Source organism: Pogona vitticeps, chromosome 3 (assembly GCF_051106095.1).
Source record: "Pogona vitticeps strain Pit_001003342236 chromosome 3, PviZW2.1, whole genome shotgun sequence".
In the NCBI taxonomy this organism is placed as follows: domain Eukaryota; kingdom Metazoa; phylum Chordata; class Lepidosauria; order Squamata; family Agamidae; genus Pogona; species Pogona vitticeps.
The window spans coordinates 236,292,651-236,364,550 of NC_135785.1; the positions used below are offsets into that span (position 1 = coordinate 236,292,651).

At 41.1% G+C, this 71,900-nt stretch overlaps 2 protein-coding genes across 5 annotated transcripts; one reads left to right on the forward strand and one right to left on the reverse strand.

Moving 5' to 3' along the window:
- The first annotated feature begins 1,508 nt into the window (after nt 1-1,508).
- SMAD9 (SMAD family member 9) lies at nt 1,509-49,754 on the forward strand. Of its 3 annotated transcripts, none has more exons than XM_020783842.3 (7): nt 1,509-1,941; nt 23,100-23,650; nt 32,604-32,855; nt 36,161-36,298; nt 40,059-40,280; nt 42,147-42,403; nt 48,271-49,754. In XM_020783842.3, exons 2-7 carry the CDS (start codon nt 23,239-23,241, stop codon nt 48,412-48,414), a joined length of 1,425 nt encoding a protein of 474 aa, XP_020639501.3. In that variant the 5' UTR covers nt 1,509-1,941; nt 23,100-23,238; the 3' UTR covers nt 48,415-49,754. The 3 variants fall into 3 exon arrangements, with proteins under 3 accessions (XP_020639501.3, XP_072849895.2, XP_078246098.1); XM_072993794.2 differs by having other exon boundaries at nt 36,161-36,271; XM_078389972.1 differs by having other exon boundaries at nt 1,509-1,937.
- A 5,683-nt stretch (nt 49,755-55,437) lies between these two features.
- Nucleotides 55,438-63,642, reverse strand: RFXAP (regulatory factor X associated protein). Of its 2 annotated transcripts, XR_013543344.1 has the most exons (4): nt 62,815-63,642; nt 60,357-60,464; nt 56,741-59,006; nt 55,438-55,608 (listed from the first exon to the last, which is right to left on the reverse strand). XR_013543344.1 is itself a non-coding variant. In XM_020783839.3 (3 exons), exons 1-3 carry the CDS (start codon nt 63,406-63,408, stop codon nt 58,896-58,898), a joined length of 813 nt encoding a protein of 270 aa, XP_020639498.3. In that variant the 5' UTR covers nt 63,409-63,642; the 3' UTR covers nt 55,438-58,895. The 2 variants fall into 2 exon arrangements, 1 of the variants encoding a protein (XP_020639498.3); XM_020783839.3 differs by having other exon boundaries at nt 55,438-59,006.
- Nucleotides 63,643-71,900: the final 8,258 nt, after the last annotated feature.

Sequence of the window (71,900 nt, forward strand, 5' to 3'; positions counted from 1 at the left end):
TCAGTAACAGAAATGGGGGGTGCAACAAATGTTCCAACTTGGTCATCCCTAAAGATGTTTTCTTTCATGGTTACAGTACCAAAAAAAGGAATACTTGATAGGAAATTCAGAAAGGAAAGGATTTGTGAGCTGAGTTGTTTTCTAATCACAAACCCTTGAGCAAAGTACACGCACAAAGGCAATACCAAATTTATAGCTGCTTCTCTGAGGATCTGTTTTGTGCCTTCAGTGCCCAAACTGACAAAGATTCCAGGAGAACTTAAAAAAACCTTGACTTTTAATGATATTTGATTTAGGTATCTGACTATGGAGCCCAGAGGTTGGGAGTTCAATTCCCCACCGTGTTTCCTGTTGGAAGAGCCAGCCTGTGAAGTCACAGGCAAGCTGCACAGTCCCAGAACGCTCCCAGAAAAAGGGAATTGTAAACCACTTCGGTGGATTCTCTATACAGGAAACCTTGGGCAAATAATAATTGGAATTCGACTTGACAGCACAGAGTTATTATTTTTCTAGCGGTATCACTCAATCCCGATTCCAGATTTTGCACGTCTCGCACACAGTGTTTCAGCACTAACTCCATTTGGTGGACCTCAGTGCAGAGCTGGGCCTACCATCAGGCACCTTGAGGCAGCTGCTTCAGATACCAGGTTTTGATTGCAACAAAAAGGCTACAAGTTGTTTGAAACAGAGGAAGGTAACTTTGGACTACCCTAAGTGGACCTGCAGTAAGGTGGACCTGCTTCATTCCTCCTACCGCTAGGCAATAATCACAATTTGGGCTCAATGGAATTGGAAGACCAGCCTGTAAATAAAGCAGAATGCAGTTATCTCAGGCAGCGGATCTGCATGTCATGAAAAGGCCGCAAACTGTTAGTGGTACAGGACAGTGTTTCCACTGCCAATGACGGGGAGAGGTGCCTCATAAAACAACTTGTCTAATTGTTGGGTACTATGTTAAGTTGCAGGGCAGGGGGATCACTAGACTGGCCCTGTCTCTTTGATTCCTCTTCTCGTTCGGCTGCTTTTGCACAACCTCCTTTATTTTTAGCCCCTTAACTTTTCATTCATTTGTACCGTCGAAGTCCGATTCAAAGATAAAGGTTCACTACCTCGAAACTGCCCGCCTGCAGTCAGCATTTGAACATCCCATTCAGTAGGTCCGTTTTCTCCACATACACATAAGGTGTAGTGTAATTCCGCTAACATTTACTTTTGAATCATAATTTTGCATCTTTACGACTACACGAGTATTTGCAATCGTACGACAACGGTCCTCTTTTTCCTTCTGATCCATGTCCTCGGTGTTTCTGTCTCCGTGTTTATTTCGGTGGTGTGTCGGCGGCCACCCTAGGAACTTCTTACCCCAGGCTCCGGCCAGCAAAAAACAAAACAAAACAGCTCCAAATCCTGTCCTTTTCCCGCCTTCGGTTCCGGACGGATGCCGTGCGAGGGTGGGGTGGGGTGGGGTGGGGCTGGGGCGCGCAGGGGGGGGGTGTCCGGAGGAGCGCGCGCGCGCTCTCGGGCCAGGAGGACGCCGTCCGTCCGTCCGTCGTCCACTCCCTCCCTCTCCTCTGTCAGCTCGCCCGCCCGGCCGTCAGAGAAGAGATTCCTGGCCGCGTTCCAGGTCGGCGCACTAAGACAAGCCGAGAGGCTCCCGCCTGACTGACGCCGGCGGGAGCTGCCTGCCTGCCTGCTTGCTTGCTTGCCCGCCTGCCTGCCTGCTGCGGCGGCTGCTGCTGCTCTTGCAGCCGCGTCTTTTTGCATGTGAGGGGAAAAAAAGCGAAAAGAAAAGCGGAATTGGAGGGGGGGGAGAGAGGGAAGAGAATTTTTTTAAAAAATGAGCAACTCTCTCTAGAGAACTTGGCGCAGCAACGGGCAGACTGCCGGCACCCTGCGGGCAGGGGAGAGGAGGCAGAGGCGAGCCCTTCACCCCACAGGCAGGTAAGAGGGTGTTGTGTGTGTGTGTTTCCTTTTTTTCGTTTTCTCGCGCCAGCCGTTTGGCTTGGGGACGACGCACAGCCCCGCCACTTTGGCGGTGCGGGCTGTTGCTTCTCAGCTCCGCTTGTGGTAGTGGTGTTGTTGTGGGCACCGGCAGCCGCCCTCAAGTGAGCTGTTTGCAAACTTTCTCCCTCTTCCCTCCCTCCCTCTCTCCCCCCCCCGCCCCGCTGCCGCCTTGCTTTGCCCAGGCGTCGCCGTGCTCGGCCGTCCGTGGCTGCGGCGCGCCCAGGGTTGCTTCCCCCCCCCCCCCATGAAGGTGCTAAGCCTCGAAGCGGCCCCCGGAGGGGACGTCTGGCCGCTGCCGGGTTTTCCTTCCTTTCGGCACTTCGCACGTGTTCCGCGTGTTTTCACTCCCCAGGCTCTCTCGAATAAGATATTTATGAGATGCCGTTTGCATTTGGGTGGCGCTTAGCTTCACGGTTACGTTGTACGGGTGGGGGCAGCGCCGTTGGGCGCGCAGTTACTCGAGCGTAAGCCCCCTTGAATTGAATGGGACTTCTTTTCGAGCAAACCGCCAACGGCTCGGGCTCCCGGACCTGCCCTGAAGTCATCAAGAACGGAAACGACGAAAGGAGGTCTAGAGGCCGATGGCTTTTTTTCCCTATGAGTTTCTATCACCGAAGGGGGAGAAAGGAAGGAAAAAAGCGCAATCTCTGTCCATCTGAGGACACCGTGCGTCCGGGCTTAACTTTCCGCCAGCGTCCTTGGCGGGCATTTCTGTCAACGTGTGAAAATGTTTGTGCTCCCGTGAACCGGGGATCGACTAAGGACAGTTCTCGATGCGGTGAAGTCACCCTATTCTCCCTCCACGCCCCCCCCCGCCGCCTTCGCCCTCCGGTTTTCTTAGCTTACAAATGACATATATCTTCGCAGAAAGAGAGGGCAGCGAGCACGGGTGGGGTGGGGGGGGAGGAAGAGAGACAAACTGACGCCAGTTTTGTGATCGGAAGGAGGGGCCCAGGGCGGGACGTTTTTATGGCTAATTAGGCGCTGTCAAAAGTCTGCTCAACCTCTTATTTTCACTTCTTTCCCTCCAACTTTAGGTCTGTTTCCTTTGGGCGCATCTTTCATTTCTGATGAGTTCGTTCTATTTAGCCATCTCTAGGAAATAAAAACCATTTTGCTTAAGGACCCCTAGGTAAGGCGAAGCTCCCTCCCAGTTAGCATCACATCACCTAATCAAGCAAATATTGTGGGCACTTTATAAAGATGGAGAAAGGTTTTTTTGGCAGGAGTGGATAGCCTAGGGATTTTTAAAATGTTTGTGTCTCTTGATTTGCCGTGACAGACTGACATTGCCATCCTGTATGTGTCTACGTGGAAATAAGCTCCCCTGAGTTCAATAGGACTCAATCTGAAGTAATCCTGTGCATAGGGCTGTTCCTCTCTGATTTGTCACCAAGTAAACAAAACCATTTTGAACAAAAGGGTAAAACAACAGCCATAGGTCTTTAAAAGGTTATTTCCAAACCAAAATCTTAAGTAGAAGCCACAATTGGCAACTACAGATGGATGAAAACCCATAATCTGTTTAATTCTAAGAATATGGTAGTTGAACAGGAGAATTGTAAATAGATGTGGAGCCTTATTTGTGCTATTGATATGGGCTGTTGGCGTTGGTAGAGAAAATGTATTTCATTAATAATACCTGCCCCAGTATACTGTAGATGGCTTGATTTCAAGTAAATGACTTCCTCCTTAGGTATCAAAGAACTTTTTTGAATAGAGAAGTGACACACACACAGAGCAAAAGTCAAATGTTCCTACTTTAGAACAAATTATATTCTAAAGTTGGGAAACAGATAACTAGCTGGTAACACTTTTTCTCAATGAATGAATTTTCCCATAGCCCAGAAATGCAGGAAATGGTATACAAGTTCTTGGGATGAGGCCAAGTTTGTGGAGCTCCAGGAAGGGCACTGCAGATAGATGTAATATTTTGTAACTGAGAAGAGGGTAAATAGCATGCTTTGAAATGCAGTCACTAGGGATAAGAGCTTATTGTGCAGTATGATGTAAAGGTGGTGCAATTAAAATTGTTTTAAGAGCTATGAAATTTCACTGACTGTTCAGAAAAAGTTCAGTTAGAATGGGACTCTTAATGTATTTTGTTGTTGTTTAGTCATTAAGTCATGTCTGACTCTTTGTGACCCCATGGAACAGAGCATGCCAGGCCCTCATGTCTTCCACTGCCTCCCGGAGTTGGGTCAAATTCATGTTGGTAGCTTCAATGATACTGTCCAACCATCTCATCCCCCTTCTCCTCCTGCCTTCACACTTTCCCAACATCAGGGTCTTTTCCAGGGAGTCTTCTCTTCTCATCAGATGGCCAAAGTACTGGAGCCTCAGCTTCAGGATCTGTCCTTCCAGTGAGCACTCAGGGTTGGTTTCCTTAGAATGGATAGGTTTGTTCTCCGTGCAGTCCAGGGGACTCTCAAGAGCCTCCTCCAGCACCACAATTCAAAAGCATTAATTCTTTGGTGGTCAGCCTTCTTTATGGTCCAGCTCTCACTTCCATACATCGCTCCTGGAAAAACCATAGCTTTGACTATGCGGACCTTTGTCAGCAAGGTGATGTCTCTGCTTTTTAACATGCTGTCTAAATTTGTCATCACTTTCCTCCCAAGAAGCAAGTGTCTTTTAATTTCTTGGCTGCTGTCCCCATCTTCAGTGATCATGGACCCCAAGAAAACAAAATCCGTTACTGCCTCCATATCTTCCCCTTCTATTTTCCAGGAGGTGATGGGACCAGTGGCCACAGACTATAATTGTTCAAATAAACGTAAATGGTTCTAATTCACTCATGCAATGCAGATAATTTCCTTGGCCACCACCACTTTAAAGAGTAGTCAATTGACTAGATGGGTGGGGTATAAAGAAGGAAGGAAGGAAGGAAGGAAGGAAAGAAAGAAAGAAAGAAAGAAAGAAAGAAAGAAAGAAAGAAAGAAAGAAAGAATTGGTCAGTCACTTTGGAAGTTGTCTGCTTTAAATGAAAATATGTTCAGTTTTCTGAGTCTTTTCTTTATTGTAGTAATCATAAAAAATACCCAGGGAAAAACATAGGTTATCCAGTAAATTTCGATGTTAAAAATAAATTGTATAGTTGCATTTTAGCCTCACCATTGCTAGGCACTTGTCATTGGTGTTTTACATTTTCTGTGAATGTCAATGGAGCTTGAACAGGAATAAGCCTCCCAGTAATGTTCCCAGTGTTTTATGCCTAGTTTTCCTTACATCATCACTAGCTCTGTTTCAAAGCAGCCAGGAAATGGTTTTTTTTCCAGAATTACTGAATTACAGTGGAATCTGATTATAATTCATTATGTTCTATTGAGGGCTGTGTTGTCGGACTCATTTGCTAAAGCTAGAAAAAGACTTCTAAAAACTGCCAAAATGAAAGTGGGAGCTTACGTGATGCAGTGTTAAGCTGTGTTTGCCATTCCTTGGGACAGCTTCTCCAGTAATGGGAACTTACTGTGAACTTGAATTTTGCTGTGTATTGTGCATCTCATTGTGGTTAGTCGACTAGGAAGTCACCTCACATGGAGTCAGAGCAATTGTTTAACCTAGCCCAGTATAGTCAACATTCGGTGTACCTGTTGCAGGCTGGCTAGGAAAAGAATGAGGCTGGTGAACATTTAACTTGGCAGTGACTCAATATTAGGTGGAATTTCCCAGGTTATGTGTTACTGACATGATGATGTTTTCCATGTACAGCTCTGGTTTTGCTCCTTCCCATAACTGGGATGAGAGGTTTGCACATACCTGTTGTCGTCGTTGTTGTCGTTGTCTCAGCTGAGCTGAGCTGAGCTGAAGTCAAGGTTCGCTCAGGATGACCTGGCAATGGGACAATAAGGAAAAAGAACAGGTGGTACAATCAGTTTACACTTTCTGTTCTCTGGGCTTGCCCAACTCACTTGAAAATTGGCATTGTGCATCTCCTTGAAGCAACAGCTCACATATACCAATATTAGGAATAATGAACACACAAGATGGCTTTGGGCAAAATGAAGGGGAAACAAATGCAGGAACATGAACCCGTTTCTCCTTTCCTGTAGTTATGACCATATTTGATATTCACCAAACTTGCATATGTGTTACATGCCATCAAGTCGGAACTGACTTATAACAACCCTAATAGGGCTTTCTAGTTAAGTGAGATATTTTACCAATTCCAGTCCCCCAGTGAGTTTCCATGGCTGACCAGGAATTCAAACCTTGTTCCCCAGGGTTCTAGTCCATTTTCCCTTTTAAAAAAAAATCTTATTCCTTCTGGCAAGGAAGCAGGCAGTCTAAAGCCGCAGGAGAAGTACATTTTTGGAAGTGATTTGGCTGGAAGGGTGCTGGACTCTACTTGGAAGTTGTACCAAATATTTAAAGTGGAGAAAGTTTGCTTTATTGAATACATTTTTTATTATTGAGATCTTGGGTCTGACAAAACATGGAAAGATCTAAATGCCAGACAATAAGAGGCTAGAATCCTGCTGATTAGTTGCAGTAGTGTAAGTGCAGTGGCATATTGCTGCCAGTTAACAGGTCATCGCTAGTATCACTTACTGCGTGTGAATGATGTATGATGAGCATGTTCCCCTTCACCATTTTGTCCTCTCAGTGACACTGTCAGGTTGGTTAGAGTGGGTGGAACAGCAGCTGGTCCCAGTGAATGTCATAACGTAGTCGGGAAGTAAAATACAGGCTTTCTAGTCCTGATCCAACACACTAACCAGTACATTATACCATTTTATGCCCTGGTCTCTGCTCCCTGCAGAAGTTGCACATTTTCCATCTCAAGGCTGCAGCCTTTGGAAATACTAATGTGTAATTGTTTCCTGAAATGTAGTGGTTTCAGTTTGATGAGCAAACTTTAGTGCCTCGTCTTCAAACCACACAATATATTAGCTTGTTCAGCCATTTGAAAGCAGGCAGGCGCTATATGTAAGGAGGGGAGTGGGGATAAATTGGGTGGCTTCGTCTCCTGTTTCCCTCCATATGTGGACTATGACAAGTTGTTCTAAAGCTTTACCATTTGAACCGTGTTGATTTGCAGTCTGGTTTTAGGTTCTGTGCATTTTAGAACCGTGGAAAATGAGGGTGCTAAACTGTGCACAGAATGTCCATGAACAGACGGGACTTCCAGGAATCCAAAAGTTGCCCTCAGTGATGAGAGGAGGTAGAACAAGCAAGCATGTATCCATTTTCCCTCTTCAGGTGTAGACAGTATTTTCAAATGCTTGAACAGGATTCCAGGCATTTGAAAGCAAATTGCAATCCTGAAATAACTACCCTGCCCTTGATACCTGTGGGCCAAAAGTCTGGAAAAAGTAGTCTTAGGAATTCTTGTGCCATAAATTTTTATCCTTCTTTTAATGGTCCTTACCTTATTTATGCCTTTCTTTTAATTACTTGATTTCAGAGCAGAAGTGGTTTTTCTTTTCTTAGTGTTAATTTTTACCCATTTAGCAGTCAAAAGGCTGCTTTTAAGGTTTGCCTCTATTTTAATCATCTGCAGTCATTGCAAACTACATTAGCAACTGATCTCCCAAAATGGAACATTTGATCGGGCAAAACGGGCTGCATCATCATAGTTATGACATTGTGGTGCCAGAGTATTATGTATGTCCAATGCACACTTTCTAGTGGGTACTTAACTGGGTTGCAGACCTGGATTGTTTTTTGTTTGTTTGTTTGTTTTTTGCATCTGTGCAGACTGAGGCTTTGCCATGAATTAACCCATGCATTTTCAGTTAGATACATGAGGCATCTGACTGGTGTGTTACTTCTTTTTTCTTTATCGATGTGAAAACATTACAGGACGCTATTATGTGGTCAAAACCAGGAGCCTATTACAGGTCATAGCTTTTCAGACATGAAGGTAAAATGGTAGAATTAACATTGCCCATTCCTGTTCTGGCCTAATTTATGGTCAAATAGGTTTGATGGCTTTGTTTTGCACTTCTAAGGACAAAATCAAAACTAAACAACCTTAATAGTTGCAAGAGAGTTTACATATTTTGGGATACTTTTAACAGAAAATTGCTAGGTAACGTACCCTCTAACTTGGATCAATTTTTGAATTAGTTTTAGAATTTGATAACATGATGTGCATGTTAATCATAACTAGAGAACTACACAACTTTAATATTGACAATGAAGAGACTGAAATTATCTTGTATCCTTCAGTTCAGTTATCAAATTTAAGAGTGCAGCCTAGAAATCAAATATGAATTAGGAGGTTAGCTATGAAAGAACTAGAAAATATCTTGAAGTGTAAGGTAGTGTTATTGGATACCAAGACCAAGATCATTAATATAATTGCTGTATATTTCCAATTACAGTGGAGCCTCGCTTAGCGATTGCCTCATTTAACGATGTATTTGCTTAGCGATGAGGTTTTAGGAGTGATCTTGCGCTCCGTTTAGCGATGTTTCCAATGGGGGAATTTCGCATAGTGATGTTCGGGACCTTGCTTCGCTTAGCAATGACAGTTTAAGTCCCCCTGTTTCGCTTAGCGATGTTTTTGACAGCTCCGTTTTCGCTATTTTTAAAAGGTGTTAAATTGTTTTTAAAAGGGTGTAGAGGGCTTGAAATTGTTAGTGCACTTAATAAACCCTTTGTTAACCAAATTTGGCTTCATTCTGACTCTTTTTGAATTTTTGGTGATTTTTTTTCTCCCCCATTGAAATGCATTGAAAAGGTTTCAGTACATTCCAATGGGGGAACCATGTTTCGCTTAGCGATGTTTCCTATGGCGATTTTCGCTTAAGGACGGCAATCTGTTTATCCGGTTTTCAATGCATCTCTATGGGAAAACGTGTTTCGCTTAGCGATGTTTTCCCATAGCGATGAATTCTTTGGAACCAATTAAAATTGTTAAGCGAGGCACCACTGTACTACATATAGATGTCAAAAAAGCTGACAAGAACAAAACAATTTATTCAAAATATGAAGAGGAGAACTTTGTGGATATCCTGTGCTGCTAGAAAGACAAACAAGTGGGTCCTACATCAAACAGGCTGAAGTCTCTCTAGAAGCAAACATGGCCAAACTTAGTCTATTGTATTTTGGACATGGCACAAGAAGAGAAGGTTCACCAATACTGCTGGAAAAGTTGAAGGCATCAAGAAGAGAGGAGAGACCAAATATGAGGTGGATTACTCCATAAAGAGTGAGTTTACAAGAGCTGATCAGGACTGTGAACTACAGAATATTTTGGAGTTCACGCCCATTGTGGGGTTGCTGCAACTGGAGGTGATTTGGCGGCGCACAACAACAACAACAATAACATGCGTTTTACGGAAGGATAATAAGGATGCAAGAGTAGATTTGCTCAATCAAAGGCCTATCAAGGCTGTCATTCTGGTCTTACAAATCTGGCATGTGTTCTCCAAGGTGCAGTGTGGAAGCCCTATTTGCTGCTAGGGTTCAAAAAGGGCCAAAACAATTTTATTGCATTATGGAGTCACATTGCATATATATGCAAGCATTACTAATTGAACCAGTCATGTCATAGATGGGGGCCAAAATGCTGTTGAGGTTTTCTCTCTGCATAAGAGTATTTGCAGAAGTGGGTTTTGTGTGTTTGTGTTTAATTGGCGACCCAATGCACAATTGGCACAGAATCAATTGGGCAACCAGAGAGTCACCGTGTGTGTCAGCATGGAAGACATCTTACACCAGTGCCCTTATGGAGCAGTGCAAGCCAGGAGGATTCTGAATACAGGTCTTCAAAAGACAATTTCTGACAGTCTTATCCTTTGTTGTTCCTAACGGCAGCTTGGATTGTTACTTTTTAGAAGTAATTTTTTACCCTTGTTACAAAGTTTCAAAAGTAATTAGGTATTACTTGTTACAGTGTTTGAGAAAGCAATCTCTTAAGTTACTTATGGAGCTGCTGTTTGCTTTTCCGTTGCTTTGGTGCTTTTTGGGAAGGACGTAAGAGTGATGATAAAATGGCATATGAAATATTTTTGTCAATATGCTACAAAAATTCTTCTAAATACTCTGGAAATTATCAGAAAATTTTAGTCATTATACTGGTAATGTAGACTTGATTTTGAAATGTAACTTCACTGTATTCATTACTCCCAAGAGTAACTAGATAGAAGTAAATACTAGATAGAAATAAATATGTGTAACCTGTTTTTTTTTCAAGAACTGTTCCTGATACCCATTGAAAACAGTGATAAGTTGGTAACACACACAAAAAAACCCTTCAGGATTGAGCTGGAGATTGTAGTCAAGAGAAGTAGAGGACCAGCTCTATGTTCTCATCAGGTCTTTTGAGTTTATTTCCAAATGATTTGGCACTTTCCCCTGTAATCCCCAGGCTCATCTTTGCGTCACAGTCTGAAGAAACTCAGGGGAGTTTTGAAAGCAGTTTGTAACATAATATAGAAGAAGGCTGCTGCTCAGATTTTTAAAAGAGCTTTCCTGGATATCGCTATCCCTTGGTTTTTACTTTTTTTTTTTTTTTTTGAAGAGTTTGGGATTTGTTGCCTGTAGTACACTTAATGCTGCAAAAAACTGTAATAAGAGGAATAAAGATCATTATAGTTGTAGGTTCTGCACAGCTGTGAGTCTGAAGTGTTGAGTAGTATACTTTACGGCTTGACAAGAACTAGAAATTGACTGATGGCGGTTTTTAGCACTCTTCTATCCACTTTGTTCTGAAATGGTGCACTTATGGTACAAACACCGGTGCCACAGAGCTTTGTGGGTAGCGGTTTAGTCCAATACACATAGTGTTCTCAGATGCAGAGTAATGATGTGATGATATGGCTTAAAATTTGAATGTGGTTATACAGTAATATTTAATAGGGCATCCATAATTCACACGTTTTTATTGGGGGAAATGCATTTAAATAAGATGTTACTAATCCAGATGAAAGACACTCAAGATGGAAACTTACAAGCTGCTAACAAAAATGTAGGTGGTTGCCAATAGAGGAATAAACATTGTTGTAAATTACTTGGCAGAGCATCTATGCTTCTGTTAGCAGACAGAAAATCAAAAGGTGGAACTTTTCCTGTCATTAAAAAATTATTGTAAAAAGTTGCTAAAGGCAGAAGGGCTTCTTCTAGCAAAAAGTAGCAGTCATACAGCGCCCATGGATTTCTTCACTGCAAATTGTTATTGGCATCTTTTAGAATAAGGGGTGTGCTCGCCAAGTGGAAACATACGTGTGCTAATGTCCAAAACAGTGACACGCTTACAGTGGTTAGCTAAATTATAACCACTCTTATCACTTATTTTATACTAAGGGGTCCAAGAAATAAAAGTAGAGTAATAGAATTAAAGAAGCGAATTAATGTGAAAATGGAGTTTATTTCAGAATCAAACTTGTGCTGTAATTCATGTTTTCCTTTAATACATTTTCTTACAGGTATATGAATGCATAATTTAGTAGGGAATATCAAATGTTAGGTTTCATATTAAAATAATGAGCACTATTTTTGCCATTCCTTCCATAGCTTCATTTTGATGTTTTGATTTTTATTTTTATACAAGCCCCAGTAATTTGGGGGCAGACCAGTAGAGGTCAAAAAGGTAGACTCTGGGTAAGAAGCTTGTTTCAGAGCAAGATGGACTAGGTGAAGATGTGACTTGAGGAAGAATAAGAATTTGGAGAATATAACTTTCTCCTCCTATATTCAAGTTAGTGTCTCTTGTGAACTTGTTTAACTGTGAAGAAGCAATGCTATTTATGGATTCTTTCTTTCTGCTTCCTCATACCCAAAGTTCTTGTTGTGTGGTCCATAAAGCAGTTAAATATACAATCACGTGAAAAAGAAAGTACACCCTCTTTGAATTCTATAGTTTTACATATCATGACATAATAAAAATCATCTAGTTCTTAGCAGGTCTGAAAACTGGGTAAATAAATCTTAGATGAACAACAACACATGACATATTACACCGTGTTATGATTTGCATGGGTGTACTTTCTTTTTCACATGACTGTAACCTGTATTATCATCATAGTCTTCAAATGGTAGAGCTGGAAGGGATCCTGCGAATCATCAGATCCAACCGCTGTCAATGAGGCACAGTGGGGGAATTGAACTCCCAACTTCTGGCTCCAGCCTAACCACTGAATTATCAAGCAATTGAAAATACACTTATAGTTTAAACTGCTTAACAAATATGAAGTAGTAAAATGAAATACAAAGAGGTCTTCACAAAGTTTAAAAGACAACACTTCACAGTTTATTAAAGAGCACTAAAAGGACTGGACTTCTAAAAAGCTGGCAGAGTTTATCCAAAGCATGGAGAGTAGATACCAAATGAGCCTGTCTTGGGATGGCAACATTTGAAGCAGTAGCCTGGCTGCCGCAGCCCTGCCTCCCTGCTCGGCTGACAAGGATGATGAGTCTCCCACGCTCAGCTGCTGAGTGACGGGTTGAACAGGGAGGTAAAGTTGCGGCAGCCCAGGCTACTGCAGCAGTTGGTGCCCTGATAATGACATCGGCCATGTATGTTGTGCACCACATGGACCAGCAGGTTCTGGGGGTGCATATAAATAGGGTAAATATCTCTAATCATCATCTTAGAACTGCAGAGCTGGAAGGCCCCTATGGATTGTTGAGTCCAGGTCCTTTCAAGGAGGCCCATTGGGAAATCAAACTCCCAACCTCTGGCTCTGCAGCCAGATATCTAAGCCACTGAGCTGTTCAGCAGTTGTTGTTATGTGCTGTCAGTTTGTTTCCAGCTTACAGCAATGTTATGAATTAAAAACATCCCTGTTCAGATCATGCAAACTCATCTATATTTGTTCTTAATATCACTCTCTCTCTCTCTCTCTCTCTCTCTCTCTCTCTCTCTCTCTCTCACACACACACACACACACACACACACACACACACACACACACACACACACACACACACAAGTATTATTGGAGCCTACCCTTTGTGATTGGACATTTTTGTCTGCACTCTCTATGGTGACATTTTGAGTGTAAACATTGACCAGTAATAGTGTTGTCATTAAAATAATTTTATTTTGACAGTACTAGTACTAACTTGTCTTCTAGCTAAATTGTAGCCAGTGCTATCAAAGTTTACAGCACATTTTTAGACAGACAAAATCTTTATTGTGCAGTCAACAAGTCATTGTGCGTGTTTAGAGACAATATATTTCCAACAGAGTTTTGCTAAATTAGTCTGGCATACACTGTGTGATGGATCACAAGTTCAGGACGTCACACTCTAACTACTAAGGTACACTACCCTGTTGATCCTGGAGTGGGTGAGCATAGGAGAATTAAGTGTGGTGATGGCTAGGGGACTTCCCAACACTCTAGTCTGACCTGACTATGCAGTGCTTTGAGGGAATCCTAAAATCCCCAAAGTTAAGCACTTCAGAATATCACACCAACTGCCACCACAACCACACAAAAACACTTTCCCTGTAGCTGGTCAAGACAAGAGCTGTTTGAAATGGGCATCAAAATATTTCGAGTAAACACTCAGGTTCTAAGGCAGAAACAATACAGAGAAACACATCCAAAATAAGAAAGCTACCTAAGCTACCTAACATAGTCATGACCCGCTTAATGATTACCCCACATTACGACAAATCTGCTTCACAACAATGTTTTAAATCAGGTTTTTTCGCTTTGCGAAGATCGGTTCCCTGCTTCGGGAACCTATTCTTCACAGTCCAGCAATACGACGATCAAAACAGCTGATCGTCAGGTTTTCAAAATGGCCACCGGGTGCTCAAAATGGCTCCCCGCTGTGCTTAGGGATGGATTCCTCGTTATACAGGCACCGAAAATGGCCACCGTATGGAGGATCTTCGCTGGACTGTTAGTTTTTAGCCCATTGGAATGCATTAACCGGGTTTTAATGCGTTTCAATGGGCTTTTTATTTTCACTTTACGACGTTTTTGCTCTACAGTGATTTCGCTGGAACGAATTAACGGCGTTAAGCGAGACACCACTATACTTACACACTAGCATAGCATCATCTAGCAACATACACAGAGTTCATTTTGGCACAGTATAATAGCATGGCAACTGAACATAGTATCTCTTAAGAGATAAGCCAACTAAAGTTACTTCTGAACCCCTTTATATTCCTTAAACATCACATTCTGGGGCTTTTGAGATGGTCTGCCAATCAGGCTTTCAAGTTCCCTTGAATATTCACAAAGACCAAAGTATTTTGCCCCTTTCCCTTCACACAGCTTAAGCCATTTTCGAGTTAGCACAGTACCAGGGAGCAAACTGACTTGGCTTTGAAGTCTTTGCTCAAAAGATAAAAGTGCTTTGAATTCTTTGCTCAAAAGATAAAGTGCAGGTGAGACTCCCATTCCTTTACTGGCAGAGACTGTTCCTCTTCTCCTAGTCAGCCATTCCCAGACATTGACGGAAAGCTCAAATGTTCCAGAGAGGCCCACAAATCATTTCTCAGTTTCTTCACACTTCTCATGGAGATCTTCTGTTGTAGCTGCTTTGAGTCTGTCTACATGGGGAAAAACAGGGGTAGAAATAAAATCAGACAAATAGGGTAAAAGATTACCTTAGCTAGTACTGTGCTGTACAGTGGTGCCTCGCTTGACGAGGATAATTTGTTCTGTTCAAATCGTTTTTAAGCGAAATCCTCGTCAAGCGAAACTAAAAAGCCCATTGAAATGCATTGAAAACCGGTTCAATGCGTTTCAGTGGGCTAAATACCTCAGCGTCCAGCGAAGAACCTCCATAGGGCGGCCATTTTCTGTGCCTGTAAAGCGAGGAATCCATCCTAAAACACAGCAGGGAGCCATTTTAAACAGCAGGTGGCCATTTTGAGAGCCACCAATCAGCTGTTTTAAAATCGTTGTTTAGCGAAAAATCGGTTCCCGAAGCAGGGAACCGATCATCGTTAAGCGATTTTTGCCTATTAAAACATTGTTTTGTGATCGCAAAAGTGATCGCAAAAACTTCATTGTCAAGCGATTTCCTCGTCTAGGTAATCGTCAAGCAAGGCACCACTGTATTTGGAACTAGTACTGCATGATTTTTTCCATCAGTGTCTTGAAGAAATAGGTACTAGACAATTGTACATTTTTTCTAAATGAGAAGATTACTTATAAAAATGTGTGAGATGATATAGGTCTAAGCAAGTTATAACTTTAAAATAAGGGATTAGAGTGCAAACATATTTCATGAAGTCCTCGTAGGTATTTTCAATTATGCATGGATGAGGAATGAAAACTCCATCAACTATTTTTCCTGTGAGGAAAACAGGAAATGTGTGGGAGCAGGTAAGCTCCATGGGAGGTGCAAGGGATTAGAGAACTGGTAGTGTCTCTGCCCTGTAAAGGGTGTCTCTCCAAAAAATGGTCTTTATTCCCTAGCAGCTCCCACTTATTTCCTTCCATTCCCACCCATTTCCTCTGTTTTCTTCACAGGAACATATCACTATGCATAACTGAAAACTGCTGTGAGAACTTTGATTTCTTGGCCAGGTCTCCCAGAATTTTGGATGTGTGCATTCCTGGTGAATCCTAGAGGTAGAAGTCCAAAAAAACTGAAAATCTCATAGCTTGCACTACTAGCATAAAGCAGACCATACAGATGGAAAAAGCTCTGTTGATGTCCAGTGTGATATGTGCCTATTAGTAGAACTAAACAGAGTGGATTTGCTTTAAATCAAATTGATTTAAATCACGATTTAAATTTTTAAAAATCAGGTTTTTTTACAATTTAAATTTTAAAAATCATTGATTTTTATCCACCTTGCCACCAATAAAAGAACAAGGTCTGCACTGATAGTTGCAGACATAATTTTTATTAGTCACTGCAGTTATCTCAATTGTGATTTTTTTAAATTTTAGTAATAGAACCACCACTGTGTTTCTCACTCCCGTCATCTAGCAGTACATAAAGGTTTACTGTGACATCTGTCTAGACAGCTCTCTCTTGAGTCTATGGATTGATTTGGCACTTTTGGTGACACTGAGACCAATGACATCATCCAGCAGCCTTTCTCTGTTCTGATACTAAGGTCACTTGTTCTGCGGCCTCACAGAACAAATGGCTGGGGAATTGTACAAGCCCTGTAAAATGCCCATTAGCTTACTTCTAATGAGAAGAATGTCTTGTATCCTGACTTCCTTGAATTTTATAAAACCTTAACTTTACCCTTTAACTAACAAATATACAACTTAAATGTTAATTGAGAGCACAATTGCTTGCGTATATGCTATGATGCACAATGCACGTCAGTTCCCTGCAGATCATGGGTTCTTTTACACTTTGTTTGTTGTAAATCAGTTCTGTAAGGTAAGCTGCAGACAATCAGGATCTTGCAGAAAAATAGTTTTAGAAGCAAGCGGGAACATGGAATTTTGTGTAAACAAGCTGGTGGTGGAATTTCTATTTTTCCTCTGCTCACAAAATAGAAACCCTTATGTGCTGACAGAGGAAATAAACTCCCTGTTTCACAGCCAGCATAGGAGTGTTGCTCGAAATGATATACTGTACTTCACTTTTCTGAGTCTTGGAATTGCACTATGGTATCAAGCTGCCTGGGTTTATAAAACCAGTCCCACTGCAGAAACATATACCTGTCTATGGTGTATGCAATGTACAATATTAATGGCTACAGCAGTGACCTCTCTGGAAGGTGGAAAGGTTTGATATGTAATCCGTAGTATCCTAAAACAGGAAGTAGTAACCACTAACTAGAAATTAAAGCTTTGCTGGTGAGATTATTAGATGAGCCTCCATAACATAGAAAAATGTCAGGAAATAGAACTCCACTTACAGAAGAGTTGTAGGATATAAGGAGAGCAACAATCAGACATTAGGCATGATAAACATTTCCCAGACAAATTGCTGTCTGTGGCAGGAAATCCCAAATTGACATTTGGAAGTCACATTTGCTTTGTCATTTTTGTTGTTCTGCTCGTAAGGTCTTATAGAGGTCAGGAGGGCGATCATACCAAGTTGCTTTTTGTGAGCAAAGTATAACCATAAAATATCTCCAGAAAGTCATGGGGGCCCCTTAGGCATTTCCACCCATTGGCAAAAGAGGGATATTTAAAACGATTAACCATCGGTGCAGTGCCAGGAACAGGCTAAAAGATTAGGTGGATATAGGGTGCATATGTAGATTAGGATATCTACACACACACACACACACACACACACACACACACACACACACACACACACACACACACACACACACACACACACACACACACACACACAGAGAGAGAGAGAGAGAGAGAGAGAGAGAGAGAGAGAGAGAGAGAGAGAGAGAGAATTATAAAAAGAGGATCAAGATTGCCATGTAGTCAGTCATTCAGGGCATAGGTTTAACTATTGTCTCAGTTTCCCCATGGAAGTTCATGCCTCTTGCTCCTGGATACCTCCTATTAAAGCATTTCTGAAACCCTGTTCGGCTTTGCTTAGCATGCTTCTATTCTGAATTCGCTAAAGGTGTGAAATTTTCCTGCCAGCACACCTAACCAGACTCACTCTCTCTGTCTCAGACTAGGGGAAGAGAAGAGAACCTTCTGATGTGTCGGTGTTTCTCTTTGAAATTCTTTCATTCACCGTACAAGAGTTAACATGTATGCCACTATTAATTTGTCACCCATTTTTCAGCTACCTTACGATTTTCAACAACTACCATGAAGAAACTGGTGTACCATTCACCAGTTTAATCAGAGCTAGTAATGACTCTAGTCTTATCAAACACCATCTTGTGCAATGCCAGTAACAAAGCAGGAGTGACAACAAGCAAGTTTTCACTGATTTGCACAAAGGGAATTCTGGAGAAACTATTCCTCAATCTCATTCCTTCTAGAGTCGTGTTCGCTTAAAAGTATTTTTGTTGCAGCTGACCTTCCCAAGGGTGTTGAAACAGAGAAGCTTCAGCATTAGACTCCCTTCGTCAAAACATGAATCCTAATAATTACCATTATCTTCTGAAATCACCGGAAGTGCTGTGTATCAGTAATCAGATGAAAAATTGCCCTGTCCAGAAGAGCCTTAAGATGACTGTCTCTTTGAAATCATATTTTTAAAATCATATTCTGAAATCAAGAGAGAGTAACATAAAACTTTTATCAGAAGCACAGTCCACTTTCTATTGAGGTTAGATATTATCTACACCAACTGACAGCAGGTCTCTAGGGTTTTAGGGCAGGAGTGGTCCAGCCCCTGCCTTCTAAGCATGGACGTTATTGTGGGCCTTCCTCAGTTCCAGGCCACGTCTAGATAGCCTGTTCTCCTCAAAGCAAGTACAGTAAAGCACCAGCTGCTACATAAGGGCTGAAATCCTATAATGCAATCTCACTTGTGCAATAAATGACAACTAATTAAAAGCAAATAGCTGCTGATTAAAGATTTTGGGATGTACATGGCTCTTACACAATGCTTTGAATTTCCATACACACTGAAATTGCCAAAGGATACATTTAATCAGTGATGATTTGTTGCAGGTGATGACGTAATCAGGATTATGCATGTGGAGCTGCACAACAGAATTTTAGTAACTGTTTTGTGTTATTGGGGTGTATCTGTTCAATGCAGGTGTTGCATTGTCCACATGGGTCTGTGGCCCTACATATAAACCTTGTTGTAAAATATCTGATTGTTCCTTAGTAGATTTACATTCATTTCTCTGTAAGTTTGCAGTGATTCTTAATATCTCTAAATGGATGTGACTTGGAGCGATAAAGCTCAAGGTTTGTTAGCAATGTACGGCTCACATATGAACTCTGTTACTGTCAACTTGGGTCCCCTTTGAGGAGAAAGGTGGCATGTAAATAATATAAACAAGTAAATAAACATTACAATATCATGCTGGCTCCAGGGTGGATAAAAATCAATGTTATTTTTAAATCCAAAAAATGATTTTTTTTAAAAAAAATCATATCATCAATTTTGTTTAAATTTTTGGGGTTTAAATCATGGTATAAATCAAATTCACCCTGGTTGGCTCTTAACATTAAAGAAGTAATGAAACAAACTAAATTTGTCCTTACATCAACTTTATGAGAAAATAATCTCTGGAAGTGCATCAGTAACAAGTACTGCTGGAACTATTGAATATCTTTTGGGTTTGTTTTTTCACTGCTGTCCCACTGGTGATTTTATGCACATGGTGTGCTTTACACATACTTGCTGAGGCATTGTGTTCAACACGTCATATACTGGGTGATCAGGGCTGCCTCGCTCAAGGTGTCAGAAATATAGAGTTATGGCTTTCTAGATCTTGCAATCCTGCAATAAGTTCTACTTTAGGCTTGATAGATACTTCCATCTTTGCATTACCCAAACAAAAATGAGTGCCAGACATTTTGAAAACGAGCAATAAATCCACACGGATGCTGGGACTAGACTATAATGTGTTGCATTATGCACATTTTGAAATAATGATACCTGGGTCTTTTGTTGTTCTGGCTGAACTCTGAAGCGTTTCTGCTTTTATTTATAATTGATCACAACTGGATCCCACTCTTTCTCCAAAGCACTTAGGGTGAGAGTCAGCTCTTATCCTCACAGCATTTTATCCTTCCATAAAGCGCAGGGGGGATGTGTTATTCTCAGATGATGGACTCTTTGCCAGCACTGCCAGCATTAAGGGATCATGGGAGTTGTCCTTCAACAACATGGGGGAGGGTGGCACATATTTTCTCATCTCTATTATAAGGCAAAGGATGAAAGAGAGGATGAGAGAAACTTGCCATTTGGTAGCTAAGAAGGAATTTCTTGTATTCTTGCATCAAAACCAACAGCCTGATATTTGTATCTTGCCCAGCCACACACTCATTCTGTGGTGCCTTCAATGGGGGCTGAATTCATGGCTACAACACGTGACCAATTTTAGATTTTCCTGTTTCTCCCCTACCTCCTAAATTATGCACCAACTGTTCCAGTTTGGGTACCTTCAGACATCCCTGGGGCCATTGTTGTCCCCCTTGGATGTAGATGCACCCTCCCCCAAAAATCCATGGGAGAAAACTGGCCTCAAATATGGCAGATTGCAACCCAGACACCCAGGGTAGATTTACCAAGAATAGCTCTGAGAGAGAATTATGTTTAAATGACAAATAGTACTCTCCGAAGTTCCTCTGTGAAATGTGTTTATTTGTTTAATTTTTATACCACTCATTCAGTGAGGAGCCACTGCCCTGAGTGGTTTACCACAACATTTACCATTTTGTGACTTTTTTTTTAAAAGGGGGGGTCAGGTTGGAGAGGCCACAGGTAGCCCTTGAGCCAAACTTTGCCTACCCTGACCCACCCAAGGATGCATTCTGGAGGTGGCAAAAGGGTGCATTACCTCTGTTCCCTTTCAGCTGGTTGCAAAGAAGAGGTACTTCAAATGGAATTTTGTTTTCTGCTTTTGTTTTTCCTCTTGGATCAGTACAACCATCTTTGTTTTTGAATACAGTATATTCTGTATCAGGCATCCTCTGCTAGTGGCAAGGCTTTGAATAATTCCGTTTGATATGTGATCTGACATTTCTGAGTAGCTATTAATTTTGTACAGGCTGTGATGTTACTGAGATTTTAAAGTTAAGATGTTTGTTTTGGAAAGCTGAGAAATACAGTTACCCTTGCCTCCCTTCAAATCATATTTGCCTAATTCTGTGTCTTTGGCTATTTTTGCAAAAATACAAAAACTGGACCTTTAATCTCCTACTGGGCCTGTTATCTCCTACTAACCATAACAATGTTATGGAATCATGCTGATGTCACAGCTGACTTATTTAATCCGGCTGAAAGAGATAAATGTGTTTGCTTAAATCTTACTGAAAAATGGGAAGTAGGGAAAAGTCCCTAAGGACAATATTATTAAATGGAAATGTTAGTTTTTAGAATCTGGTCACTGCCTGGCTATGCAGTTACATAAGCTTATCAGGAAAACTAGTGTAAATATTTTAACCATTACAGTATGTAGTTTCTTAGAGATAAGAACTGCTCTTTCCATAAGGACATTCCTAAATACATGTGGCTTAGATGTGTGTGGTCTTGTATGTACCCTTTTAAAATACATTTAAGAGGTAGCATCATTTATTTTATTTGTTTTATTTATGAGCCAGCTTCCTCATAAGGGGACCCAGGGCGGCTCACAATATTAAAAAGAATAAAATTTAAAACATAATAAGTTAAACAATGAAAAACAATTAAACCATACACTAATTAAAATACAATGAAATAAAAGCAAATGAACATTACAAAACTATCTTAACTTTTAAAAGGCATCCAGGGACTCAATCATGATTGTTAAAAGCCTGCTTGAAAAGATGGGTTTTCAGCTGTGGGCAGAAGGATAAAAGGGAGGGTGAGCATTCCACAGTCATGTCATATTCTCCTTCTTTTGCCTTCACTAACAAGAAATGAAGCTAACATGGATCTCAGAAAACTCCTGAAATTATCCAGTCCCTCCAGCCATATGCACACTAAAGCCTGAAAGTAGGTTTTTAACCATGATGGAGACACATACATGTTCCACCCAGTGGTCAAAATCCAGTAGTAAGCTGCAACTAGAGTCGGTCCATTAAATCAGTGGAACTTATGGAGGAGTTGACTCATCAGATCCCCAATGATTCAACGAACCTTCTCTAGTTGTGACTTATTACTAGATTTCAGCCAGTGTCAATCAGACCTTTGTACATTGGGCATGAATATCTGAAGAGTGCTTGTAAGTGCTGTGAGTTGAAAGCCCTTACAGCGTGCCCTGTGATTGGGGGTGCTGATAAGGCAGAACTTAGAACTCAGAAGCACTGTGTGTTCGGCAGAATGTGTGCACAAGTATCTCATCAGAGGCTCATGTTCAACACATAACAATATAGTTGACATTTGGATGAGGCAGGACTTGGTGTACACCTCTATATCCCCATCACAATTAGAACCCTACCCACTTTCAGCCTGTAGTGCTGGAATAGAGTGTCTGTGTTAAAAGCGTGGAAATCTGTTGTTAACCAGCTGCCTTCCCATACAATCCAAGGTTTTTCTTTGCCTATGCATTAAGGAACTTTTGTAGAATGGGGAAGTGTATAAGACAGCCTTTTCTGTATCTCTGTTCAGCCTGTGGAATTTCCTTTCTCAGGCAGGCCACTCTATTGTATTTAGCCTCCTAGTTAAGACTTCAGCACCAAATATCAGACATTGTAAAATTTTTAATAGATTTATACTAGTCTAATAATTAATTGAGCTGGCTGGCTGGATAGTTCAGTGATTTGGATCACTTGGTTGTGGAGTGCAATTCTCTACTGGTGCCTCTCAAGTTGATAAGCCACCTTGTATAGCTACAGGCAAGCTGTATAGTTCTAGAGTAGCACCAGAAGAAGGGAATGACAAACCACGTTGTATATTTTAAAAAAAAAACCTGCCAAAGGTTTCATAAGTCTGAGCTAGTCTGGTGGCACATAAGAAATGTTACTATTGCTGCTGACATTATCCTGGAATTTATCCTTGTAATGCTTTGCTAATAGTATCAGTTTCAGTACAAATTAATACTCTTTTTCATGTAGTGCATTGTATGAGGTCATTGTCATTGTCTTGATCTCTATATTTCATCAGATTTTTTTTCAGGGGCAGATAATTTCTGACAAAATTTCCTGTGGGTAGGTTGTCATTAGCACTGGCAGTAGCACAGGTCCCACCCCACGCTTTTTTGAGAGTTTTTGTTTGTTAGTTTTGCTGCTGTTTCAAGCGGCAACAACAGCATCTGCCATGGTAGCATCATTTTGCCTCATGCACAATCCTGAGGACTTAGCAGTTTTTTGAATAAATGTTTTCTTGCTAATTTTGACTCCACTCTCTTTTGGAGACATTTCCTAGGCACTTCTCTGGATTTTGAGTGAAGAAGCATAAATACAATGTGTTTGTAGCAGTTTACTTAATGAGTTATGTTTGTTCTGCAGGATCTGCCATCCTGTTCCTGTTCAATGTTTCTACTGTTTGAAAGTCTGGCTGTTATCCTAGACTCTGATACTGAAAGCAAGTCATAAAAATAAACACCAAAAACAAATCTGTCCAGATGAAAAGAAAGGAGGGAGGGAACAAAAAGGAGCTGTTTCAAGGAGAGTTTAAGAAAAATGACCTAAATTAAAACTGAAGATGCTTTTTTGTTGTTGTTGTTACAGAAATGCTCTGTGTTTGAAGTCAGATGAGACAAAATAAAGACATGCATGGAAAACCCTAACTTTGAAGACAACGGGCCTCCCAGTACTCAGATCTTCTTTTAAAGTAAGGGAAACAGAATCTGGGGTCTCGCTCGCTCATATGCACTCCAGCACCCCTATCAGTTCTTTGTTCTCCTTCACCAGCCCAGCTGTGAAGAGACTGCTGGGCTGGAAACAAGGAGATGAGGAGGAGAAGTGGGCAGAAAAGGCTGTTGACTCCTTGGTAAAGAAGCTGAAGAAAAAGAAGGGTGCCATGGAAGAACTCGAGAGAGCGCTCAGCTGTCCTGGGCAGCCTAGCAAGTGTGTCACCATCCCGCGCTCTTTGGATGGAAGATTACAAGTGTCTCACCGCAAAGGCCTGCCGCATGTCATTTACTGTAGAGTATGGCGTTGGCCCGACCTGCAGTCCCACCATGAATTAAAACCACTGGAATGTTGTGAGTTTCCATTTGGCTCAAAGCAGAAAGAAGTGTGTATTAATCCTTATCATTATCGGCGTGTAGAAACCCCAGGTAAGTCAGTCGCCTTAAAAAATAATTTTGTTGAAGGATTGTTGCTGCATTTGGTTTTGTATTCTGTAATTATTTCCTTTGTAAAGCTATGAGGAGAGAGGAGACTCTGTCTTCCTTAGTGAGGCTATGAAACCTCACATTCTGATTTCTACAGGAGATTATAGTTTATGGTTGTTATTGCCCTTTCTCTCTGTCCTGCTACCTTCACGGATGCATTTGGTGGATACACAGGAGAGGGCCTTCTCTGTTGCTGCACCCAGACTTTGGAACTCCCTCCCACAGGAGGTTAGGCTATCCTTATCTTTACTGTCCTTTCCAAGACCTTATTCTTCAAACAAGCTTCCCCCTTAATGATTTGCTGCCTGACTGGGGTTTTTGAAATAGATGGTTATGCCTTACTGCTTTAAATATGTTTTGGTGTTTCTTATGCTTTTTAGTATGGTATTTGTTTAATCGTTTTTAGTATTTGTATACTAGTATAGTATTGTTGTTAATGTTAGTATTTTCTTTTAATAATGTAAACTGCCTTGAGTGCTTTTAAAGAGAAAGGTGGAGTAAAATATTTTTAAATAAATGAATAAATAAATATCCTATGTCAGCCCTAGAGCACTAAATAAGTGAGAAACCTTTGTGATGATCTTCCTCTCCTGGGACACTAATAGATACAGTGTTTTTTTTTCTAAAGGTTATGTGTGGGCTTTGATGCTGTTACCTGTGCTGATGTTCTTTATGATCTCTTGAATCAGAAAGTCGACCCTGTTTTTTGCCAGAGGCCACCTCTTCTAGGCAGAGTTGCCTTAGTCTACAGAGGAGCTGAGAACAGTAAAGTGGGGGGAGGTGAGAGCTAAAGGGAGGGTGGGAGAACTGAAAACATTCAAAGGGATAGAATTTACTTAGTTTGTATTACTGGAACTGGCATTATTTGCTTTTTAGTGTGTGTTTTATATTGACTTCTACCTTTGGGTAATGTGAGCCACCAAGGTCATTGATGGAAAGGCAGAATATAGTATCAGTAATAGAGGATGGATACATATTTAACTTACAGGTAACATGAACATGATCTTAGAGATCTATGAGCCATCTTATCTGTTGCTCTAAGGAACTTTAGAGCTTGGGAAATTACCTTTTAAAGGTGATTGTAGTTATTATTTCAGGTCACCTTCACCTGCAGTAAATTAGTTGCTATTATAGTGCCTGTTTTAAAAATGTAACTCTCTGCTTCCAGGTTTCTGAAAAGTAAGTAAAAATAGTTACTTTTAAAAGCACCACTGCATTCCATAAACTGCTGGCTTATGGGATAGAACGCTGTCTCCTTGAGTGCACCTCATCCCATCTTTAACATCTCCAAGGCAGGCAGCATGAATGCCCACCATGAGGCAGCCTTTGAACTATGTGGCAGTCCTGCTTCACCAAATGTGAAAGTTGTAAACTAAAATCTGTAGTTACACTAAAAAGGAGTAATACTATATTTCATTCTACTACAGCCAAAATGTAGCTTAAATGTGTCTATATTATTGCAGAAAAGAATTTAAAGCAACTTGGCCTTTGTATAGCTTTCTCCAAGCTCTCTTTAAAGATTTTACACTGTGGGAGGCTGCTTTATCTTCCTCAGTATAAAGTAATACACAATCCAGATGAAATCTGTGTTATTAAGGTATCCGTGGCCTTCAGATGCACCACTTGTTCTGCCATTCAGGTTAGCACAGCATGCAGGCCAGCTTACTGCAGGGTTGCCAAACAACCCAAGTGGGTTTGTATGCAGAATGATAAGTTTGGAATTGAGCTTTGGATTCTGCTTTTAGTAAAACGAACACATGACTGCTTTGACACAAGTGTGAGTCAGCTCAAATTAACTCCTTCAACATTCTTATCTTTTTGGCTTGGTTATCTGTCCTATAGTCACAACGTTCAGCTGCCATCTTGAGTCATGGCTTAAAAGCTCACATGTGCACTGCATGGAGAAGGGGAACCTCAATTTTGTTTAGGTTTGTTCTGTTTTGAAAGCCGTGGCAATTTTGGTTGTCTGGATTGTGGCTGAATATGTAAACAGCTGGTTTCTATTTGTCTATGACTGCACTTCTCTCTCTTATAACTTTTCTCATACTCAGACTTGTCCAGGGTGCTGAAACGTTGGTGTGTGCTTTTTTTAAAAAAAAGCTTTTTCCCTGAGAATCGAGCTACTGTAGATATTATGCAAGAAAAAGATGATGAAGTGTCCTCCCTTATTCAGAAAAGGATCCATGGGGAGAATCAGACTGGGTAGAGCAAACATTCTGAGGGACGGAGCATTCAGTCATTTTTTACTCTGACACTATTTGCCAAGCTTATATCACCCATTTCCCTAGTACCTATTTGCATTCGTGGTACAAACTTGGTGCCCAGGAAAATTAATAATAAATTGTTGTAAGATAGTTAACTACAAAGCAAGAGAGGGAGAGAGGCCCTTATGAAGCTTCTATCTTTGTTGCCATGCAATATTTCTGTGTCCCCACTCCCTAAAGGAATAGAGAGTCCTGTTGATGAGAGACCAAAAATAAAAAATAATAAAAACGTACAGAGTACTTTTTGAGTGTGCTCCCTCATTCAAGTTTTCCCAAGTTGACTGCCTTAGTCCTTGAAAAATATATGGAATACAGTGGTGCCCTGCATAGCGAGGTTATTCCGTTCCGGATTAACCCTCGCTATGCGGAATCGTCGCTAAACGGGTAGGGGAAACGTATTGAAACACATTAAACTTAGTTTAATGCGTTCCAATACCTTGCTTACTTACCCGTTCAGTGAGGATTCCCCTTGCCGGCAGCCATTTTCGCGCCCTCGCTAAGCGAGGGCAGGGCGCAAAAACGGCTGCCGGCAGCCATTTCCGGGCTTCCGGCGGCCATTTTGGAACCGCCGATCAGCTGTTCGGCGGCTCCAAAATGGCCGCCGCAATACCCGATCTTCGCAGTGCAGGTTTCCCCATTGCGAAGATCGGGTATGTTTCCATATAGCAATCCCGAAAAAGGGATCGCTATACGGAAACATCGCTATACGGTGCACTCGCTAAGCGAGGCACCACTGTACTTGATCGGGGACAAGGCTGTTCCAGAATAGTTTAGCTGAACTGTTCTAGACTTAGGCTATTGCCTATCAGCTGAATAGCTGATGCTGTACATTTGCTTTCCATGTTGTTATGAGATCATACCCTTCAGTGAGATTACACCCTGACAGTGTGGGAAGAAAGTGTGGGGGTAGAAAAGTGTGGAGTATTGTGACCAGAAGGTATCTCCAGATCTTGAAATCATGTAAATTTGTCTTAACAAATTCTGTGCATTTAAAAATGTATGTTGGAATGCAGTTGACCCCATTGTAGGGGTTCTTGAAATGCTATAGCAGATTGCACATCCAATTTCCTGATTAATCTCTTCCAAAATTATTTATCTGTCAGTCTGATAAAATCTAATTTATGTTCCTTTCCATAAATATTTTGTAATTTGATATTTACATAGACATCTCTGCAACTAATCACTGAGGATTAAGATAATGAGCAACTTGCAACTGAGTAACATTGCACATTCTATTTGTCAAATAGGTTGATGGGGAGGGAAAGGAAGCTTTTGTTTCATACCTTTTCCTGTACAGTAGTGGGAGGCAATAGACTGAATGCATGCAATATTTTGTTAGCTGTTTAGGGAATTGTTTTTGAATGGTGGTATTTGCTCAGATAAACACCTCTTTTTACACTTCTGCAAGCAGAATTTTGCTTCCCTTGATTCTGAAAGTGCTGCCCCATAGCATTGAGGACCTAGCACTTCCTTGGTGGTGTAAGAAACAGTGGGTGACAGGGATCTGAGAAAGCCAATGTTGCATCTTCCATCCCCCACCTGTATTTTGGCAGACAAGGGAGAAAGATTGATATTCAGCAGAGTCAGGCACTTTATGAGAATTGCCAAGCCATTTGTGAGCACTCACACTGATCACAAAACCTTTGTATCTTCTGAGGCACTACCGGGATATTGGCCTTTTCATAGAATTGTACATATAAATGTTTGCTGAATGTACAGTTCCTTTATCCAGCCCGATAGCTGGACAACTGTGTGTATTAATGGATTCAGATGAGGGGGGAGGGAATCCCACAAAGGGCAGTGGTTTCCCTCCTTCCCCTCCTTATTGAACAGCTGGCTGTCCATTCCTTCTTGGTCTGGCTTTCTTTTGTTCACATCTGTGTAATTATGCAGATGGTTTACAGGGATGGATAGGACAGTAGTGCTAAGAAATCTTTCTTTTCCAAGGTTCTTGAAAAATAAATTTAGCATGGCCCCATTCTCTGTATGATATAGTAGGTCACTCTGCTCTCTTTCTTCAACATGGCCCAAAGCAGGGCTGGGAAATATTTGACCCTGCAGATATTGTCAGAATGTAGGGTTGATTTTTTCATAGCCCTTCTTGTAGATCACTGATATTTCCTGTTGGTCTCTAATCCAGATACTAACCAAGCCTGATCCTGCTTGGCTTCCAAAATTAGGCAATATTGGATGTGTTCATGGTGATATGGTAGTGTATGGGGAGCAGTGCTCAAATGTTATTTGCCTCCAAGATATATGGGTTGAAGTGGGCTGGAATGTTTCCCCATCCCTGATCATAAGCTACCTGTGTTCTTAGGAAGAGCATCTCCATGCCTTTTTACTTTTTAAATAATATCCATCCATCCATCCATCCATCCATCCATCCATCCATCCATCCATTCATTCATTCTATTTATACCCCGCCTATCTGGTCAAAACAACCAGTCTAGGCAGCTAATATGGAAGACTACTGCTCCTCTCCAGTGAAACGTGATGAATAATTTTGACATCCCTTAAAAAAAGAAAGAAAGAAAGAGATGGAGGGACCTATTGAATTTATCAACTGTGGATACAGTGGTGAATTCATTAGGGAAGGCACTTAATCTCAGCAACATTATCCTTCATTTATTTTAGTAATGTTGCCAATATTCTTGCCATCACCTTGTTTTCATAATTTAATATTGATACTTGCTAATATAGTATAATATTCTGTCTAGATTTTCCTACTTCACTCATAATAGCAGCATCCCAGGGAAGGATATTATTTAGACTAAGAAAATAGTTTATGGGGAAAAGTTGAGTACTTCAAATTCCACATTGCTTCCCTCATTAAATTGGCACTTCTCTTCTTTGGCTGCATTTGGATTAAATAAAGGAGCACAAATTTAGGAGCTCTATGAAGGGAGTTCCTGCATAATGAAATCTTGTAGCACACTTATGCAAAAGCTCTAATTTTTTAGAGGTGGATTTTCATAAGCTAAGAAGTCTATATAGGTGTTATCTTCCTTGCTAATTATATTTAATGTCTAGGTAATTGCAGTTAAGAAGAAAATGACAAGAAAAACCACACAGAAGCCTATATTCTATCAGTGAGAGACATACTCCCCAAATAGTCCATTTTTCTTTAAAAACATTCCTTTACTTCTTAAAATCTTTTTTTAAAAAAATCTGTCATATTACATCTGTTTAAAAATTATTCTGTACCATTGATGCATAGCATGGTGTGTTGCTGTTAACAAACACAGTAAACTGATACCACACACTGGTACATGTCTGTCTGATTCTCCTCTGAGTAGTTTCATAGTACAGTATCTGTAGGTTTCTCAGGTAAGGCTATAAACCACACTGGATTCAACTGGGATCTGATGCTCAATTCTTTACCATCTTTTCCATCTTTGTGTAAATTCCCTTTGTGCTATTAGTAATAACATAAGTGATTAACTCTCTAAATAACGAGATTGCATTATTCCCAGATAAAATAGATAATAACACCACCTTTGAACCTTATTGTTTGATTTGTAATCTGACTTATGATACCAAGTATTTGATCTCAATATTTCCTTATTAACGGACATGATATGACATCACAGTGGTGCCTCGCTTAGCTATCACTCCGTTTTACGGAAATCGCTTAGCGATTGACTTTTTGCCATCGCCAGAGCGATTGCTTAGCGATGGCCCCTATTATTATTAGGATTAGGATTTATACCCCATACCATCTGGCAACAAGGTCACTCTGGGCAGCTAACAACAAGATAAACAACATAATATCAAAATACGCTAAAAAAATAATAATACATACATTCAAATGAATACGATAACCAGTAGGGTAAATTAAAAAGATAGCTATGAAGATAGTTAAAAGGATGATGAAAGGGTGGTAAAAAGGATGGTAAAAGGGAGGCTGAGATCTCAAAAATTTAATGCTTAGGGAAAGCCTGATGGAAGATCCAATTCTTCAGTGCTCGTTTGAACCCATCCAACGAGTGTGCCAGACAGATCTCCATGGGCAGGTTGTTCCACAGGCAGGGGGCGACCACCGAGAAGGCCCAGTTTCTTGTTCTTTCCCTCCGGGCCTCCTTCGGAGTCAAGGCCCTCAACTGCCCTGCCTGTGAAGAACGGTTATCATGAACAGATCTGGCTGGGAGCAGACATATTTTTTATTAATTAACTTATGTAAATTTGTTTCTCAAAGGTATGCCTTTTGCGGAACAAGATTTCAGCAAATACTGTATATACTTTGCTCCAAAAGGCCAACAAGCATTTTTGATGACATCTGTTAACATAGTTAACAAAACGGCAGAAAAAGTGTTACAATATTCTGTAATAACTCCACCTGACTTTTGAGATACATATGTTGCCCTTTAAAGATCTAATAATGTCTCTGAACTCTGGGAAAATTCAGGGCACCAGATTTTTTTTTTTAGGTGTACCATAGATAGTTATTCTTTTGAAGATGCAGGAGGACTATAATTTCCATGGGGAATCAGTTCCAAGCCCCCCTGCAAAGGTCGGAAAGTTTCCTGAATGCTGCCGTGGTATGCTCTCCTTTGATGATCGGATTAGAACATGTGTACTGCCTACTACAAAAGTGAATAATTTTCCTGTTTCACCTCTTACCTGGAAATAGTTTTGCCCATGACATGTTTTTGTGTATTTTATGTATTGTGATTTGAAGCCTGGCAAATTACTGGCAATGTAATTAGGACGGTTGCATTAAACAATTTGTAGAATATGGTAACAATAATAAGTACACTTTGGTAATACTTTTTAAAAAATTGAAATTTGAAATGATTTTATCTTTGGTCTTAGAGATTTTTGCATCTGAAGTCTATGAATACAGACTTCTTAAAAAATGTGAGTCAAACTCATGGGATTCCCTGTGCCAATAAAAACTGAATTAAACAAGTTGCATCTAACAGCTTACTCTGGCTGAAATCTTGTTGTTTACTGCAATATGTTACACTAGAGTAGATGTGTTGAGCCAGTGGGAATTCATTGAGCAAACTCCTCTATAAGTTCTAATAGAATTAGGTCTATTCTAGCTGTGACTTTCAGTGTTGAGATAATAATAATCTTGCATCCTGTGTATCAGTGTGAGGGAAGCCTTTAGGCCCTAAAGGGATTCTCTGCTTTCCCCTAACATATTTCCCCACTTCTGACTTGATCCTCCTCTCTTCATGTTTGTTTGGTTCACTTCCTTTTTCTTTGTTAGTGTATTCCTCTGACGTTTCACCATGTAGCAGACATGGAAGATGTCTCTCCAACATGGCAGAGACACCAATTCCTCATTTTGTTTTCTTTTTACTCTTCTGATTGTAACTGCTGATTGCAACTGTAAGTAAAGATACTTTTTCCCCCCTAATTTAAGTACTTCCAGAATGATTTTTAACACATAAAGTGCTAGTCGCTATGAGAGGGGATGGTGGTGAAACTGAACTGATCTCCACATTTTTACTGTTCTAACTCAAAGGGAATAACCAATATTTCCCAGCAGTAAGTAGTACTTAGAGTAGGCACATTTGAACCAGTGAAACTTATGGAGGAGTTGACTCTTAAAATCTCCATTGGTTCAGTGCATCTACTCAACTGCTTTGCTAAGAATTTCACCCATTGTTTCTTTCTAGTCATAGAGAGAGATGAAGATTCCTGAGGAGCCTTTAAATCATCTGTACTGCTGAATATTGTGTTTAGTCAATCACATTTATTTATTCATTCATTTGTTCATTCATTCCAACCACACCATCTAGTAGACTTGTCACTACTCTGGGCAGTTTCCAGCAATATGGTAAACGTAAATAAAATAGTCAAATCCCACCCAGTCCAGAAATGCAATAAAAATATAATATAAACCTCTGGTTCCTAAGGTTATCACTTTTTCCAGTTCTGAGATCTTGTAACCTATGCATTAAAATACAAGGTTGGACTGTCAGCAAATGCTTACACTTAACATTCCCTGTAAATTTCTGCAACCCAAACCAAATGGATGGCAATATTGGATGTGGTGAGCAGCATTGATGCAGCAGTGCATGGCCACACAGTTTAGAGGAAACATTGCTTACATTGTTTCCATGAGTAGTTCCATTGAACCTAGTAGAACTGGTATGAATTGGAACATGCCTTCTGCAGAAGGGATATGAAAACTAATGTAGTTAAGAAATCAGACTTCCATTAACAGCTTCCATTAATGTTTGTTATCAACTGTTCTTCTTCAAACATTACATTTTGTGAGCCCTTTTCAGCTTTAAAAAATGTATCATCAAGCGTAATGTTAATCAGTTATATCCAAGGTTCCCTCTAATCTGTGCCCGTGCACGACTCCACCTCGCTCCATGCAGCTTTCTTCTTCCTCTGCGCAGCAGTAGTAATCAAACCCCTTTGGCTCCAGTTGAGACAGAACCCTGCATGTGGGGACAGAGTCATGCGTGCTTACAGGATGGAGTTGTGCATGCGACAGGTGGAGACCTGCCTAGCAAGGCAGAAAATTAGAGGGTACATTGATTCTGACACTTTATTTTCTGGGTCTGAAGCAGATAATACAGTACTATGCAAGATAGACGAAGACCTGCTATGAAACAGCTTGTGTTGCTAACAACTACTAAAACTATACTCCCCCCCCCCTCTTGTTCTAGTGTTGCCACCAGTCCTGGTTCCAAGGCATAGTGAATTCAACCCACACCTCAGTCTCCTTGCCAAATTCCGGAACACATCCCTTCACAGTGAACCGCTGATGCCTCACAATGCTACTTACCCCGAGTCTTTCCAGCAGCCTCCCTGCACCCCTTTCCCCACATCACCCAATATGTATTCTCAGTCATCTAGCAGTCTGAGCTACCCTGACTCCCCAGGAAGTTCTGCACCAGGAAGTCCCTATCAGCTCACAGGTAAGAAATAACCTCTCTAACCTGAACATTGTTCCAGTGTGTCATTAAAATGGGTGTACTTCAGAAGCCTGGTGGCCACACTTTTCCCTTGCGCCCCAGAAAGCTACACTCCTGACACACCCAGTTTTTTTCTCCCCCTCAAAAGGATGTTGTATTCTGTAGTGTAAAGGGGAGGGGGGCTGGCACTTTTTCAACCCGCCCTATCTCATTTTAGTGGGGCGGGGGCTGTTTTCCAAAACTATAAGTGGCTGGAAGTCACAAAAAAAGCACAAAGGGGCTTTTTAGACAAAAATGAAGGTGGTTAGGGGTAATTCTGTGTTCCACACTTTTCCTATCACGGTTTTATAGTGATTTTCTCTGTACAGAGTACAGAATTCTGCACCAATGACTGAAACCCAGTGATAAGCTGCAACTAGAGCAGGCCCACTGAACCAACCTGAGCTCCTCTGTAAGTTCCATTGATTCAATGGGCCTACTCTACTTGCGATTTCTTCCTGGATTTCGGCCAATAAATTAGTAAAATTAACCATGATTCAGCATCAAAAACAAAACAAAGGCAATAGCTGGTTGCCTTGACGGAAGTGTTTTGTCCACATCAAGGGAAGTAATAGTACTTCTGTAGTCTACTTTGGCCATACCTCACCTAGAATAGAGTGTCTACAGTGGGGTCTCTACTTAAGAACGTCCCTACTTAAGAACAATCCAACTTAAGAACAGCTCCATTTGCTAAATTTTGTTTCTACTTGAGAACAGAAATCCAAGATAAGAACAGGAAAAAAAACCTTTCCTGCTCTTTTTTTAACCTTAGGTCATCTTAGGTTAAAAAAAAAAAATCTCCCGCTAGTGGCAGAGTACGTATTAACCAGCTTTGCATTAGTTCCTATGGGAACTAATGCTTCAATGTACGAACGCACCTCTACATAACAAAAAAACAGCCAGAACGGATTAATTGGTTTTCAGTCCATTCCTATGGGAAATTTTGCTTCAACTTAAGAACGTTTCAACTTAAGAACACCATTCCAAAACGGATTAAGTTCTTAAGTAGAGGTTCCACTCTAGTTTCTATGGACGGAAAAGAGCAGATACGGATTAAATGGTTTTCAATGCATTCCTATGGGAAATGCAGATTCAACATAAGAACTTTTCAACTTGAGAACCACCTTCAATACGGATTAAGTTCTTAAGTAGAGACCCCACTGTAATTCTGGACCTTACAGTTTAAGAAAAATACTGACAAACTGGAACGTGTCCGGCTGAGGGTAACATGTATGGCAAAAGAGTTGGAAACCATGCCCTTTGAAGAATGTTTGAGGCAGCTAGACATGTTTAGCCTGGAAAAGAAAAGGCAAGGTGATATGATAGCCATCTTTAGATGTTTGAAGGGCTATGACATAGTAGGTAGAGCAAGTTTGTTGACTGCTGTAATGGATTCATACTACAAGAAAGGAGGTTTCAAATAAACATTAGGAAGAACTTCCTGAGAGTAAGTACTACATGATAATGAAATGAACTACACCAGGAGGTAGTGGACTGTCCTTCATTGGAGGGTTTTAAACAGAAGTAGGATGGCCATCTATCAGGAATGCTTCAGCTCTGGATGTCCTTTTTTGATAGGAGTTTAGACTCATTCCAAAGCTACCATTCCATGATTCTGTGGTTGTTTGTGCTATTAAAAATAGTACATACACTTTTGACATTGACAATTTGTATTACTGTGATAATCCATGAAAGCTTGTGCATTTGAAGTTATGGGGATCAAAGGCAACCTGGGAAACATTGCTACAGTAGTGCTCTTCAATAACAAGAGAAAGAATCTCCATACATGTGGGTTTGTTGTCATTTGTAAGCTTCTAATCAGTGTAATGCCAGTGGATGTTGTGACCTGAGTGTCTTAGATATCCTCCTGCTCTAGTGAAAAAATAGAAGAATTACAAGAAAGACAAAACTCTTCTACAAATCTGTAAACAAGGGTAGGCAGTACTTTTATTCAACTAAAATCTCAAGAACAGATGAGATTTTTAAGTCTTCCAGAATTTTTCATCAGGCTGGACATTATAGAGGCTCTGTACCACCCCTACCCTTATGGTTTTGTAATGCCTAGGCTAATGAGGACTCCCAGGGACTCAAAAGTTAATGCCTGTGTGTGGGATTTTAGTGGTCTGATAAGGGTGTCACCCCACCCTTGTTTTCAGACAGAAGAATTACTTCCCTAGGCTAGGCCAAAGATCTATCCTATTCCAACAGTCTTGTTTCAACAATAGCCAGACACATGCAGCTCCAAAATGCTAAACTTCTAAACTACTGTAGCATGTTCCCTGTGTTGTTTCTCTTTAAAAGTATTGACTGCATAGCATGACTGGCTTAACAGCTATAAAAGCAATTTCCGATAGGCAAGTAAGTCTTGTTTTATGTCTTGTTGAGGTGAAGCTGAGTTACAGGCATAGAACCTGTGTGCATTCTTCATATGCAGAGAGTCTTTGGAAACTCTACTGCATACTTCCCTTCACTGTAAAAATACTACACTTATACTGTGTTCTTTCTTGTTCTTTAAGAAATCAGCAAACAGTATACTCATATATAACTGTGTGCTAAACGTTTTTTGTGACAGTCTTGTGAGAGAAAGCTTTTTGTCTTCTGGGTTGCCCTTGCCTATACAGTATAGTTGTTGACACTCCTAGAATTCTGAAAGGTTAGATTGGGACCTCCTTCCAGCCTCAGCTAGGCCTGTTGTTGTGTAACCTATATAGGTGGAGGATGAACTGGCTAACTCTGTCCCACTGCCGTTTGTCAAGGGTGACTTTCCAAATAGGGAAGCCTCTTGTCTGTCTTATCCATGGAGTAAAAGAGTAGAAAGAGGGCCAAATATTCATTTTAGTGTAGAACATCTAAATATAGTTAAATGTATTTACAAACTCCAGCAGTAATAATGCTTCCTTTCCATTTACCTGAGAAAAACATTAGCCTGGGAGATCTGTATTATTCCAGATTACCCAGGTCATTTTGTTTTTGTTTTTAAAATTGGTATTACATGATAGCTAACCTCAATTCCTCTGATAAGAACAATTATTTAGTGATGCAAGGATGAATGTAAACCCCATAGCCTTTTAAACCAGCAATGGTTAGTTCAGAAAACTACTGTGTTGCCTTTGTATGATCATGGTATATTTACCTCATTTTTTTGGTCTGAGAGGCATCTCTGTTAACAGGAACATTGGTATGGGTGGATTGATGATATGATGCGTTAGTTGAAATAGAAACTATGAAATGCCAAAATTAGTAGCTTTTCCCCTTCTTCTTTCCTCTAGTTGAAACGCCACCTCCACCTTACAATGCAAGAGAAACAACAGGAAACCACGATGGACACCCTGTACACACAATTGCAGACACTCAGTTAGTGCTGTCGTTGCCCAGTGGAGGTAAATCTGCCGATGAAGAACCTGAACGTATGTAAATACTTGAGTTGTATTATTTTACATGGGAAAGATTTGGGCAGTGTCTGTCTGACAGTTCTCTGTCAGAAATATCTCAAATCTATAACCTTCATTAAAACTGAATCTTTACAAAAGTGCTTCCAGGGGACGTCTTCGTATTACTTACTCCAGAATGTCCTTGGATTAGTTCTACTGGTACGACTAAAATAATGGTAGGTTTCCTATTGCCCAAGTTGTTTGAAGACTTTGCTGTATCCTCAGCTTAGAACGCAGATCAAGTATATTTGTTTATTGCATTTATATTCCCCTCTTTCATCCAGTGAGCTGGAGATGGTATATATGAGTTATCTTTTCCCAAATTTATCTTCGCCACACTCACATTGAAAGTATACTATTTCCACCTTCTCTTTATTTTTACCTGGTTAGATACTGTGCTTTCTAATTGGTCATTCAGCATTCTTAACTTAAACGTATATTTCCCTTAGATTTCTTTGATCTTATGAAAGAGATCCCTTGCTTTTTTCTCTTTGTTGTTTTGTGTTTCCTCACACTGGATATTGTAATATTTCTCTTTGTCTTGACAGTTGCTAAAAATTGCATTCAGCGTTCTGACCATTTTTCTGTCACATTTTACTTTTGCTTCTCACCTGTCCTTGACGATTTTAAGTGTTCTATCATCCATCTAAAGTTTTCTTTTATTTTTATTACAGGTGTTGCTTTTTCACATTCTTCTCTAATTATATCTATGGTTTCAGTCCACACTTCTCCTAGTTCAGACTGAGCTTTTGTTGACCAAAATTCATTTCTTCTGTTAGTCCTTATTTCAGCTCTTGCAGCCACATCAGTAGGGCACGTATTGCCAAGCTTCATCTTTTTTGCAGTCTTATGGGGCAAGACCTAAAATGTAATTTCAGTCTTCCTGCTCCCGTGGGCTTCCGTGCATCATCTTACATGTGTAGTAGTGACTGGAATGTTGGCCATGGGACTTTGGAGATTTGCTAAGCCATGAAACCCTTGCTAAGAGGTCTTGGGCCAGTCACCCTTTTTCAGCCTGACCCATAGATTCATGAAAGCTCTTCTTGAAATAATTTTGTTAGGCTTTAAAGTGCCACAATATTTTTGCCTTCCCACCCTGCCCTCACCTCTCCCCTGGCCTTTGTAATTTTACCAAGATGCTCAGACAGACTGACATGGATATTTCTTTGGAAAAGTCTCAGAACAGCTGAACTGAAATCAGCCCAACAAAGTGACCTGTGACCGTCAGTATTGCAAACACTTAAATCTTGCATTTTGAGAGGGAGAGCATTTGCTGCTTGACCTTTCCATAGCGGGTTCCTTCCATTTCCATTCCCCTGCCCAAACTAAAAAACTTCGGAGCAACTCCTCTCTTTTGTGATGCTCTTGATCCTGATTATGGCTTAATGTCTTATTTACGTTTATACCTTAAAGCAGTGGTTCACAACCTTAGGTAACCCAAGTTTTTTTGGACTGTAATTCCCAGAAACCCCAGCCAGCTGATGGCAAAAGCTTCTGGGAATTGCAGTTCAAGAACACCTAGATTGGACAAGGTTTGGAACCACTGCCTTACAGAGATAACATACAAATAAATTATTTAGTTGACTTTTTCTGTGTCTACTCCTTGAATCTTTGACATTGTTTTTGAGATACAGTGAGCAGAATTGTTAGTAACATTATATATAAGTAAGAGATACAGAAGTGTACTTCCTCATTTTAGCATGTTGTCGTACCTTAAAAAGGAGTGTGGGAGTATATGGCCTCTCCAAAATCCTACAACAGAAAGTGAATGCACCATGTTTATGCATAGATAATTAGGTTTTCACTATCTCTTGTAATGCACTGTGATTCTTCAGTAACTTTGTTTTTCTGTCTACCAATTTTCCAAGAACTACTAAAGTTGTGAATACCCTTTTCAGTGCCTCAGCTCAGCAAGCTGAAGTTTTCAGGGGATTCAGTGTTTTCAACATACAGTTGGAATGGTATAAAGACTGCTTTGTTTGTAGTTTAGGATTGGTCAATTTGATTTAATGCTTGATACTTGCTTGTACATCTGTGTACTGCCAGAGTTACCACCATTTAACTTCAGCAATAATGCTAGAATAGTTGACAGTTAGAAAATGAAAATAATATGTTAAATATATGTCCAGAAAGATCAGACCCACTTCATGGCAGAGAATGCAAACTTAAGGTAGAGTTGGTCAACTGGTAGCAACACGGTGGCTGCAGAAAATCTCATGCTGTGGTGTCTGGACTCACAAGGTGGAGATTGTAATTATGCACATATGGATACATTTGGCAGAACTGCTTCTGTAGAGCTACCATAGTTTTCTCTCTCTAAGACACGCTTCCCCCCCCCAAAAAAATGGGGGGGGAAGTGTGTGCATTTTATGGAGCGAAGCTGGTGATATCGCCCCCACTGGCCCCATGCAGGGGTGGGGGTGGGGAGGAGCCTCCCAAGGGTCCGAGTCTGCCTTCCAGGACCCTTGGGAGGCTCTGCCCACTCCCCCATGGGGCCAGCGGGGGCGAAATCACCACCTTCTCAGACTCTTTTGAGGCTTGGGAAGTTTCAGAAGAGTCCCTGAAGGTGGTGATTTCACCCCCTTTGGCCCCGCGGGGGGGGGCAGGGTGAGCCTCCCAAGGGTCCTAGGGTGTGTTCCATAAGACGGACCTCTCCATAAGGCTAACCAAATTTTTAGGAGAAGAAAACAGGAAAAAATAGTTGTTGTGGGTTTTTCGGGCTCTTTGGCCGTGTTCTGAAGGTTGTTCTTCCTAACGTTTCGCCAGTCTCTGTGGCTGGCATCTTCAGAGGACAGCACTCCAGGACCTGAAAGGCACTCTCGGACCCTTTGGAGGCTTCCCCCACCCTCACCCCCACTGGCCCAGCAGGGTGAAATTCCCAGGTTATTTTTTTCCTGTTTTCTTCTCCTAAAAATTTGGTGAGCCTTATGGAGTGAAAAATATGGTAATTCTATATAGCCATATAGAAATCTGGTTAATCCCTGAAACACATGACATTCCTACATAGTTAACATGCACTAGATCAGGAGTAGGAAAAATGTGCCCTGTGGACTACATGCAGCCTCCAGGGTCATTTTTGCATTTTGGCCAACCAAAAGCCCACCAAGTTTGTACACTTCTTAAAAACTATATTTTTCGGCCAGTAAAGGCTTACATTGCTCCCTCCATTCCCTAATTGTTAAGCTATATAAGCCCTATTTGGGCTTATTACCTTGTGCACAGTTGACAGATAAGAAAGGGGTCTGGTAGCCTTACCACCATGTCCCTGCTTTGGTTGCCTTGTGTGCATGGAGATTCATTAGTGTGAAGGAAGAGTCTCTTGTACAAGAAGTTCTAGTTCCAGTGTTCTAGTTCACCTGGAGAGTAACCTTCTTCTTTCCCTCCCAAGAAAGTAGCAGGTTCTCTTCTCCATATTCATCCCTCTCCATGCTTAGAAGGCAGTGGAAGTCATGAGAAAATTTAGAAGCCAGCCTGTTCCCCCTTCCTTGTGTGTTTTGCTTTAAAGGTTTAGAGAATATCTAAGATGTCTTGACAATATTTTGACAATCTTTTGAAATACTAGACAGCATGGGAGGAGTTGGAAAACATAATAGAGTCTTTATGGAGTTGATCATAGAAGCATTCTCCCGGCAACTTATGTGTCTGGTTATTTTTGTTGGAATGAAGAAGCAGCAATTGTGTTCTTATTTTCATTACCCTTTGCATTCTTTTTCACCTTGGGATTCTCTCGTTTCAGACTTCCGACCAGTTTGCTATGAGGAACCACAGCACTGGTGCTCGGTAGCTTACTATGAACTCAATAATCGAGTAGGAGAAACTTTTCAGGCCTCTTCTCGAAGTATTCTTATCGATGGCTTTACAGATCCTTCAAACAATAAGAACAGGTTTTGCCTTGGATTGCTGTCTAATGTAAATAGGAACTCTACCATCGAAAACACCAGGAGACATATAGGAAAGGGTAAGTGCAAGTAGAACTTATTGCAAATGACATGAAGTACTGCTGGGAAGCATTTTACGATCTGGAAATGTAAACATTTAAAACCTGTTTAACTCATATGCCCTTTAAAAAGAAATGTCTGCATTGGAATGTATAGTCTGTTACCATCATACATTTATTTTAAAAAAAAGAACACAAGGATAACACAAGCAAATATTTTACTTATACAAAAAAGGGCTGATTTATATAGGACATGAGTGGATAGGAAATCACCTTCTCTTCCATTCCCATTGAGCATAACTTAAAGTTTATAGTGATAAATTTGTTACTTTCATCAATAGATGTTCAGCCTTGGATATGTACATAGATTTAAAGGGTTCCCCAGTGTGTGTGTGTGTGTTTGTTTGTTTGTTTATTGGATTTTTATCCCACCCACCTAGACCAAAGAGAACCTTGCCATCCTGGAGAGGCCCATTAATTATTGCCATAGCCCATTCAGATGTTATAGACCTGACTGCTTTGATTAGCCAGGCCGGGCAAGGGTCAAGGGATGAGGTGGTGGCATGATAGCAGTCAAGCACTCTGTCCCCCATGTCTGACATCACAGGCTGAAAATGGTTAAGTCTCTCCAAGGCTGGACGTCTCTGCTCGATCCACTGTTTTCAAATAGGGGTAAGATCCTGGCGGATGGCCTCCACTTTTGATTTTTAAAAGGCTGCAAATTGGTCAGGTGAGATGCTAGTGGGAGGCCAGTCACTATGGCCAACTGCAGATAGATCGCGGACTATACAGAAAAGTTCTGCCTGTTGGTTAGAGGCTTTGCTTATCTGGACAGCGAAGTAAGATCGACTACCAGCCTTCACCATAGATTGGTAGAGGTGAGTTGTGATCCTGACAGCTATTTGATTATTTTCCGTTGGGTTCTGCCTCCATATGTACTCTAGCCTTCTCCTATTTTGCTTCATTGATCGCAGCTCTGGATTAAACCAGGGCGAAGGACAATCTCTGCGCCAGAGAGGGTGTTTAGGTGCAATCAAAACAAACATTGTGTAGCAAACATACACAGGCTAAGTTTGCTCTGTGGCTTGTGTAAATAAGGCATAACTTTGCAAGTGGCTTGTCTGTGGCCTGCTGGGATGTCTGAAAACTAATCTCATTTTCATCCAATTTGTAGTGATGCTACTACATAAGTGAAAAAAAAAGAGGAGCCTCTTAATAACAAAAGGATTATATGCAAGGAAGGGATGAAAAAGAGGAAACAGGAGTGAAATTAGCACAGGACCCAGGTGCTGATTTAGGAAACTGGAATTTCAGATATACCATTTCTGACAAAGCTTGTGTTGTGCACAGAGGTGTAAGTTCTCTGTTAGAATCAATAAACAGCAAGGCCACTGGATCACTTTGTACTAAGAAGCTAAGGAACTTTGGCAGAATGGTTGGGTAAAATGCCCACGACTAAAACTGACTCTCAAGCACAGATTATAGGATTGTGCTTTTGGGATAGTAAATCCATAAGAACTATGAAATCACCCACAGGAACAGACCTTTCTATTTCAGTATTCTGTGTTTACAGTGAATAAGAGCCACGTGCTCTGTGAATCCTACAGGCAAGACAAAGCAACCTACCATTCACATTCTTAAGCAACTTGTACTGAAGTTGATACATGGGCAACATAACCTTTGATAGCCCTTTTTTCCATGAAAACTTTCTTGCAGCACCAATTCTGTGTTACATACATAATGTAGCACACTGTTGGTGTGTAATGATATATATCATGAGTGTTTTATGTTATTTTAAGGTGGTAAAACTTGCTTTAATCTGTGCTGAATGCTGCAGATGTTTACCTTTGAGATTCTATCTTTCTTTCTTTTTTTTTTTAAAAAAAGGTGTTCACTTGTATTATGTTGGAGGAGAGGTATACGCAGAGTGTGTGAGTGACAGCAGCATTTTTGTACAGAGCCGCAACTGTAACTATCAGCACGGTTTCCACCCAGCTACGGTCTGCAAGATTCCCAGTGGCTGCAGCTTGAAGATTTTCAACAACCAGCTCTTTGCTCAGTTGCTTGCCCAGTCAGTAAACCATGGATTTGAGGTGGTGTATGAGCTAACCAAGATGTGTACCATCCGGATGAGCTTTGTTAAAGTAAGGACTTGTTTTCTTTCCTTGTTCTTCCCATTTGCACTGACAGTTGTGGGAGCATTGTCTGATTGTGGTTGACTAAAATAAGTTATTTAACTAATACAGTGTAACCCCCCATATCCTACTGCGGGTTGGTTCCAGTCCCCCCCATGAATACTGAAAACATGGATAATAGAGAAATCTGTCTATCTATCTACCTACATACCTACCTGCCTGCCTGCCTGCCTGCCTACATATCTACCTACCTATCATAGTAAAAGGAGAAAAAGAAAAACCATTTTCACATGCATTATCAGAACTGCACAGTAGAGGGTGTGAGAGACCATGCCATTTATTTTTCACTAACAAGTACAGTGATGCCTCAACCTACGAACGTCCTGACATACAACCATTTCGAGTTACGACCAGCTCCGGCCGCAAAATCTAGCTTCAACTTGCGCCCAGAACTTCCAGTTACGAACACAAAAAGGCAGGAAATTCAAATTGCTAACTGCTCATGGTGAAGAGGCTGCTTCTTTGTAGCTCTTTAGAGGGTGTGCGATCGGAGGAGGCTTCCTGGTAAGGGAAAGTGGTGCTTTCTGCTTTTTAAAAACGGTTCTGGGTGTTTTTGCAGCGTGATTTTGGGCTGGGGGGTTTATGTTTCTGTGCTGTGATGGGTCTTGGGGATTTGTTTGTTGGTTGGTTCCCCCCAATTTTCGATGGGTCTTGGGGGTTTGGTTGCTTCCCCCCCCCATTTCTGATGGGTCTTGGGAGGTTTGGTTGCTTTTGGGAGTGTTTTTTCCCATTTCCAATGGGTCTTGGGGGTTTGTTTGTTTTGGGGGTTCCCCCCCATTTCCGATGGGTCTTGGGAGGTTTGGTTGCTTTTTTGGGGCCGTTTCCCCATTTCTGATGGGTCTTGCATGCTTCTCTTGCTTTTTGCTTTGTTTTCTTTGCATTTCCAATGTGCTTTGTTTGTTTTCTTTGCATTTCCGATATGCTCCGTTTGGTTTTTTGTTTGTTTTCTTTGCATTTCTGATGTGCTCAGTTTCCTTCTTTGCATTTCCAATGTACTGTACTCCATTTGCTTTTTCCTTTGTTTTATTTGCATTTCTGATGTGCTCAGTTTCCTTCTTTGCATTTCCAATGTACTGTACTCCATTTGCTTTTTCCTTTGTTTTCTTTGCATTTCTGATGTGCTCTGTTTGCTTTTTCCTTTGCTTTCTTTGCATTTCCGATGGGTCTTGCACACTTGATGCTTTTCTCCCCCCCCCCCCCCGTTCGGCTGGAAGGGATTAATCGCATTTCCAATGGGTCTTGCAGTGATTTTTTGTTGTTATTTTTTTCCTTCGGCCAGAATGGATTAATTACATTTGAATGGATTTCAATGGGAAATGGTGCTTTGATTACAACCATTTTGAGTTACGTCCAGCATTCCGGAACCAATTTGGTTCGTAAGTCAAGGCACAACTGTATTCATAGCAGAGTTTCCATCTGCTGGCCAGTTCTGGTAATTCATGTGAAAATAGTTTTTTCAGGATTTTTTTTCTTGTAATATTTCTGAAGAAGTGGCATGCAGAAAGTTTATGCCAACTGAAACTCTTTAATCTTTAAGTTAATACTATGCTCTTTGTTGCTTGAGCCATTACATTTGCCCTGTAGTCATATCTGAACTTTGGGAATGAGTGGTAGTCTTTTGGTTCAGTGATGACCACTGGCATCAAATTCTCTAATCTGCTTATCTGTGTGAATCACCTGTATGGACTGCTAGTCCTCTGTGAAAAAGTTTCAAATGACAAAATCTCCTAGAGTGGTTTTTCAATACTGAAGCAACAAGGTTTCTACATAAAGGGTCACCTGTAAATGCACTGAAATAATTTTAGACTTGCTAGCAACTTTGCAAACTCACTGAGGAGGAAGATCCACTAGAATACTAAGATTTCTGGGAACTGTTCCATACAAAAGATTCTGTTGGGTCTGTGTTACTTTATGGAGATATTATGTAGCATCAAACCATCTACATAATAGAGGGGTTAATTTATGTTATCTCGTGGCTTTCTTATTAGTGGTTTCAGTGCTACAGCTGAGCCACAGCAGTTTACCAAAGATGAAATTCTGTACACACTTACTTGGGAGTGAGCTCTATCAGCTGGTTACAGATTTTTGCTCAGAGAGTATTTATCAATGGCTCCTTCTCAAACTTGCAGAAGGTAACAAGTGGGGTAGCATAAAGCTCAGTCCTGAGCCTGATGCTCTTCAACATTTTTATTATTGGATGAGGAGCAGCAGGGAATGCTTACCAGATTTGTGGATTATGCAACATTGGGTGGAATAGCTGATGTGCTGGAAGACAGAAGCAAAATTCAAAGAGATCTTGATAGGCTAGAGATGAAAAGAACAGAATGAAATTTAACAGGTATAAAGGCAACGTTCTACAACAGCCAGGGTAGAACCAAACACACAGTTAGTAAACATATACTTAGGAATACTACAAGTGAGAAGGAATTGTTGTTGATCACAAGATGAATATAAGCCAACAGTGCAATGTGGCAGCAAAAGAAGGCAAATGCTATTTTAGGATGCATTAACAGAAGTATTGTCTACAAATGTTGTGAAGTACTTGCTCCCTTCTATTCAGCACTAGATAGGCATCATCTTGAGTTCTGTGACCAGTTTGGGTCACCACGCTCTAAGAAGGATGCCAGCAAACTTGTGCAAATTCAGAGGAGGGCAACAAGGAGAGGGGGTTGGAAACCAAGCCATGTGAGGAAAGACTGAAAGAACTGGACATGTTTGAGCCTTGAGAAAAGAAGACTGAGGGGACACACAATAGCTCTTTTCAAACACTTGAAAGGTAGTCATACAGAAGAGGGGCAGGATCTGTCCTCAGTCATCCTAGAGTGCAGGACATGTAACAATGGGCTCAAGTTACAGGTAGCCAGATTTCAATCTAATATCAAGAAAAACTTGTACTGACCTGAAACAATGGCTCAAGGAATCCATCTACCAGTGTTACAGAGCCTGCATTGTAAGACTGTTCTCAAAAAGGGACCCTGTTTTTCTGAGCTTTGCACAGAATATGTATTGATAACAGAATCACCCTAAAACAGTTTTCAAATTGCCACCAGAGGGAGATGGAGAACTATTCAATGAACCAAGAATTTGTCAGATGCGATGATATGTCAGAAACAGTTTTGACGATATAAAGTTGTTTGTTGTATACGGTAGGAAGCACATGAAAGCATTGTATCAAATAGAACAATTCTAGGAGATAAACTGAGCATATTGTAGAGGAGTGGTTGCATGGCATTAACTGGAAGAGTATGAATTTAGAAGAATAAATAAAAGATTTGCACTTAATTAAAAAAAATAGCGAAGTCTGAGGAGATAGGTATACAAATGATACATAAATTTCTACCTGTGACCCTCTGGGTAATGTTGGATTGCACCTCCAAGAAGCACTAGTCAGTGTCAGGGATTATGGGAGGTGTAATCCCACATCATCAAGAGGCTATGTATTCCCATCCATGTCCAAAATAACCCCAGCCATTTAGTTGCATCAGAAGTTATCTCAAGTAGATCGGGTTCATAGATCTGTGCATTTAGATCCTCCAAATAGTGGATGAGTCTTACTTGCGCTGAGTGTGTTAGTCAACACTTGAGAATAGGAATGAAGAATTGGGCAGGAAAGCCTTGTCTCTATTAAGTCCTCTTCTTACAATTATTCAGGCTGATAGTGATAGCTGCCTGCAAGGAGCAGCATTCTTTTGTCCATTCTTCAAGGCTCAAAAGAGAGTAGAGAAAGTGCCATAGATTGTTGCTCATGGAGACATTTGCAACTACATTCAGTGCAAAGAAGTATAAATAGGAGCTGTATGTGAGGGTTGTGTGAACATCCTGAGCCATAACAAATTTATTGCATGAGCAGGTACTGTGGTGCCTCACTTGACAAGGATAATTCGTTCCGTTCAAATCGCTGTTAAGCAAAATCCTTGTCAAGCGAAACAAAAAAGCCCATTGAAATGCATTGAAAACTGGTTCAATGTGTTCCAGTGCGCTAAATACCTCACTGTAAAGCAAAGATCCTCCATAGGGTGGCCATTTTCCAGTGCCTGTACAGCGAGGAATCTGTCCTAAAGCACAGTGGGGAGCCATTTTGCACAGCGGGCGGCCATTTTATAGCCGCCGATCAGCTGTTTTAAAACAGTCTAGTGAAAAATCGGTTCCCGAAGCAGGAAACTGATCATCGTGAAGCGAATTTTTCCTATTAGAACATCGTTTTGCGATCACAAAAGCGATCGCAAAAACCTCATTGTCAACTGGTTTTGTTGTTTAACAAGGTAATCGTTAAGCGAGGCACCACTGTACTGTATTTTTCCATCTATAAGATGCTACTTTTTCCTAAAATGATTAACCTAAAAATTGAGGGGGCATCTTTTACACGGAAGTAAGCTGAGATGGCTGAGAAGAGAACAAAATGGCACATACTTTGCCTCTATAAACAGACTCCCTTCAGCCACAAGGCTGAGTTTCCTACAGTCGGGAGACTTAGCTTCTTCCAGTCAGGAGCCTTATGGAACTGATGTCAGCTGATCCTGAACAAACCAATTGGAACACACCTCTTTGGAGGTGGAGCTTGTAGGATCAAGGTTTAACAAAGACAAAATGTCCGACATTCTAAGGTCAGAGGCTGAATCCTGAAAGATAAGTTTTCTTGTATTTGTGAAGGCTTTCATGGCCGGGATCTAATGGTTGTTGTGGTTTTTTCGGGCTCTTTGGCCGTGTTCTGAAGGTTGTTCTTCCTAACATTTCACCAGTCTCTGTGGCCAGCATCTTCAGAGGACAGCACTCTGTGCTCTGGTGTAGTTGGCTTGGGAGTGGACTCCCACAGTGCCTGCAGAATCAAATGATACTTATATGTGACAGCAGTCTGGCAGTCAGGTGATTCAGAGAATTTATTTTTCTGTTAATCACTTGAATATAGCAGTTGAAGGTGTTTCATATGTCTTTTTAAGTCATAAGGACATGATGTACTGGCGGGTGTGAATCCACTCTCAGTAGCTTCCAAAGTTACCTTAAACCTATAGCTTGTCAGCTGCAGAAATACAGGCATGAGGGAGAAGACAGAGGCAAATAAATGGGCCTCCTGGCTTTTTGCTTGTTGCCAGTTGCAACTTAACCGCTGTTCTATTTTCCACAGGTGAGCAAACTTGTTCTTTTAGTTTCTGTTGTATATTTTGTGATAATTGCTGCCTAAACAGGGGTGGACAACTTGGGCAGGTCCGGAGCCCAGCCTCCTGACCATGGGATCCTTTGGGGGTTGCGCAGAATGTAAACAGTTTGAAAAATGAAGTAGGAGATGGCTGGGTGTCCACTTCTAGTTTTGAAAATGAGTGCTCTGGTGATGAATAGTGCAAGGAGCCCTGCAACTAATTTAAAGAGTGGACGCTGTTTCTGAAGGCTTCTGGGAACAATAATTCACCTTTTGCTTTTTGCTATTTTATTTCCTCAATGTGTGTGGCAGGAAATATCATTTGAGAAACTGTGGACTTGTGAGCAGCAAAAAGAGCCTTTGCTTTACCATACTTTAAACAATTAATTTGTAGAGGTGATTTCCAATAGTGTCCTTCTAGCAGCAGGACAGATGCAAAGTCCCTCACCTTGTGATTACCCTCCTAAACTTGGTTCGCAGGGCTAGAGGGCCAGCAGATTTTCAGAGCTGCCAGTGTAGGAAAAAGGAAATTATTATGGTGGATATGGTAGTCCACTCATATGACATTGTATTTGGCGCTATTGCATTCCTGAATGTAACTGATGTTTTCCAATAATGCGGTGCAAATTGACCTTTGATGAGATGAAGAACAAGACAATCATTTGTTCATTTTTTTTTGTAGGGCTGGGGAGCAGAATATCATCGTCAGGATGTCACCAGTACTCCGTGCTGGATCGAGATCCATTTGCATGGACCATTGCAATGGCTAGATAAGGTGCTAACGCAAATGGGTTCCCCTCACAACCCAATTTCCTCTGTCTCTTAAGGAATCATTTCCACAAACAACCTATGGTATGAACAGTATTGTAGGCAGCAGCTTGTAGAATTCTCATGTTGCCGCCAATCTAAGTTTCTGTATGTAGCTGTAAATATATAAATGTATGTACATAGTATATTACCAGTGGCTTTTTTCCGTGTTGTATTTTATGTAAACTAGTTAACAAAATGGTAGTGTCATATAGACCTTGGTTGTGTTTTATGAGCTGGCAAGCTGAGTTTAGTAGGCTTGTTTGGGGATTAAACAGTAAGACCAGTGTTTGTGCTCTGGAATAAGTATTGTGTAAAAATTGGAAGTCAAGCAAGTTGGCACATGAAAATGAAACGAACTAACTGTCTTGCAAGAGAGGAATACATTCATGTAGCCAATTTCTTGTTTAATTGTTGCCAACCACTTACTTTTGGAAGCTTTGAGACAAAAGGTGATGGCTTTGGCTGCCCTCAGTTTTGTCTGTGGGTTATGGTACTCAACACAAAAGTTTATTGTTTCTGATCATAAATGTTGCAATCTCACATTCAGATGGTTAGATGGTTCCTTCTCCATGCTTTTGAAGGTAGGGAATTTAAATTTCCTATGTATCTGTCAGACAAGGATAAAACAAAACAGTGCATGGCAAGCAAGCCTCTCCTTATGATCACCTGACACTGTGTTTATTCTTTATATGCAAACTTACATAGCCACTATTACATAGAGATTTCATAACACCAGAAGAACAACTGCAGTATGTTGAGAACATCAGACTATTGGTGAATCACATTCGTAAATTGTTTACACCCTTTATCTCTAATTATTCTCAGTAAGAAGCAGAACAGTACCAGTTTATTTTGCTTGCAGGGCAGGGAATGGATGGTCTTGACCAATTCTAGTCCTTATGATGGGTGCTGACACTTTCCTGCCCCTGAATGCAAAATAAGCATGAAGAAAACAGTGTTTCACAAAATAATTTGGAAGCCAAGAACTGCAGAGGGAAGGTGCTTAGGACCATCACCCACGTTTTGTTTCTCAGATTGGTCTGGGGAAGCCAGTTTCAAAACAGAGTTGTACTTTCATCTGCCTCTTGCTGGAAAAGAAATAGGTGAGCGAGCAGGCAAATGTATTTTCCACATCTTGCTTGATTTCTGTTGGAGCAGCTAAACCCTGGCACCTAAGTGGAGTGTTTAAAAGATGGCAGGTGGAGAGTTTTAAACACAGATGTTTCCAAAGAAGTAGCCATATTAGTCTGTCTCAGCATGTTGGCAAAATTAAAGGGAAAAAGGAAAAACAAAACAGAATGACTAGGAAATTTATTTCTCTGTTAGCTTTTATTGATTAAAATCCACTTCTTAAGACATATGGTGTACTCATACTTTGTTCTCTGTATGTATACATATCCCTATGAAGGGCCATGACCCAGTGAAGGCATAGACAATAGAATTTTACTAGAGTTGAAGGAGTCAAGGAAACCATAGCCTTTGCTGGTGTGAGGAATAGCCACTATATAAAGAGATGTCCGGCAGTGGAAGACAGGAGGGCCTGGCATGCTGCGGTCCATGGGGTCACGAAGAGTCAAACACGACTTAACAGCTAAACAGCAACAAAAAGAGATGTCCATTGTCTCAAGGGTAAGGTTCCATAGGATTAAAGGTTTGTTAAGTTGGCCATGCATGTGCATCTTTTTTGGCAGGTTAGAATGAGAAATGTATTGCAGTTGCTGCAGGACAAGAACAGAGCATAATAGCTAGTCTTCTTAGCTCTGAGGGAAACAAGCACTGTCGCAGTGGTTCATGCTGCTATTGGAACATCTGGGGCTGCTCACTCACCTGAATCTTGTTCTTGCACAAATGTGTCTGGGTTGGAGTCTGTGTCAGGAGACAATGGAACCTCTTCTTCCCGGAGAAAGCCAAAGCATACATCACGTTATCAATATCTCAGATACAGAAAGTTATCTTTGCAGTCAAACAGATGAGGATGAAAGCATGCACCCAGCATATTTATGTCTCTCTCAAAGCATGAGGTTTCCAGGTTGACAGTTTAGACGACTGTAAGTTTGTCATATCAAAACAAGACTTCTCTGAAATCCATCTTGCTAGATGACAACCAGAAAACAGATTTGGGGGGATGGGGGAAGAGAGACAGGAAGAAGGTCCTGGCAAAGACCTCAAATCTTGAGGGTTGCCACTTTTTCAAAAGTAAGGTGCCTGGATGTGGAGAGGGACATCTTTGTGACCAATTACAGGCCACCCTTTCTTAACCAGTACATGTGGGTGGAACATAATCCATAGTATTTTTGGCTCTTTTAGGATCTGTATGGCTTGTCTTTGTTGTCAGCCTTCATCTGCTGCCTCAAGGCTGCACCTGTTCCTTGTCATCTTTCTCTACAATTACTTCCAGGGTGGCTGATCTTCATTGTTCTCCTCTTCCAGCTCCTCACCCTCCATGTTCCCAGATCATCACTTCTTTGATCTACGGCTCCCATACAAGCAAGGGAAAAATTGGCTCCCCATCTCGCTGTGATCCACTAGAGTTGTTGTGACTTGTGGGGCAGTGAGTCTCAGTGTAGTAAATGTGCGAGGTAGATCAGAGGAGAAACTCATTCTCCAAGGCACACACGGAAAAGCCTGCTTCTCCACACCCCAATCAGCTTGTGTGATACAGTCTAAGTCTTCACCATAAATCAAGCTGGACACAGAGAGAGCCCATTGTATTTGGAGACTTAGCATGCCCCTCCCTGGGTGGGAAGCAAATGGAACCCAGAAAAGCTACTCATCTTCTCTTTTAAATGAACAGGAGAAAATACCCAGAATATCAAGATGTAATCGAATCAAAAGAACCAAAAAATGACCTGGGCAGTATTTATTTATTTATTTGATGATAGCCCTTTGTTTGCATTACATCTGAGTTTATGACTAGGCTATATTTCAGCATTGCCTCTCCCAGACACGGAGCTGTTGTGCTTTCATGTTCATAAAGCATCAAGAGCCATTTTGCTTTAAAACAAGCAGGCACTATGTGCCCATTGACTGGGAATAGGTTTGTGGGGAACTTTTTGCTTTGTGTTTTTAAGGCCTAAAAGAGGCCCTGGAAGAGAATGATGGGGGGGGGCACCTTTGGTGACTGGAGGGGCAATTTATTTTTAAGAATAGGGTTGTTGGAGAGGGATGCAGCCTATCAAGGTGCAAGGAAAGGGTGGGAGGAAAGTACTTGGAGGTTATACACCCTTGCTTTAAAAAAATCAAAACAGAATGAGTTCCTGCATTTGTTCCAAATCTGGGGAGGAGCCTTTTATGTGTCACTGTGTAGTTTACCTGTTTCACAGTCTAATTAGTAAATGAGATGTTTTCTGAAATCTTTACACTCCTGCTGTTATGCCCTCTTTGTACCATCCGGAAGCATTGTGTGTACTGACAGTGATAATTAAGAACAACAGCTCCTGAAATTTCACTGAGCTGTCAACATCCTTAGTTTCAAGTGTTTCTAATATTTAGATGGCTAATGACGGTGATGTGATCTGCAGCTTTCAAGTCTGGAGTTTAAAAAACAAGGGAAACCCTGTTATTAAAATGTAGCACCCTGATTATCAAATCTTTTATTTTGTTGCAGAGTATATTTTTATATACTGTGCATGTGCATGCACATGCACACATCACTTATTAAGTAATAATTAGGACGTGCTTCCAGAAAAAGATAATGAACCGTTTCTGCGAACCTGGCTGACATTTGTGGGGCTGAGGATGTGAAGTGATGGGTACTCAGCTGACTGGAATGTGATCAGGATCGTTTCACTACAACACAGAAATCTGTGATGATTTTTGTATCCTTATCTGTTTCTCCTTTGTCATTGCATCTTCCGTTGAGATTCGATAGATTGTGATACTAGCAGCAAGAACTGGGTATCTTCTGCTCCCAAAATCAGAGTACAGAATCTGACCATATCTGCATGATCTGAGGTTCCTCAACAAGGAACAGCACTTTTAATTGTAATTACTGTACATAGTAGTGCATTTGACCTTTCAAGCAGTTGAACTGATCTCATCTTTATTATTGGCAGACAACCTCAGGATCTCCAACCCAACTTTCCTTCATGACATCTTGATAAGTATGAATGGTCCTTGAACTTGGATGCACTGTCATTTGCATCTGCCTTTTGTACCACAGATTCGGCCTCTGTCTGATAGGCAGATTTCAACAGTCTCTATTGGTGGAGGTATGTCAGAGACAAGGGGTTATCCAATCCCTTTCTCATGCTCCAATCTGGAATAGAAGTGGGGTGTTGGTGTTTGGCTGTAGTCATATTTCAAGGACAAGAACATTTGTCACTGGGAGAGATAAATCTTTAGCAGCTGGGGGGGGGGGTGAGCCCCCTACCTACTCACTCTCTTTAGCTGCCTTTCTTCAAGTGCCTTTAAAGCGGTGAGGCTTCTTCTTGCTCCCACCTCTTTCTTGCCTGAGGGCTGTTTGCTCCCCTTGAACATTCTGGAAGGGAATAAGACTGAGGCCATCCCAGACATGCTTCCAAAGAGCACTCTTCAGACTTCGGGGAAGATATGACATAGCTTGCAAAAACAATTACTGCCAAAGTGCCATGGGAAAAATTCATAAAATAGACCTTTTTTGTCAATATTTAATTCAGGATCCTCATATAAAAATGGCAACCGTAAATAGTCCTTTTAGTGTCATTGTGTAGCTATCTGTGGGTATTCAATTTAAGACCTTTAACTATGCTCGTAAATATGCCATTCTCTGAAATGGCCTTCTTGAAAGATTTAAAGGCCATTTACTAGAAAAACTATTTATTGATGAGGAGCTTAGAGGAAAGAAGACATGATTTCTTATAGGCAGTTGTAAGTGTCAACAATTCAAAAATGTTTTAAGCTTCTTGTGGGCAATCTTTACATATCACTGGGGAGCTATGACTGAATCTGACTGTCATTGAAACTGCGTGCACACACACACATACACACACCATCCATTGCAATATTTCAGATCACTATTCTCATAGTCAGAAAATGATGCCTTAGTAGGAAGGCTCATTAGCTGCTCCCAGAATGTTACAGTGGTGCCCCGCATAGCGACGATAATCCGTGCAGCCAAAATCGTCGCTATAGGGATTCGTCGCTATGCGAAATAAAAAAGCCCATAGGAATGCATTAAAACCCGTTTAATGCATTCATACGGGCACAAAACTCATCTTTATGCGAAAATCCTCCATGCGGTTGCCATTTTCGCTGCCCAGTAAGTGAGGAATCCGGGCCAAAACACAGCAGGCGGCCATTTTGCCATCTTCTCAGCTCGTCCCTCCCCCTCCCCGCCTTACAGCTGATGGGCGCTGTTCTTAGAAGCTTCCCCAGGCTTGCCCAGCAGGTAAACAGGCAGTGGAAATGCACTGGGGAAGCCTCTGAAAGCGGCGCTTTGCCGGGGTGGGGGTGGGTGGGGCAGGCCTGCCCCCCCGCCACCTCCAGCGCCCCCTCGCGCCCCCCCGCAGCAAAGCGGGGCTTTCAGAGGTGCATTTTAACTGCTGAAAAAGCCCCAGGAGGCTTCTGAAAGCCGAAATTAATTAGATTTGAATTAGTCATTATTAACTTGCCTCATTTTTTTCCAGAGGATCTACTCTAGGCATGACTAAATCTGGATCCAAAATATTATAATTTAATTCCAAGTAAGCAATACTATGTTCAGACTGTTAATAATTTGAATGTATAAATCACGACTTCTAAGTTACTGATGTAACAGTCATAGCCTTGAGTATAACAAAAGCAGGTTAAATGTTCTTGGCTCCCTACTCCCCACCAGTTTTCAAGAAGGCATATTTTAAACAGTAATTTGGGAGCTTTCTAGATTTTTTTGAACCAGGTTGTAACATATGTGCTGTTATAATAAGGATTAAAGTTTTGTAAACATGGATTCTAGCCTAGTAGACTGGTGTGTCATGTGAACAGCAAAGCTTTCAGGGTGTGAGAAAGTCAAGGAGACATGCTGCTCATTATGTATAATATGTATAATAATTGCTTTCTAATTTATTCAATACTGTATGCTTCCTACTTTTCTCCCATAATTCCCTGCTTCAACTGTGAGTAGAACAAGCATTCCTCTAGCTCCTTAGGGAACCTGGGACCCTCGATAGCTCCCATCAACATAGTCAGTAGTTATGGAGTATGATCATTGTAGTTCCGAGCAGCATATTATGTAGCCTTGCTCACCATAAAGAGTTTTCTCCTCATCTTACCCAGGGAGCTCCTGTATTAACATTCAATTCCTAAAAGACACTGCATATTGGTGGCACTGCGGGCTAAACCGCAGAAGCCTGTGCTGCAGGGTCAGAAGACCAAGCAGTCGTAAGATCAAATCCACGCGACGGAGTGAGCGCCCGTCACTTTTTCCCAGCTCCCGCCAACCTAGCGGTTCGAAAGCATGCAAATGTGAGTAGATAAATAGGGACCACCTCGGTGGGAAGGTAAACAGCGTTCCGTGTCTAAGTCGCACTGGCCATGTGACCACAGAAGATTGTATTCGGACAAAATGCTGGCTCTATGGCTTGGAAACGGGGGTGAGCACCGTCCCCTAGAGTCAAACATGACTGGACAAAAATGGTCAGACCTTTACCTTTACCTTACTCTTACACTACTAGCAATGTGAATCTGGATTAGGCTTGGTAGGTTACTTTAACGAAGGGTTTTCTCATTTTAACAATAGTGCTAAGGCCGAAACAAGGCTGAGATTAGCCTTTCATGTTAAGTATGTTCCCTCATTTGCAACAGTAGTCTTGAACGGAGTTTTCTTAATTAAAGCATAGAAGAAGAAAAAACATTTCTATGACAGGCCACTACTTTAACTCTAGTAGTGCAGTTGTGTGCATTGGAACTATTCATAAGAACGTTCAATTGAATTTAAAAGGGCTTACTGGCAGATAAAAAGTGACAGAACTATGGTCTGAAGCAGCCAGTCAGGACAGTTGATACTTCTTGAGCGAGGATCTGCAAACTTCTCTAAAATGACAACATGCACAGTACAGACCTCTTACACTTATGCACAGGCTTGTCATTATGCATTTCAGTTTATTTTAAATGGATACTTAGTCTACATAGCCTAAGGAAAAATAAAGCCAATTCCTGTAAAGATTGTATTGGATTAAACAGTGGTAGAGGTTCTCATCCTTCAGTCATCTTGTCATCCCAACAGAAGAATGATTTTCTATAGTCCTTGTCTCTAAACAGAGTAAAGGAGAAAGGAAAAATACATGTTTGCATAATCTTTCATCACGTAAAGTACAGGCAGGCTTCTGTCCAGGCATGCACTCCTCCTTATACTGAAATAAAGCAATCTGAGAGGCTATTATCACTGACAAGGAAGCCAATAACACAGGAACTGCAACAGTGGCTTGTGTGTTTGTTTCCTCCAAATGTAAATAACCATTCCACTGTCAAATGTTGTATACATCACTGTTTTAGAATGCCAGAAATCTAGATGTTAATCTGTCTTAAGAATTTGGTGATGCTTCTATTTTCTACGTTAATCTAGACAGTTATTTGTTAATACTTTGTGTGCAGAGTCATGTCCACCTTGCTGGTTCTGCTTTTGAAATGAAATTAAAGCAGTCACAAACTGTAAATAAATTCATCTAAGTTCCATAGAAACTTATTAAAATCTCCCTCTGCATTCTAAAATTCATTTATACTGTCTGTAACAAAGCATTTTCCTTGTAGAAATTCACTCACAGCGCATCAGAATGTTTAATAAAAGCTTTTTTGAAGAATAACACATCAGATTTCAGTTCATTCTGTCTGTGAATAATGAACTGCAAGAAGTATTTTGTAAGTATTGGCAGATATGGTTCTAGAATATTTGGCAGTGATAACTACATGTTACTATATTTACTTTTTCATACTGAGAAGAGGGAGACCTTCTTGAGTGAACTATGCCAATATTCCATATCTAATCGCAGTCTACATCTCTGCATGTGACTTTTAAGTTCTGGTCATAGCCAAATTGAATGGGAAATAGTAGCTGGAAAACCATGGAAAATACAATTTGTTCTTTGGAAGAAGAAATACTTTCTTTCCCCACTAAAATAGCTAGAGTGGAGATGCTAGAATAAATGTTCTGAAATGGTTCTTGTGGAAGGTATTAATGGTACACTGCAGATCACCTAATAAATATGTCTATGCATCAGACAATGGGAAAAATGACACCATACTAATCATTTTAACAACCACCATAAACCAGACTGGATGAATAACATATATGTTTATGTTATCTACATAGCTTCCTGTTTAAAGGCTATTTAATAATTTTGAAGATGCCACTATGAACAAACTTCCTCAGCTAGAATTCACTTTACCTCTATTGTAACTGTGTTCATGTCTTGTCTTGGCTGCTAATAAAGTTGTTCAATAAACAGGTACCTCAGAGGTCTGCTTGTTTTCATTTCTAGACTTGGCAGATTTCTAAACACATGCTGCTTCAGCTGGGAAAGGAATAACAAACTAAATAAATGGTAAACAGCAGGATTAGAGCAGGACCAGCTCCAAACAACCAAAATCAAATGCAGTGAAGGAAACGTGGACTAGCTCCAAACAACCAAAATCAAATGCAGTGAAGGAAACAATTTTTCTAAACAAAGCTTTGGAACTACTGTATAATGAAAATCTGCTTATGCTCTATGCATGTATTACTTTTTATGTCACTGGGTGAAGACATTTTATGTAAGGGTATCTATATAAAAGAACCACACATCTGGAACATGACACACCACTATAACTATGAATACACATTTCTGAGAGACATTTCAAACCTATACCAAGCATCTTTTCTACTACTGTTTTCACTGGTGTATACTTCAAAAGTATCTTGTCATAGTCTCCTACTTGCCTTCCAGCAAAATCTGTCCTTTGTCAGCTGCACAGCTGCTTGTAGGTAGCTCCTTCAACAATAAATCAACTTACAAGCTTTGCTCAAAAGTTACTTTCATTTCACATCTGACACCTGTCACAAACAAGGTAATTGCAAAGCGTGTGTGGCCAGCAATTTTCACACAGTACACAGTAACTATACTTGTACAGTATGACTTCAGACTATGAGCTACTATTTCTGAACACCTGAGATTTGTACTCTGTAAATTTTAAGATACTGGATCCACCTGCAGCAGCAAGGTGATACAGTCTGGCAAAATGTACTGAAGCTTCACTCATATCTGCCATACAGAAGGACACACGACAAAAAAGTATGGGAAGAAAGGATGTAGAAAGTTGCTGTGAACAGTTATATTTAACTATTCTCTGCATGCAAAATTGAAAAACGTTACCGAAATTGTAAACATTTTACATACATATATATGAAACAATAAGAACAGAGAAGCACCATGTAGATTTTAAATCTGCATCCCTTATTACAATTCAGGTTTTTTTTCTTTTTTTCACCTAAAAGGCAGTCGAGAACTAAAAGAAGGCTCATTTCTGCTAATGCACAATTAGCCAGGACAATACTAAGACAGAATAAGACACCTATTTTAGGATCCAATCTTATTCAGAGAAACCCGGTGAAATCAACAGGACCTTAGTGATGGCTAATTCAAGTCCCATTATTTCAGATGGTCTACTCTTAAATATAACTAAATTTGGATCAAACACAATATCAACAATTGAGAAATATTTAAAAAGTTTGGTGTATAAAAGTTAAATTAAACATTTTCCAAAAAGGTTATTAAAAATCCCAAACATGTTTAGAAATAACTTCAAAATTACAAAATTACAAAAATGATATGTTCATATATCCTTGTATGAACTATTATGCTTATCAGTACAAATAATTCATTTAAAATATAAAATTAATATAAATAAGCATAAAGATGAATTATGCCAGTAATATAGTGAAATATCCACACTTAATATTTAATAATGTTTATAAAATGTATATGAAATTAATACCAACTTTAGACACATTACTTTATAATGTAGTATAGAAACCGATCAACTACATTGGCCAGCGGGACACCTTTTAGCAGCAATGCTGGAACAGCTGGCTAAACACTGCTGAGCTTCCTCTGCAAAGCTGTACGCCCAGCACTCTGTCTTCTGTATCCCTGAGCAACATAGGCTAGCAGATTGGCTCAAGGTTTACAACTTAAAACTTTCACAGAAAGTAAGTATTGCTATCCTTCAATAACTGTCATCAAAGAATAATTTGTGCATAATAGTAAAACTTCACACCGCAGAACATTTAAACAGTTAATCTGATTTCAACTTGATCTAGTAACTTCTTTCTGTCTCCAGAGGTTTGATGAAGCTTCCCAAAAATTAATGGAAGATTTCCCTGGAGCAAGAAAGATGAATAAAGCTAATAAAAATAATTTCAAAGAAATACAAGCCAAACACCATTTCTGAAAAAAGGCAAACTGATTCTTCCAGGTTTCCTGATTTCTTTTAAAGTCTTATCCAAATGTTTTCCTCATCCAATGTTCTGACATGAAACAAAATTGTTTTTTAGCTATGCTGCCATCACACCGGAGCTCCTGAAAAATGTTGCTGCCTTTGCTCCATAGCTTGTTGACTTAGCAGCTGCTGTCGTTTTTGAAGAAAGTGTACTACTTCAGGACTTCTCAGGAGTGACTAAAAAGAAATCAAAGGTATTCAATTAGATATTTTTGCCACTTCACACAGTATAGAGCATGGGAGAGCTTTTCATAACCAGAACATACAACTCTTTATCTTCAATGCTAAGACTACTGACTATGGAATACACTGAAACAGATGTGCAAAGGACCTCTGCTCTTCCTTGGAGACACTGAGCACTTTCTTCATGTAGAGCCCTCAAAATGGTATGCTAGATATTCTGAAGGGACACATACCTATCTAGCATGGACAATGCCTTGCTATACAGATAAAAGATGGCACAGATACAAGTAAGTCCATCTCCCTAGAATAATACAACACAGTTTCCTTAATCTTTAGGCAAACTTCTGAGAATTCTGCTTTTATACTTTTTGGAGACACAAACACTCAACACCTTCAAAATTACTTGTCAGCTCAACTTGATTTACCCCTAAATTGGTTAAGATCATTATTTCTGCATCTTTTTCTCTTCTTAAAATGCTGCCTTTTAATTTCAAAGCTCATGGTGCCTAAAAACTTTGTCAGACTCCATACCTCCACCTTCCCAGAGGCTGCATGATACCCACTTACATTATACCATCTTAAATCAGTTTTCTAGTTTGAATGCAGCACCTACACCATTATCAGATATGTGCTGTGTTTACTAATATAAATTAGTAAATTTTCTTCCTCTTCTACCTCCACTAACTCTGTAAAAATGGTTAGACCATTAGGTTTTATGTTGCCTTAATTTAAAACTCAACATTTTATCTTCTAAAACAGTTTCAGAAAATACCTACAGTATCAGAAAAAAGTGTTATACAAATGGAATAACTTTACAGACATTTTTGTACCTTTTTGTATCCTAGAATTATAGAATAGTGAAGTTGGAAGGGGCCTAGAAGGCCATCAAGCCCAACCCCTTGCTCAATGCAGGAATACAAATCAAATGATATCAGCCAGGTGGTTGTCTAAATTTTTCTTAAATATCTCCAGTGCTGGTGTACTCACCATATCTTGAAGTAATTTAGTTCCATTGCTGTACTGCTCTAAACAGAGAGGAAGTTTTTTTCTAATATTGTTATGCACGTCAAACTAAAGAATTTGGAAACACTAATCAAATATACAAAAGAAAACCCATATTTAGTTGTGTTCTACAAAATATGCAATATTAATTAATAGCCGCCCAGAGCAGACATTGGTCTAGATGGGTGGGGTATAAACTGAATAAATAAAATAATAAATAATTTTCAAATTATCACTATAATCTTATTTTATTTATTTATTTATTCTATTTATATCCCACCTATCTGGTCTTGCAGAGGATTCTCATTAAGGCTTTCTGCGTCAAAGGCCAAAACCCCTTACCTGTCTTTTATGGTTTAACACTTGTTCCAAAAGTGTAGGTTTTGCTGGCCGATCTCCAATGTTGCCTGTTCTTTGCTTTGATACAGATATGGAACCTTCAGTGCAATCCTGTATGCAAGCACAGTAAAAAGATGGAAAAAATTCAGTATAGCTATTTCATTAGAAAGCTATTTATTTATTAGATTTATATACCTCACCATTAGTATGAAGCAGTATTCTGGGCGGTTAACATCAATAGATAAAACATACAATACTGTACTAAATAATGATTATACAAAACTTAAAACATTAATAAAATAAGAACAAGTGGCATTAGCTCAATTATCTGAATAACGGCAAGATGAAGCAAAAAATTGAAAGCAAATAGGCCTTACAAAGCAATTATTTAAAAAAAATTCATTATTTCTGCAGGGCGTGTTTGACTAAAACCCCTTGACATTTTCTGTTGATGAATGATTATGGAGATTGCATGCCACTGATTCCAATTTACGATAACCTGCTCCAGGGTTTTCTAGGTAAAAAGGGGCTTGTCATTCTCTTCTGGGGGTGCTGTGGGGATGGACTACTTGCCCAAGGCCGTACATGCTGGATCTTGTCTCCAAGACACAGTGGGAAACCAAACTGGCAACTAGGTGTTCCAACACAATGAGCTATCTGGACAGCTCTCATTTAGTATATTGACCACTTTCCTCAAGACAACATTAAAAGGACAAAACAGATCCAGTTTTCTTACTGCAAATATGATCTTACCATGCAACAGTAACAAAGGTGCATCTAAACCACAAAATTAAATTACTTAACAATGAATTAACTAAAATGGCTTCAAAAATGCCAAACATTGCTCTAAGTTACCAAACTCTGAGAACTATACTTCTGTGATTGAAGTCAGTGTCTATGACAGGGATTCTAGACAAAAAACCCTGAACAGCATCATAAAACACTCAAGTTTCCTTAAAGGGGAAAAAAAGACTTCAAACTCATTCCAAACCAATTTTAACTTGTAGAGAAGACACAAAAATAAGAGTACATCTATGGTGTTTCTAAAGCATTTGTAAAAATAGTACAGCAACACATTCAATTGAAATAAGGTGTTCAGGTAGATTAGGCATCCTTCAGTCTCGAGAGACTATGGTAACGTGCTTTGAATACAGGACTTGGAACAGCGTCTAGTGTTGCTGAGAAGGCCAATTCAAGAGTGACAATCCCTTCCACACTGAAGACAAATACAATCCACCCAGACAAATACAGCCGTCCAGAGTGGTAGAATACACCAGATGGGCGGGATATAAATCAAAAAAATAAATAAATCTGTCCCCTGTCCAGCTCCCTGGTTTTGCTGGTTTCGGGACTGCCTCTTTGCCTCTGCCTGCTGGACAAGGATCCCTTCAAATTGGGAGAGGCACTACTTGCCTCCAGGCCGAATGCTCAGATGCCAAGGTTTCCCATCTGTTGAGGTCCATTCCTAAGGCCTTCAGATCCCAATGTATTCGCAAATGCTTTCACGGCCGGGATCTAATGGTTCTTGTGGGTTTTTACGGCTCTGGCTGTGTTCTAAAGATGCCGGCCACAGAGACTGGTGAAACGTCAGGAAGAACAACCTTCAGAACACAGCCAAAGAGCCCGAAAAACCCACTACAACCTTCAGATCCCCGCTTGCAGATGTCCTTGTATCGCAGCTGTGGTCTCCCTCTGGGGCGCTTTCCCTGCACTAATTCTCCATACAGGAGATCTTTTGGAATTTGACCGTCAGTCAGCCATTCCCACGACATGGCCAAGCCAATGTAGACCTCACTGTTTCAGTAATGTATACAGTACATGTATACAGTAATGTATACATGCTAAGGCACGGGTGGGCAATTAATTTCTATAAGGGGGCCACATTAAAAATCTGAACTGTGTTTGGGGGCCGAACCAACTTTACTTAAAAAATAAAATGAAGCAGTGATGTTATGATTGTTCTTATTTTAAACATTAATCTTCACAAATACTAAAGAGGGCTTATGCAGTATGTTAAAGATAAGGAACTGATCAACTTTAGACAAAAAGCTATAAATGGTTTTGATGTTCAAAACTGTCCGCGGGCCGGGCAGGAGCGGTTCACGGGCTGTATGTGGCCCTCTGGCTGCACTTTGCTCAGGTTTGTAAGGTGTTCACTGTGGCAAATAATGAGGCTTCTGCTAAAATCTGCTTAAACAGAGCCAATTATATTTCTACAACTTGCTTTTCCCAGTACTTGTCTTTGTAATCTGATACCGACGGAATCCCAAGATGTTTGCAGAAAGCGACTGTTAACCACTTGAAAATAAAAGTTCACAAAGTTTCCTATCATGGTCTAAAGGTGGGGGTAATTGAATAAAGACCGTGTGTTTCTGGCTAGAGGGGACTGGCCTATGCCACTGCCTCGGCTACTTCTCCTGTCGTTCAGTTTCACTCCCAACCACACACCCCTCCTCCTCACCTCAAGCCGGCCGCCGCTTCCAGGAACGCTTCCTCCGGACTGCGCTGCTCCGGGAGCCACAGAGGCCGGGATGCCGCCGCCGCCGCCGCCGCCGCCGCCACCACCACCACCACCACCTGCGCTGCTTCCTCCTCCTCCTCCTCCTGCTGCGCCGCCAGTTCCCAGGGCCTGGTCGCTCTTCTTGCGCTTGTACTTATCCTTGTACATCTTGTTGCGGTGCCTCTTGCACATCCACGGCTTGCGCTGCTTGGCCACCTGCGTGGTGGTCTCGCTGCAGCCCTGGTAGGTGCAGCTCTTGCACCCGTCGCCGCCCCCGCCCCCGCCCCCGCCCCCCGACTGGGCGCCGCTCTCGTCCTCGTCGTCGAGGTCCTCCAGGCCCCCGCCGCCCCCGCCTCCGGGGCTGCCGCCGCCGCCGCCCTCGCCCGCTCCGCCTTCGCCTTCCACCTCAGCGGCGGGGACCAGGTCGCAGAAGACCATGAAGCTGCTCTGCGCCGAGGGCGCCGCCTCCGAGGCCACCCCGGGCGTCGGCTGGACCACCTGAGGCTGCAGCATGGCGGCGCCCACCGGCTCCCCGTCCCCGCCGCAGGGCTGCATCACCAGCAGCGTGAGCGACTGCGGCGGGGATGGGGACGGAGAAGAGGACGAGGAAAAGGCGGCCGAGCTGCCGCTCGTATTCCCCGGAGCCTCCGTGGCGCCTGAGGGCTTCGTAGCCAAGGCCTCGGAAGGCCCCGGCTGCCACAGCAACGGCAAACGGAAGGACGGGCGGTGGCGGCGCCCACCGTGACAGCTAGCTCTCCCCCCCCCCCGCCCCCCTCACAAACCGCCAGCGCGCACGCGCTTTCCTGAGACCGGAAACTCCTTGACTACGCAAGCGCAGAGAAGCTTGAGAGGGAGGCCTGGGATGCTGACGTCATCTTGTACGGCGAGGGAGGGAAGGGTAAGCCAATCAGGATGAGCAGAAGAGCGGGCGTTGTTGGCTATTGATTCGCGTGTGGAGTAAAAATGCTCCCACTGTGGACATCAACCATGGAAGCTTCGGCAAGGCGCAGGCGCGCTGCATGTAGGCTGTTTGACAGATGGCTAGGAACCGTTTAGCGCATGTGGGATCTGATCTTTGTGTGCGTGTGGTCTTAAAAAAGCATCACCTATCCTTGCCTTTGGGTTGTAATAAAGACATTTATGATACAGTGTAAGGAAAGGTAGCCCACAAATGTTCTCACATGCTGGGGAAGACCCTTAAGTCCCTGCCTTCCACAGCTATGTACTGACTACCCGGGCAAAGAAAGAGACTCTTTAAAAATAGCCTCTCTATGTTGAAGAGATTGTGTATGGAATGTCTATGCTTCTGGCTACTACTAATCTGGTGACACAACATCCATGAAATAGTGTGTGTCTGTGTTTTATATGGTGAGTTTGCCATCCAGCACACAGTTCATCAACATTTGGAGGACAGAATGTTGATGGACAGAAAAACAACAATGATTCTTGTGGCATCTGAATAAATGAACCAGTTTTCCTGGCAAAATGTTTTCATGGATTGGAGCTCATGAAAAATCTTGCAAATAAAACTTGTTAGCTTTAAAGTGCCTTAACATTCTTTGTTGATTTTACTCCCACCAACTAACACTGCTGACCCGCCAGAAGAAGGAAGGATTCCTACTTTGCTCCCACTAGGTAGGAACACAGGCCATAGCCTTAACCCAGGGTCCTGCTCAGTTGTTATTAAGGCAGCTGTATAGAGGGGAGTGCAGTAGCCCTGGCTGCCTTCTTTCCAATTTAATGGTTCTCCTATGCAAGGAGGGCAATGAACCTGAAGAAAAGAGCGAGCACCACCTATGAGAGGTCTATGTATGAATGCATTCTTGACTCACATCAAGAGCCCTATGGATAGCCCAAGCTGGCCTCCTCAGACTTGTTGCCTACATCATGTGGAGGTGCATGATGGAAATGGAAAAAGAGTGTAGGACTGGAGAGGTCCCTTGTGCCAGTGGTAAGTACTGTACAGTATACCTGCCTTAACAATAACTAAGCAGTGGCATAGTGGAGCCGCAGTTTGCAGGATTAAAGACTTGACAGTTTCTGAGTAACAAGGACTATGACATCATCTGCCACTGCTACTCTGGAGTTTCCTGTCAACAGCCTCAGGACATCAATTTCCAACAGGTCTTTCCTAGCAGTGACATTTTTATAAGAAATTATGATGAGAGACTTAGAGCTCATTCCCATGACATAATCATGTGAGGGTGTGTGATAGCATCACATTCCACTGGACGGTCTAGATTTTGCCTCGTTTAGCGATGTTAGTCCGTGCAGGAAAAACGTCACTAAACGATTTAATCGCTAAGCGATTTTAAAAAGCCCATAGGAACACATTAAAACGCGTTGTATTCTGTTTATTACAATATGATTTATGTAATTGTTTGTGTTTTTTGTATTATTTCACTGTTTTTACTATATTGGAAGCTGCCTAGAGTGGTCTTTTAGACCAGATGGGCGGGGTATAAATCAAATAAATAAATAAATAAATAAGTAAGTAAGTAAGTAAGTAAGTAAGTAAGTAAGTAAGTAAGTAACTAAGTAACTAAGTAACTAAGTAAGTAAGTAAGTAAGTAAGTAAGTAAGTAATAAAAACTTACCTGTAAGCAAAAATCCTCCATAGCAGCGGCCATTTTGGGTGCCTCTAAAGTGAGGCAAAATAGTGGTCACCATTTTGTTTTTCCGGCGGCCATTGGAACCGCCAATCAGCTGTTAAAAATGGGCGCTTTGCCATGATCGTGTCACCGCAATCATTGCAAAGCGATTTTTACCCATAGGGGTCATCGCTAAGTGATCGCTCTGGCGATGGCAAAAAGTCCATTGCTAAGTGATTTCACCATAAAACAGAGCGATCGCTAAGCGAGGCACCACTGTACTGTAGATTACACTGGACAGTTGCACAAGCAATCCAAAATACAATCTATTCCCTCATGTGATCATACTCATTAATCAATTGGACAGATTCTATCTGTGTCCTCTACACTGACCTTATATGCTGATGCAACAGAGAAGCACCAAAAATTACTGTTTTCTCTAAGATCCTACATGCAATGCACTGCCTCTTTTAAACCAATGAACAGGTTTTCCTGAAGGGTTAAGAAGTGGGAAAACTCAAAAAAGCATTAACTTCTCTTACTTGATATCCTTCCTGGTTTTGGTGGCATATAGCTCTACATTCTAATCTAAACCAAGCAGCAGAATGACAAGATTCACCATCAGAGGCGGGGACACACTGGCCTCTTGGTGGCTGGTGCACCAGCCAGCCAGGCCTCAGCCCATTTTAGCCCTGCATCAGGGCAGGTGATTGAAATCCAACTTTCAGGATAGGACTCTTCTCCACACTCTCCCTGAAAACATCGGGAGAAATGGAAGCACACTGGCCTCTCAATGGCTGATGGACCATCCAGCCAGGCCTTGGCCCATTCTAGCCTGCATCAGGTTGGGCAATTGAAATCCAACTTTCTGGATCGGACTCTCTTCAACACTCTCCCCCCAAAAAACATTGGGAGAAACGGAAGCATATTTCTCCTCGATATATGCCTCCGTACGGAGAGTACTACCAGTATACCAATTTTCCACGGTACCATCATTTTGACGGGGAGGAACTTGTCCGGTATTGCGATCCATATCACATGGAAGCATACCAAGGACAGTCATATTGTTTTATCCTATACTGGAAGCCGCCTAGAGTGGTCGAGTAGACCAGATTGGTGGAGTATAAATAAATAAATAAATAAATAAATAAATAAATAAATAAATAAATAAATAAATAAATAAATAAATAAATAAATAAATAAATAAATAAATAAATGTTATCAAGAACCGAAGTGTGCGTGATACACACTACCTTATCATCCAACCTCCTTACACCAACCTCAGATGCTATTGATAATCATCATCTCCTTCAGAGGATTTCACTTCTTATTCACAGATGATATCCAGAATGGCTAAATCCCTATCCCTACATGTCGAAGAACCTTCCCTGAGGCAGTTCTCATCTTCAACGACATTAATCAAGAAAGGACACCTCCATTTAGTCTTACTTTTATTCTATCAATGCTCAAACTAATCAAGGAAGCATGGGACGAGCCACCATCTACACTACAAATCTCAAGACGGACTGAAAACCTGTAAAAGTCTAATGGAACGGACACCGAGTTTTTGGCCAAATATCCTACTCCCAATTCTATAATTGTTGAGTCCAACCAAATGAGAGCCAGAACTCTGTGGCCCCTACTATAAGTGGGTCAGAAAATTGACATCATCAGTAGAAGAATTTATTCGTGCCAGTCCTTTTCACTTAGAGTCGCCAACTATCAAGCGGCAATGGGCGCTTATCAGCGCCAACTTTGCAACAAATTTCTCCCGATATTGGAATCTGCACCTGAATCAATCAAAACTGAACGTATTAATGCCCATACTGAGGCCACCTCACTGGCAAAACTACAAAGGATTGCAGCTAGATATACAGCCGATGTGACATCGAAGACCCTAGCATCCTCGATAGCGTTGCACTGACACACCTGGCTTAGATCCACCGGACTGTCTGATGATGCCAAGTCAAGGATAGAAGACCTTCCCTTCGACGGCACAGGTCTCTTTAATCAGAAAACAGATGAGACTATGGAAAACCTTTATAAAATACAGAAAACGGCAAGATCACACACCAATCAACAATCCTTTAAATACCAACGACCTCAATACAGACAGACTCAATTCTATCCTCAATCATTTCAACAACAATCCAACCAGAGATTCCAGCCTTATCAACAATTCAGATCACAACCAGTTGTCAGTTCCTTCCAAGGTCCACCACCATCAACATAATCCTTTCAGAATCAAAATCAGTCCCATCGATGCCAGCCCTTTCAAAAACCCCAGATAAAGGGAAGAATGGTTTGTTGTGATCGGTCTACAGGACGCTTACTTCTATATTTTGATCCATCCATCTCATCAAAAATTTTTCAGATTCCAATTCGACAACATGGTGTACCAATTCTGTTCCCTACCATTCGGACTTTCCACGACGCCGAGGACTTTCATGAAGTGCCTGGCACCAGTTGCAGCGCATCTCCGCCTTCAGGGTATAAACATCTACCCATACATAGATGACTGGCTGATAGTTGCGACGTCATACCAAAATGCCATGACAGCTTCAACCATCATGTTCAACACATTTCAGAACCTCGGATTCAAAGTAAACTATACAAAATCTCATCTCAAACCAGTACAGACAGTCATCTACATCGGAGCCCTCTTCAACTCGATGCAAGCCAGGGCCTTCATCCCTCTGGAGCGAGTTAAAAAGTTAAAGAAGGAAATTTGCCCCTTTTGATCTCAAACTTCCGTTCCAGCCCGTCATGTTCAACACCTCCTCGGGCTCATGGTGTCTACAAAATCGGTAATCCAGCATGCCAGACTCAAAATGAGATCATTCCAATCTATTTGCCACTATTCAATCCGGTGATAGACCACCCATCCATGAAATTGACTGTGACACCAGAGTTAGCCAATCAATTCACTTGGTGGGCATCGATGTTAAACTTCCATGTCGGACGACCATTCCTGCTTTACAACTTTATAAAATACTTGCCGCTCATTTGTTGATCAACCAGCTGTTTGTGGGATGGGCTGACTATGGCACTTTTAGTCATGAGCTCTTGCATTTACAGATTTAGCAATAAGCCACTGAATAGGACTTTTGAGAATTCCCAGACTACAAACCCTCTATTTCAAGGGAAATGTAACCCACTTAATAAGTTTATAACCATCTATTGCAAAACAGTATACTGGATATACTGCAATACAAGAATCATAAGATAAGACAGTACTTATAGATATTCAAAAGGTGAGTAAAATGTACAGTATCTATCTATCTATCTATCTATCTATCTATCTATCTATCTATCTATCTATCTATCTATCTATCTATCTATCTATCTATCTATCTATCTATCTATCTATCTATCTATCTATCTATCTATCTATCTATTTATTTATTTATATCCTGCCCATCTGGTATATTCTACCACTCTGTACCACAAATGTAGCAACCGTCTTTTCTTTGAAGTTTGCAAAAAAGATGTTTCGTAACTCTACAGCAGAGATGTCACACAGCCAGAAGACCCAGACAAAGACCTGGGTGAGGGACAGCAATGCAGAGCCAACACAGAGTGATAATTCTGAATCAATAGTATAACTCGAAATAAGGCAGTTTAATAAATGGAAATATTTTTCTAAAAAAAATTCCTTTCAAATTTATCCACAAATGGAGCATAATGTATTTTACTGCTGGATTTTTTTGTGTACACAAAGGAGTTTTTTGCTTTGTCCCTCAGATGAAGCATTAAAAAAACCTTGACTGAAAAGTAAAGGCCAAAAAAATTACTATACGTACCTAATGACATGTTAACTTGTGCAGAGAAAACCATCTAAATGCAAATTACCTTATAACCTTACTGTACAAGCATAAAATGCAAACAAAGTGCTTAAAGAAGAGTATATTGGACTACTGTTTTGAAAAATATAGGAAAATATAATAAAATATAAATGCTTAGATCAGTGTAGACTCCTGTTAAACTGTTAATTAGTTACTTACTATCTCTTCTACAAGTGATGCAAAAAGGAGTCAGCTTCTGAGATTTCCCCTTCCATGGTGGCACTTTGTGAATTTCTTTGACTCCAGCTCCCAGAGTCTCCCATGTCCATAGAGGCTACGGGATTTTGTACTGTATTTGCCGGCGTACAAGACGACTTTTTGGCCCTGAAAAACATGCCTCCAAGTGGGGGGGCTCGTCTTGTACGCCGGGTGCATGTCCAGCAAACCCTCCCTCTCTCCCAGTGAAGTCACTTACCTGGTAGTAAGACCGAGTAGAGCCCCGCTCCTAGCCTGGGAACAGCCTGACTCTAGCGCCGAACAGCTGACTGTCCTGAACAGCAGAGAGGAGGCAGCCATTTTGAGATGCGACCACATGGCTGCTGCCTCTCAAAATGGCTGCTGCCTCTCCAAAATGGCTGCTGCCTCTCTGCTGTTCCTTCTTCCAGCAAACCCTGGCTCTCTCCGAAAAGGAACCAAAAAGGGCAAAAGGAACTCTCCCCATGATGCAGCCAAAGCAGAATCACGCATGCGGAAGAGGGGGTAGTCTTATACAGCAAGTATATAACAAACTCTACATTCTGAGTGGGAATGTTGGGAGGTGGTCTTATACGCCCATTCGCCTTATACACCGGCAAATACGGTATGTTGTATTTCTTCAAAAGGTAAGCTTTTCCCAGACTCAGGGATGAATCCAGGAGCATACGCAAGCTACACACACGTGTTTTTAGAAGGAGTGTAACTTCAACCAGCACAGGCTGGATCCCTATTTCCACATCTGCATTTCAACTGACTAAGAGTACTTATCTGGGTTCAGTTTCAGTTTATTCACCTTCACCCAGTCCATTGCTGACACCAGACACTGATCTAGAACCAAAATAGCTTCCTTGGATGGCAAGAGTCCAACAGACTTGGGGTAGTCTTCATCTCTCCAAGGATCCTGTCAACATCATCAGATTGCAAAAACAGAAACTTATCCATTAATTTCAGCAAGGGCCCAAGATATATTCAGAGATCATTAATTAACTACTGGGGCTGATCACAGGGATCACTTTACTCCCATGTTACAGCAGCTCCACTGGCTGCTGATCTGTTTCTGGGCACAGTTCTGGAAGTCCTTAAGATCATCAAGAGAGGCCTTTCTCTTGGTTCATAGGTGCATTTAGTGGGTACACAGGAGAGGGCCTTCTTTGTTGCAGCTCTCAGACTTTGGAACTGCCTCCCACATGAGGCCAGGGTATCTTCATCTTTACTTTCTTTTCACAAGCAAGCAAAGACTTTTCTCTCCATGTGTGTGTGTGTGTGTGTGTGTGTAGTATTTGATCTTTTTTAAAATACTGTATTTAAATATTGTCTTTTAATGATGTAAACCAATTTGGATCCTTTTTAAGGAAAGAGGCAGGATAAACAAACAAATAAATATTGCATTCATGTCAGAGTGGATCTGAGTGATTTTGCCTGCAACATGTCATGCAAATTCTTCACAGTGGGCTTCAGCGTGGTCTGTTCTCTTCTTGCGGGCCAGCATGTACTAGGCTCTTGACCACTCAAAAGAGCTCTGCCAGACAACTCTGTAGATGCAATGGTGACACAGAAGGATGACTTCTTCACCATCCTCACTGCCACAAAGTAGGCTTTCATGCAGCCCCGGCCCATTTCTGGTTGTATTCACTCTGAGTTGTCACTCTAGTCCCCTGCTCATTTGTTTCATCACCACCAATTTCCCAATAAGCCAGTGGAAGCAATTTGACCCTACTTGGTCAGAGGAGATGCTTAGAAGTGATAATGTTAATGGCTAATATGCAAATTAGACTGACTAACTTTGGAGCACCAGAATATGCTAACCTTAGGCAGAATACATGCAAAGCACCTTTGTTGTTATTATTTCTGTTTTGTTCTTGCCCCAAGGTCTCTTTTCATTAAATTTTTCCCAGTTATTTTAAAAAGCTGTATCTCTCTGCACTTGAGAGTAAATGCTGTTGCAGGAATGGAAAACATGGCCCCTCCCTGGCTGGTTTTGGACTGCAGCTACAATCAATTCTAAACAGCAGAGATAATGGTGAGAAGTACAGTAATGGGAGTTTTCATTTAACAATACTTGGAGGTCCCCACATACACCATTCCTGTCCTATTGAAATGAGTGTGGGTCTTAAGGCAGAAAATAGCAAACTGAGCAGCATCAGAACCAGAAGCACAGCTGCCTTAAGCATTAAGGGATGTGTGATTATCCCCCTTGGTTGTTTAACAGCTTCAAATGCCACAGATTTGATTGCTTTTATTTATTTATTTATCTATCTATCTATCTATCTATCTATCTATCTATCTATCTATCTATCTATCTATCTATCTATCTATTTATTTATTTATTTATTGGACTTATATACTGCCCCATAGCACTACAAGCACTCTCCGGGCGGTTTACCATTTTTAATTATACAGGCTACACATTGCTCCC

What these genes read in the sequence shown, in the direction of transcription:
- RFXAP (XM_020783839.3), bottom strand. Translation starts at nt 63,408, where the DNA reads ATGCAGCCCTGCGGCGGGGACGGGGAGCCGGTGGGCGCCGCCATGCTG. An exon ending in GAAGCGGCGGCCGGCTTGAG is followed by an intron (nt 60,465 to 62,814) that starts GTGAGGAGGAGG and finishes GCTTGCATACAG; the next exon opens with GATTGCACTGAAGGTTCCAT. An exon ending in TGTTAAACCATAAAAGACAG is followed by an intron (nt 59,007 to 60,356) that starts GTAAGGGGTTTT and finishes ATTTCTTTTTAG; the next exon opens with TCACTCCTGAGAAGTCCTGA.
- SMAD9 (XM_020783842.3), top strand. Translation starts at nt 23,239, where the DNA reads ATGCACTCCAGCACCCCTATCAGTTCTTTGTTCTCCTTCACCAGCCCA. An exon ending in TGCCGATGAAGAACCTGAAC is followed by an intron (nt 36,299 to 40,058) that starts GTATGTAAATAC and finishes CTCTCGTTTCAG; the next exon opens with ACTTCCGACCAGTTTGCTAT. An exon ending in CAGGAGACATATAGGAAAGG is followed by an intron (nt 40,281 to 42,146) that starts GTAAGTGCAAGT and finishes TTTTAAAAAAAG; the next exon opens with GTGTTCACTTGTATTATGTT.